Source organism: Wolffia australiana, chromosome 13, assembly GCF_029677425.1.
Source record: "Wolffia australiana isolate 7733 chromosome 13, ASM2967742v1".
NCBI classification, from domain to species: domain Eukaryota; kingdom Viridiplantae; phylum Streptophyta; class Magnoliopsida; order Alismatales; family Araceae; genus Wolffia; species Wolffia australiana.
Window position 1 is genome coordinate 10,527,616 of NC_135847.1, and position 72,089 is coordinate 10,599,704.

The window sequence follows — 72,089 nt, forward strand, 5'->3', positions numbered from 1 at the left end:
GTGACAAAGAAGTTAACTTCTTATTTCTCCTTTTTCACTCTTTCCTGTTCATCTTTTATCTTTTTATTAGGCTTGGAGCAGATAGCCAATATCCAGACAGTTCCAATGCATCCAACCACGCTCACAAATTCATTCTAGAACTCATTCTAGAGTGAAGTTAGTGCAGGCCATTTTTCTCTCTCCTCCACCACGCCACTTTCCCCATTTGGCATCCGGACTTAGCCAAATTTTGACCAAGTCCAGTGCGCCAGCTTGATTCATTTCCTATTTTAGTTTGGCTTTAAATATTCCTAAAAAATCCAAAAAAATCATTTTCTCCTTACTAATAATATTATAAATCTTTTAATTATATTTTAAATATCTTTTTTATATTTTTATTAGTTATTTATCTTCGTAGGTAGAAACCACTTCTATAATTCACAAAAAATCATAAAAAAGCATAAATTCATTAGGAAAAACTCTTGATCCCTGTGGATGGACCCTTACTCTCCCTACGCTAGTAAGGCTATTATAAATGTGATAAGCTCAAAACAATGTGTGTTTATATGTCGTTATTTAGGGATTTTTTGAGCTTAGTCACTAAAATTGTTATATCCCTTAATACTTGAGTAAGGGGTCGATCCTAGGGAGGCGACGGTGCATTCAATTGTCCTCAAATCAGGGATTAGCACTAAAGTTTTAATAGCCAAGCTCCATTTACTTTTGACAGATTTACTGATCAGTCAACATCTCTTGGCAAGATTTACTACTCATCCACTGCAAAGTGGCTAAAGTAGAATTGTTTTTAGAATATTTTCTCTTTAGTCAATTAGAAATGATTAAGAGAAGGAAATTGATCCCAATAGTTGTTACCAAATGTTTTTGCTAATGATTAATTCAAACTTATCCTGGACTAGGATGCCTAAGATAGTATTTCTCACGAAGTATATTTTTATTTGATCAATTTCTCACGGATTTAGGAAGTTTAAGCAGAGATTTATTATTTTTATTCATTTTATACCAATTAATTTCAAATTTTAGCTATGTCCTCAAACCACAAATCATGAATGTGATTCACGATTTGCTGAATTTCAGAGGCGAGAGATTGAAATTTTCTTGATTAGATGGAACGAAAGCGATTAGGAATAGAATGTTGGTAATAGATCTAAGTGGAATAATCTGAAAACAAACTAAAAATTCACAAGCTAAATGAGTAGCGTTGGAAATGAAAAAGAACGACGGCAAGCGTGAGCTAAATGAAAATTTTCAGAAATTTAACAATGAAATACGGTGAAAAACTTAAAGAAAGATAGACCTAGATGTACCAGAAGCAATCAGAGAGTTAGTTTGAGCTAATCCCGAGCAACGAACGCCGAGTTCTTCTCCGATTTGGTTTGAATTTGACGAAGAATTGCGGCGCCGGATCTGCAAAATTACTGCTCCAATCCGTCTCCAAATCACCCCTGGCGATTCTTGAGTCTTGAGGGAGGCCAGGCGATCCTTCCTTCAGCTTGAAAATCAAGAACCCCTTGAAAATTTTGGTTTTTTTTCTTTTATCGCCGTGGAATCGGAAGAACAGCTCTTTCGATTCCGTTACTAACTTCTTCTTATTCGCTTTTCACGCAGGTCGTGCACACTCTGCCGATTGGTCCATGTTGCGTGATATCCATTCTACGCACGGTGCGCGTGCGTGTGAAACGCACGCAACATATGAAACACACGCGACACGCACGGTGCGCTTGCGTGCGTGTCATGCACGGAAGGCAACGATTTGCCTTATGATTGGCTGGTTCTGTCTCCCTGTGCTCTGCTCAACTCACACATGTCGTTAGCGCTTAAAATGGCCCAAATAAGGGCCATTTTTAATTTCTTTTTATGAATAGAAATAGGCAGTCAATCATTTAATTTCATTTAGATTTTACTCTAAAAACACTTAAAATGTAAAAATTGACCTAAGTATTTATTAGAAGTATTATCTAACTTGCAATTCAAGGAATATTATTTTAACCTGAAATGATGATAACATGCATTAAAATTCCAGGTTTTATCCATGAAAAGCCCTAAAAATATGATGAAATTAGCTCTTTATTAGCTTCTACTTGAATGTTATCAAAATGTTTTGTTGTTTTAATTCGGATAAACTACAGACACTAATTAGTGAAGTTAGCTCATCACTAATCACCCCAAAATTTTGAATTATCAGTTACATATCCACGGGTATGGCTGGGTGGTGGACAGCAAGATTTCAGCTCAAAATGCCTATGGCATTCAATATAAAAAACTGAAGTTAGATCATTATGAGTTGTGAGTTTGCTTTCTTCATGATGATGCATGTGTCATTTCATTTGTGGAATCGCCAGATTGGCTGAATAGTTGGCATGTTTTTTAACATTTAAAAATGGAATCACGGCCAATGATTGGCATGTTCTATGCAATATTCCCCTATCCACTGGTCACTAGATACCATGTGCCCATGTTTAAGTTACGTTATTACAATTTTATTCCCAAATTTTGTGATGTCGACACTTGTCCTGCTTTCTTGTTGCATTTATGAGAATTGAAATTACCATATTTTGTCACGCTGACACATATCTGATGTGCTGATTGCTTTTGTTGTAGATAAAACTGATTTTTTTACCTTATGACTCAAGCACCAAAGCATTTATAAATTATAACATCGTAAAATCTGAATGCATACTATTTTTTTAGTAATGAATGGGTACACAAATGCAGCCTAGATTGACCCCAACCAATGATCAGTTGCAATTCAGCATCCGATTGCGAGACATTGCAAACTCAGAATAATCCAAAAAATCATGAAAGCATTAAAAATAATCCAAAAAATCATGAAAGCATATATTCTAATTTGGGGAAGTAATTTCCATATGAGTCAATTTTTAGAAAAGTCTACAAAAATAATATTTGACTTTAAGTTTTTTAATTATTAATATTTTTTTAAATTCCATAAAATACCAAAAATTTATAAAATGAAAATACCTTTCATAAAATAAATGTTAACATTTTTAAGCTTGATAACATGCATATATGATCATTCTAGCACAAATAAAAGTATAATAATCATGATATTATTATAATAAGAAGTGTAATCCAATAAGTAGACAACCTGAAATTGTATGAAATCATCATCTATTATGATGGATCTTAATGTTAGTATCACATTTTTAATTATACTTATTTTTTTATTATTATTTATACAACTCTCATTTTCTTTTTGTTAGACAACACCCATAGCAATAACATTGTGATCTTTACGTCATGTCTATGAATCAAGTAATAGTGAAAATCCTAAGATAGATAATTTCACCAAATTTACATATGTTATAATTTATAAATATTAAAATACTATGAAAATATATTATAATCCTAAGATATATATCTTCTTCTCTATGCAAATTAATCTTGCTTATTATATTTATTTTCATCTCTAGGCCCTTTTCAGTAAAGCAGCCCATTAGGACACTTTTGACCCCCCCCCCTCTTCTTTCACTATAAAGGGAAGGGGGAAGGCTTCACTATGAACGGACTGTTTGAAATGAAAAGAAAGGAATGAAATTGTTTTTTGTTAGGTTTCCCTGTGTTTGAAGTCCTTCCTCCCTCCTTGTTCTCCTTGTTGAGGAAGGAGTCTCAAACTCGGCGATCTGTAGCTACGATCTAACCAAGATTAGATAGTAAAAACAATGTATATGATATGCTCGTTAGAGGCTTAAATATAAATCTAGATGACTAAATAGAATTAAATATAGGTTCAAACGTAGAATAGGATCAAATCTAGACGACTAGGATTAAATACTAGATAGGATTAGAACGGCTAGGATTGCAATGGGTCTACGGCACCGATCAACGGTCGTGATCGTTGCACCCATTTAGTTATAACAGACAGGATCTAATCTGTTTAAATGTTACAATAATCTGCACACAGCACCGATCAACGGCTGTGATCGGTGCACCCGATTTGTTTTGACGGCTCAGATTAGATCAGTATTTTCAATGAAATATATCTGTCGTAATCTGTTACAACGGATATATTTCAATAACGGAAGCTTACTATTTTTATCAGATTATACATACTATAAAAACCAACCTAATGCAACTTTCAAGACTTGAGGGAAATACAACGATCTCCTACTACTTCTTGTGCCATCTATCTTCTTCTCTCTCTCTCTCTCTCTCTCTTCTTCTCCCCATTCTTCTTCCACTTCTCTCTATCTCAATTCGTTCAAGATTCTCAACATGGTATCAGAGCCTGGCGATTCAAGCATGGGCAAAATGGGCAGAGCCTCCACGATCGCCATCCCTCAGTTTGCAAATCACTTGGGCACGACCGTTCTTGGACCTGTGCCAATCGTCATCCCTCCAGGACTTACAGTCTAAATCAAGCTCAACTCCAACAACTATCAGATGTGGAGAACCATTCTCCACCCACTTCTCAATGGGTATGGATTAAATAAATTCATTGATGGTACTATACCACCTCCTGTCTCTATTTCATATCAGGCTGGAAATTTGATGAACAATTCTGAATTCGAAAACTGGTGGAGAACTGATCAGCAAATTCTCAGTTTCATCTAATCAGCTATCTCGGAACAGACACTACCATGCGTGGCCAAAGTCCAATATGCAAGAGAGGCCTGGGAAGTACTAGAAAATACTTTTGCAATAAGAAGTCAATCTCGAATCATGAAGCTCAGTCGACAATTTGCAAATTTTGCCAAAGGTACAATGTCAGTTGATGATTACATTAAGCAATTTAAATCAGTAATTGAGGCACTAGAAATGTCTGGTCATCCTGTCAATGAACCCTCAAAGATATACACCTTTTGGAGTGGATAACCTCTAGAATACTCATCTTTCATCATCAGCATTAATGTGAACATTGATCATATTGGATTTGATCAGATTGTCACCAATCTGAAAGCTCACGATGGTTACCAGAGGCATTACCATAAGGGAAAATCCAATGGATTTTCACTCATGGCTAGTACAGCTCAAAAGCAAAACTACAAGAGTAATGATCAAGATTGAAGGAATGACAACTTCCAAAGAAGCCCTGGTGATCAAGGTTGAAACTATCAAAGAAATTCTGCAGAACAAGGGTGTAACTCCAGAAATGACAACTGGAGAGGAAGGAGTCAAGGTCGAGGAAGAGGTCAAAAGTGGCAACCAAGATGCCAAATCTGTTCCCAGTATGGTCATCGAGCCAGAGAATGCCAGGAATTTATAAGATTGTCTTTTGGGAACTCAGCAAATCATCAGAATAGACAAGGAGAATATCCACAAGCTTACACTACAGAGCAACAAGGATGGTACCCTGACAGCGGAGCCACCATCATGTCTCAGCCGATCAGAATTCTATGCAACAAATTCAACCTTACCAAGGAAATGATCATCTCCAAATCAGTAATGGTACAGGTTTGAATATTCTTGCAATGGGTAACTCTAAAATAACTACTAGCGATAAAACTTTGCTTTTAAAAAAGCATTCTTCATGTGCCCTCAATCACTAAAAACTTACTGTCAATTCAAAAATTAACTTGTGATAACGATGTTTTTGTTGAATTTTGCAATTCCTTTTGTCTTGTGAAGGACAAAGTCACCAACAAGATCCTTCTTAGAGGAACAACTAGGAATGGACTATACTTCCTAGATAGCCAGCCTCCTAAAGCCGCTTGCATTGGGGAACGAACCTGTGAGGCTACTTGGCATCAGAGACTGGGACACCCCCAATTTAAGTCTTTAAAATCTTTAATTCACACCTATGGTCTCCCTGTTTTGCATACCATAAAACTCTTTGTTTGTGATTCATGCAATATTTCAAAAGCTCACAATCTTCCCTTTCCAATTTCTAATCATCACTCAACTAATTGTCTCGAATTAATTCATTATGATTTCTAGGGGCATGCTCCCTTAGTTTCCCATTCTGGATTTTCTTACTATGTTGTCTTTGTGGATGATCATAGAAAATATGTTTGTCTTTATCCTTTAAAAGCAAAAGGTGATCTTCTAGATACGTTGATTACCTTTCAAAGACAAGTAGAAAGACAGTTCAATTCAAAAATTAAGTACGTTCAGTCAGATTGGGAAGGAGAGTATCAAGCTCTCTATCACTATCTCCAAACTCATGGAATTGTTCACAAAGTGTCTTGTCCCCACACTCTTGAACAAAATGGAACAGCAGAACGTTAACACAGGCTTTTAGTAGAAACAGCAATTGCTCTTCTTCATCAACCCAAATTACCAAAACAGCTAAGGGATGAAGCTGTTGTAACAGCTGCTTTTCTAATAAATCGCCTGATTACTCATATTCTTACAAACAAATCACCTTATGAAGTTCTTTTCAAAAGTCCGCCTGATTATACTGTGCTAAAAATATTTGGTTGCTTATGTTACCCATATCTTAGACCCTATGCCAAACATAAGCTTGAATCCAGATCAGAAAAGTGTGTATTTCTAGGCTACAATGATCTACATCCTGGATACCACTGCTTATCTCTCCACGCAGGGAAGTTTTTCATTTCACGTCATGTCATCTTTTTTGAAGAATGCTTTCCTTTCTCTCAAGTTAATCAGAGTACTCAAAACACAAGCTTATTAGGACCCTTCCATAATAACACCATTGGACATACTTTGAATGGAACTGAGTCTATTTTAGAATCCAAAACATTACCTCCTCGGTCCACAATAATGATGACTCAGTCATCATCAACACTGATATGTATCGTCATACATCATCATCTGATTCCAAAGGGGAATTGACTGACCCTGAAACTGGCAACCCAAAGGCAACTCAAATATTTGATCCTAATAATCCTTCAGAAGCTGAACTTCCTATCCCATCAACTGTAAATTACTCTCATGAACTAGGAGATCTTCTCAAAACAAGAACTGTTGAAAATATATATCTTCAGAGTGATTGATTTACTGACTTTGATTCCAAAAGTAATCGATTAGCATTTTCTGTGGTTAAACATCCTTTGCCTAGGTGCTTTCTAACCTACTTGCCACAAATTGAGGAACCTAACTCGTATAGCATTGCATCCAAAATCCCCAAATGGATGCATGCTATGAAATCAGAAATTAATGCATTATTACAAAATAACACCTAGAAAGTAGTTCCTAGGAATCCTAACTTACATGTTATAGGATGTAAGTGGGTCTACCGAGTTAAGTACAAACCAACAGGTGAAATTGAAAAATACAAAGCCAGGTTGGCTGCTAAAGGATATACACAACAGGAAGGGTTTGATATTTAGAGAGACATTCAGTCCTGTAATCAAACATACCACTATTCGACTACGGCTATCTATCGCAATTAGTAATAATTGGGAAATTCATCAACTCGATGTCTCCAATGCATTCTTGCATGGAGACTTAACTAAGACAATTTACATGTAACAACCCACTGGATTTTAAAATCCAGATTTTCCCAATCATGTGTGTCTATTAAAGAAGTCTATAAACGGTTTAAAACAATCTCCTAGAGCCTGGTTCACCAAACTAACGAATTTTCTTTCTGAATTAGAGTTAACTGGTTCTAAACTTGACACATCCCTGTTCTTTAAAGTTTCAAACTCGGAACCAGTATTTGTTTTGATATATGTCGATGATATTTTAGTTCTCTCACCCTGTCAATCTACCATCAACAATTTAGTTATTCATCTGCGAAGTCCTTTTGCCATTAAAAATCTTGGACCAGCACACTATTTTTTAGGCATTGAATTAATTCTCACTGCAAATGGTTTTCTTTTATCCCAAGCTAAATATCTTTTTTCAAAATGTATAAAGCGCAAATATGGAAAACTGTAAACCAATTACTACCCCCTCTAGTGTGTCTAAACTATCAGTCTCTTCTGAATTGTTTGAAGACCCAAATCTTTATAGAAAAATCGTCGGTTCATTGCAATATATTACCTTAACAAGGCCTGACATTGCGTTTGCAGTTAACAAAGGTTGTCAAAAAATGCATAATCCTGCTCTTTTTTACTGGAAATCTTCAAAGCATCTCTTGAAATATCTTAAAAGGAACAATTCTAGATGGGCTTTTTATCAATAAAATTTCTAATTTTTCCATAAGTGTATTCAGTGATGCAGACTGGGCAGGTGATCAAGAGGATCGCAGGTCCACAAGTGGTTTTCTAATCTTCTTAGGAAAGAATTTAATCTCTTGGAACTCAGAAAAGCAGCCTTCTGTTGCCAGATCGAGTTCACAAGCTGAATACAAAGCTATAGCTAATGCCACTACTGAGGTTATATGGCTTCAATAACTTCTTAGAGAGCTGGAAATTTTTACAATCACACCTCCCACGTTGTGGTGTGACAATATTGGGGCGACCTATTTGGATGCAAATCTCGTATTTCATGCTCGGACAAAGCACATCGAGATAGACTTCCACTTTGTCCAAGAACAGGTTGCGGCAAAGTCAATAATTGTTCGATTTGTCAACAGCGAAGGACAGCTAGCTGACGTTCTTACAAGGCCCCTTCAAGCGGCAAGGTTCAACAAGCTTAAAGACAAGCTCAACGTCCTGTCCACTCCGTTGTGCTTGCGGGGGGTGTTGAGGAAGGAGTCTCAAACTCGGCGATCTCCAGCTAGGACCTAACCAAGATTAGATAGTAAAAACAATGTATTTTATATACTCGTTAGAGGCTTAAATATAAATCTAGATGACTAAATAGGATTAAATATAGGTTCAAACGTAGAATAGGATTAAATCTAGACGACTAGGATTAAATACTAGATAGGATTAGAACGGCTAGGATTGCAATGGGTCTACGGCACCGATCAACGGTCGTGATAGTTAAACATTATTCTTGATTGGCAATTTGAATTTAAAATATGTTCTTGCTGGGTGAGAGCAGGGGACGGTGAAGGAGGCATTGAAATGACTGGGAGCATGCAGCTTATCAGCTTATTAGAGAGCTAATGACGGGGAGCATGCAGCTCGACCATGCCTGGAGGTTGACCCAGCACGGACGGGAGGTGGCCCGGAGGTGGCCCGGAGGTGGACTGCTTGGCTCGACCCTGCCCGCCCCCTTTGATGTGCCTCGGGCGTTCAATGAGGCCATATCAATTAGTCTGCAAGTTTTCCACGGAGACAAAAAACAACAGCCCAAGCGATTCTTCATTTAAGAGAGAGACTGCAATTTCCCAATGTCTTGTTAATCAAAAGAGCAGCTCAAGGAAATCTTCCTTTAAGAGAGAAAGAGATCGTAAAATTTTCAACTGTCACTAAACAAGATGTGAAAAATGAGAGAAAGCTGCAAGAATGGAGTTTGAAAGTTTTACATAGAGACAACCAAACAGCCCAAGGTAGTCTTCATTAAAGGGAGAGAGATTGCACAATTTTCCAAATGTTACTGAACATAATGCTAAAAATTAATAGCAGCCCTGGGTAATCTTTATTTACGAGAGGGATAGAGAGAAGAACTTTCAAAAGTCATTGAACAAGATCTTAAAATTGACAGAGAAAGTTACATATGGGCTTCAAGATAAAGATAGAAGATCATCGGTATTTTGAGAAGCAGTAATGTATGTCCATCTAGAGAGAGAGAGAGAGAAAGAAACCCACATGTAGCTAAAGAATGCGATAAAACCATGAAATCTAGAGGGAGACACAGAAAGTTACATGAATCGAAGAGAGAGCAATAAAATATGGGCTTCAAGATAAAGATAGAAGATCATCGGTATTTTGAGAAGCAGTAATGTATGTCCATCTGGAGAGAGAGAGAAAGAAACCCACATGTAGCCAAAGAATGCGGTAAACCATGAAATCTAGAGGGAGACACAGAAAGTTACATGAATCGAAGAGAGAGCAATAAAATATGGGCTTCAAGATAAAGATAGAAGATCATTGGTATTTTGAGAAGCAGTAATGTATGTCCATCTGGAGAGAGAGAGAAAGAAACCCACATGTAGCTAAAGAATGCGGTAAACCATGAAATCTAGAGGGAGACACAGAAAGTTACATGAATCGAAGAGAGAACAATAAAATATGGGCTTCAAGATAAAGATAGAAGATCATCGGTATTTTGAGAAGCAGTAATGTATGTCCATCTAGAGAGAGAGAGAAAGCAACCCACACGTAGCTAAAAAAGCAGTAAACCATGAAATCTAGAGAGAGATAGAGAAAGTTACATGAATGGAACAGAGAAACCCTACCTCATGGAACTCCCGTAGCCCGGAAGAAGCTCGCAACGATTCCCGTAGCCAAGAAGAAGCCCCTTCTCCCTCGCGCCCTTTCTTCCTCCTTCTCCACCGTCTCCTTCTCCTTCATCGCCTTTCTCAGCTCTCTCTCGGGTGACTCACATTGGGCGGGCTAAAATCTTTCTTTCTTCAAATCGCGCTGTGACGTGGAATCCACGTGGCTGCCACGTGGATTCCACCTAGGTGGACTCCGTCGGAACTCCACCTGGCAGCCACGTAGACTCCACGTCACAGGCTGCGGACCAAATGGGACTTCGGGCTGTGTTGCGGCAAAAAAAAAGTAAGGGCTGTAACTCGAATTTTCGAAAAAGTTCGGGCCACACCGTGATATAACCCCTTCTTTAATCTATATCAATATTACAATGACGTCCAGTTTTTTTGGAAAGGAGGATAGAGTCAATCCAGATTTTTTAAGTGAATGGACCTATGGAATGTTGTAAAGGAACTGTCATAATATATGGGCTTTGCAAGAAAATCACGCATTTAATGTCTTGTTAAATATTTAATGATACACTACATTAATAATTGATGCTTATTATTAAAGTCCATTAATTGATAAAAGGCTGAAGTGAATTAAGATGATATCATAATCTGGAGATCACTAGTTTTTAAACATGTTTTCTAAACATTCCTATTCAAAGGACTGAATAAGGACATCAAAATATCTAGATAGAGTATATTAAATTCACCAGTTGAAGTATGATGATATTATAATCTAGAGATCAATGTCTAGTCCCAATCATTTGATATGGCCAATCCCATAGTCATTGGTGGAGACATCACGGATAGATAAGGGTTATTCCTTTGGGGAAGAGTTAACTAAATGGATTTAGATGAATTCCTGAATGGTATTATACCTATCATCAATCAGGTTGGTTCATGTCATGGTTGTGTAAATGGTGCTAAGACCTAATACACCAAAGATGCCTTGTGGAAGGACAAACAGTGTTTTTTTTACCATGATTGACAAGTCTCTAATAAGAGGTTTCCAAACTGTCATATCTCGGACACAAACAAGTGCACGAAGGTGATTGTGTGGTAAAAATGAGACTGTCTCCCTTGGTATTAGATGAGATTGACTCAAGGAATATGATTCACTTAAATCCTTGGGCAAGGAAGTGGAAAATTTTGAGAAGGCATTATGTGATAATTTTTCCACACATCAGTACTAATTAGAATTATTGATTAGGGTTTGATGATAAATCATACCCTAAATCATGCGTGAGTCTCGTGTGGACAAGGGCTTATACACACCGGATAACTGATGATGGTAAAGGCTTGATGAGAAAGTTGACACACTCACGTGTCTCTTCTAAGGCACAAACTGTAGTTTGACACCACACAGGGTGCCAGCTTAACCAATAGATTGGATATAAACTAACCTTGATTATTTAATCTAAATATGTTAATTAATAAGTTCAGGCTAATAAAGGCTATTGTCCCATCGAAGTTATTAACTAGAATGATACATGGCCATAGAGGGTCACATGCATAAGGTTCAAGCAATTTTATTAATTTTTCCTCAGCCTGGTGATTTTTTATAAAAAATTCTAAGGGGGAAAAGTAATTTGATACCCATCTGAGTTAGTTTGAGTGCCATCTATTTTTCTCTTCCTTTTCCATGAGTTTAGAAATCAAATTTCCAGCAGTAGAGCTTGTCCAAAAAGAGGAGATCCAATACTCTGAAGATTGCATGGATATGTCTATATGTTGGACATTAGTACACCTTGAAGATGCTCACTCAAGGAACCAAGAAATCATGGATTCGATCTGTGCAAAGGTGATATATATGGTTATTGTATGATTTGTTCTTCAGATCAAGTTTCAATTTGATATCCCACTGTGCCATCGGTTTCGGGTTGTGTCAATCGAATTCCTGATAATCCCAAAAAGAATCACGTCAACATCAAGCCCTCAATGAACACATGACATCCAGGTGGTATGATTGTGATCAAATAGTCAAAACATTTAGTATTTTTCTGACTACCTTATTGCTTGTACACCTAGTGGGGTGATAGCCTCTATTCATGAATAGCTTTCGAGTCATCTATTTCATCCTACTGCATGTCCTTATTTTTTGGAAGTATGAGATCCAAACTGTTAGTTCTTCAAGAAAAATTCACTTTAATTGCTTATATGAGTAGGAAACAAATCAAGTTATAATCAATTGATTTCAGTTCCCATAGTTTTTCTAGAACTAGGTTAACATTCAGTTACAAATCAACTCAATATCAATATTGAATATGAATAAATTAAAATCACTTATATTTTTAGTTTAGTGTACTATTTTAAACTTTCTTGTTTTTCTTATATCTCAGGCTTGTTGTCAATTAAATGACATTCAATATCCATATTTTCTCTTATTTATTTTGTTTGATCTTTTTTCCACTGCACACAATTCTTTCCTCTTAAAACTTTTACATAAAATTCTACAGGTAAAGGCATACCATCTCAATGGATGAGCTTGAAATCATTAATTTAGACAATAATATTTTTTTCTTAGTTTTCTAGTTTATAAAACATATCAATATGAATTTCAATGATATAAATTATATTTAAACCATAATGCCCATTTTATTCTATTAATAGAGGGCCTCTTCTACCTTCCCCATCTCTCCCTCAGCCCTGTACATTGGTTGATTCTGCATGTCAAGGCAGAATGAGGAGGTTTCGTCTAGCACAACATATCACATGAAAAATGAGAAAATTCATCATTAAGAGGATAATGTGGATTCTACTAGAGACAGAGGATGAGTGTTGATAAGTCCAAATTTAGGGTGTTAATGTCCTTGTTTAAGTTGACACTTCACCAAAAATATTTATAAAACTTTTCAACTTAAATACTCTATAATGAATATAGGGCAATTAAGGGGTAGATCCACAAAGAGACAGAAACCAAATTTCAGAATTTTTGTTAAGCTTGAAATGAAGGAAATGAGTTTAAAATGAGAGATATAATACGAATTTACATAGCAGTAATACAAACAAAGACACTAAAAATATTTATCTTAATTTTCCAATTTTTAATATACACCAGAAATCAAAATAAAAATATTTTAGAATTTGGAATTTAAGTTACACCAAAAAAACACTAGGAATATTAAAAAGTAGAGTTAAAGATTTTTTACAATTTTTGAAATCTTAAAATCACTATAAATTGGATATATTAATTTAAGAGATTTTTCCTGATTTGTTTGGAATTTTTAAATGCTGAAAAAAATTTCGTAACTTTTTCCTTATTTTTTCTAATTTTTTTGGAATTTAAAAATGCAACAAAGTGACAAAATTACATGTTCTTGTGATATCCTTTGGTAGCAGCAGCAGAGTGGTAATGGACCGGGATTTTTTTGATTTTTAAAATTCAGAATATATATAAATATATAGACATATATATATTGAAGTCCGGTTCAGACCAGTTTGAACTGGTCGACCTCCTCTAGACTTAGCCAAAACAGGCTAAGTCCTTAGAGAGGTGCGCCAATGTGCCTGGCAGGTGCAGCTGCTTCTCTTGTGTGCAACCAGCGGGCAAATGTACTTGCTGGCGCATGCTTCCTGCCATGCAGCGCACGCCACCACACAACGGCGGCAGAAATGGGAGAAATTACAAATTCAAAGCGTAAAAAATAAAATTTTGATTGCAAATTTTTCTAGGGACGAAGTGGAGAGATGATGCAGAATCTAGATAGATAAAGGATAGACTTTAGAGAGAGACAATAAAGTGGTCTAGAGAGAGAGTAGGCCGAAATAAGGAAATAGAGAAAAAGGGAAGAAATGTTGTAGGAGTTTGAGATGGAATTTGGAGTTGCAAGTGGAGGAGAGTTTTTAGGACATTTTGAGGGAATAAACTAAGGATATGGATGAAGGCCTAGAGAGATAAAGAGTTTATTCTACAGTTAAAAGTTAGGGATAATGTGTGTGTAGAGTTAGAAAGTGATGGAATAAAAGGAGAAATGGATATAGAATGATGGGAAAATGGAAGTCTAAGTTACTATTGCGTTAATGCAAGTCTATTGAGCCCCCAATGCTTCCTCTAAAGTCATGATCCTTATATTTTGCAGGATCAGGCATTTTTCGACAAACTTACATGAAGCAGGTTGAACAACCTGGATTCTGAAAATGCCTTGTCCTGCTGGCCAGCCACTTGCTAGAGCACGTCCAGATTGAGGACAAATGAGGGAGGAAAAGAGTATTTATGCATAGGAAGAATTACTAAAATATCTCTTTGCACATTTTCTATTATGTTTTCTTGCCATTTTGCCTCATTTTCCCCATGGGTTGGGAGCTTCCCCTTGGTCTTCAGCTTCTTCTTTGTAAGGCTATTGAGAGCCCAATGGGCATGTCAGGTCATGGCCCATCTCCCTTTGATTTCTCTTTTAAAGTCCCACAACAGCATTTGCTCCTTTCAAACCCCTTTTGAGAATCACTATCCTCCCAAAAATTATCCGACTCATTAGGAGTTGTATCTTCTCATTCCTGTAATTTTCTGCACATATGGAACTATGAAATACTCATCAGTACTTGAATTCAAAGAAGTCAAGGATGTTAGTTTAAAAAATAACCATAATGTGCAAAATTAGAATTTATAGCTAATGCATAAATATTTATTTAATTCAAATGATAACATAATAAATTCTAAATTAATAATACCAAAATCATCAAATATGTGTGTAACTAACCATGCATTTATCATGTTATCATGTGTGTCATGCAGTATTGCACTCGAGGAACCAACAGGTCCCAAAAGGTTGTTATGACATATTATGATTGTCTTTAAATTCAAAATGGCATACATTGATCATGGGGATTTCCCATATAACATTGTGAAATATCACATTTTGTTTCCTGTAATCTCAACATTTCTCCCCTTATTCTAGTAATGAGCTAGATTTAGTATATACAAGTAAATATGCCCATTAATTATTGTGTAGTTTTATCAATGGAATATTCCCATTAATTATTTATTAGAGTTCAAGGAGAGCTTGGTTACTTCGACAATGGATTGGATCATCACAGCCAATATGATGTCATTTTGGGGGTCTAAAATTTAGTCTAGGAAGTGGTTCATCATAAGATGCATATCTTAATATTACACAAATTAATTAGGTATTTTTAATACATGTGATCTACATGGTTAAAATCCGTTTATATATTTTTCTCATATATCCATGAATTTTGTTTAAATCCTAAATGACAGGATCGTAATGGCATTATTAGTATTTATGAGTTATGAAGATTGACCTCTGGTAGTTTGTTATACCTCAGAGAATTAATTTGATTAATTTTTTTTATTTTTCATCGGTCTAGTTCTTCTATCATTTAAATAGATATAATGTTTTTGGCTGATGTTGCTTAGTTCATTATGAAACGAGGCAACATGAAATAGGGTAAAAAATACAGATACGTGAACCCAATGTTTTGTCATCCATGCCCGTTAAATCCCGCAAAACAAAGGCTATTCAAGGGTTATTTGGGGGCATACATAAATGATAGTATGATGTCATTCCAGGGCCAATGTACAAACTTGTGAGCTGAAACTTACATCCATAGTGAAGATAGCAAAAATGTACAGATGTCGAAAAGAGGTGAATTTGGGGATAAATAGATATACTCTTGGTATATATCTGCAATGAATGAGTATTCCTATTCCTCATTTTATTTCATTAACAAGTGATCAATTGGTTTTTTATCTTAGTGAGACCTCTGAAAAGACATTAATTTTTATTGAGTTATTGCATTAGATATTAAGTGTGCTTTAGTTATACATTGACACAATCCAGACCAGCTTTATTCAAGAGGAAATATTGGCAATAAGTAAAGTCTGGATGTGGCACGAAATTAATTATGATTCTCAATTTTGTAAATCCTATCATTAAGCAAACTGACATATTAGAGTGCCCTTTCATCCATCCAATTCATTTTACTTACTCCAGGTCCAAAATTTTGATGTAAGTTATGCGTTTATAACTGTCTATATTGTATTCAAAAACATTTGACTGAATGTTTAGATATTACATACTTCTAAGATTTGATAGCCAGTAGTAAAGGAGATGCAATGAAAAATATCTGAAAGGAGAACATATTTCAACTGACACTTAAAATATCTAGCTCTCAAATAACTTTCGTTGAGTATTCAAAGGTATCACATTAGGTTTGGAAATGATTCTAGAGTATGGAAACTTCTATGTTTGACCATAAAATAAGAAGGATTATACAAATGCTTCAAAATAATACTATTTTCTAATTTTCGTTCTATCGTTTAATCTGTTTTTAGGTTCAAATCTACATAAATTTCTTTCCCGTGTGTTTTATCAAAGTAGAGAATAATAATAAATAGGTATTTTCTATAATCTTGATACAGATGGTCATTACATCGTATGAGTTATGATATTATTCTAGTTTCATCTGGTGCATTGATTGGAGTAATGTTTCGGACCTGCTGATTTGTATAGGAGATAAGGCGAGAAGGGAGGGAGAAGACACTGAGATGATCGCCGATGTGCCGGGATGGACTACGACAGGATAAAGGCAGGCGGAATGGACATCGCCTACGAGAGGGGTCCGACAGAATGCACGTCGCCGGAGGGAGCCAAACACATTCTTGTGATACTTCTTGGCTGCCTCCTCAAGGGAGGGCTACTCTATTTAAATGAATCGCAGAAGGTCCAAATGACCTAAATGGTCCTGTTGGGCTAAATGATGAAAAAGGCCTAGATAGGTCGGGGTCGTTTCAAGTAAAATATGGATGCATGTGTTACATGTCCCCATGATTTGATAGATATTAAAAAAGCATGTTAAGGGATTTCTTATGCAGTGCAGAACATAGCCACTTTGATAATGATTAAAAATGATGCCTTAGGACAATGGGCACCTCACTGATTAAAGGTGTAGCCTCAGCGTTCCTATGGGGAATTCTCAGTTTAATGTTTACACAAGATAGAATGTAAGAAATATTTCAAACCCACTGTTACACAAGATAGGCCACCAACATTACTACTAGAAAAGGAAATATTACAATGCAAACGCTACCCTTGACCTTTGTGATCTGAAACATTCAATTTGGATAAATTTAGGAAAATGTATTTTGAGTCATGCCAAGTGCTGCCCATGTGTATAAAGGAAGACAATTAAAAGAATGTTTGATGTGCTTATAATTCTGAAAAACTTTCTGCACAGGATGCTGAGAAAATGCAATGTGTCTGTAGACCTCTATTTATTGTGAATTACTCCGCATTTATACTTATTATAATAAGTGCAAGTTTTAATTCATTCATGCGAACCGAAAGCTACATATCTTAATGGACCCGTTCGTCGTTGATGCAGTGTCTTTTTTCTTTTTTCTTCATATTATCATTTGTTAAAATAAGGTTTTCATGCAGCCGTAAGACAAGAATTATGAAAGGAGAGGAGAGAGCGACCAGATTCCAGGAACAACAAATTACAGACTTACAATGCAAGAAAAATAATAATTCAGCGGCATTACTTGCTTCATTAAACAACTTCCAACTCGTATCACCAAACACCTTCAATATTATTAAATATCCCAGCAATAATGCACCTTATAATAAATACGAATGAGACATGACGTAAGGAAGCCTGGTGAAAGTCGACTGCTGGCAAAGAAATTTAGATTCGAGGCAATCCTAATTTGTTTCTGGCGCATTCCATGTGAGGATACGCCTGACAACATATTTAACAGAGAGGCAGTCTCTGAAGTCAAAATCACATAAAGAGAGGAAGAGATGGAGATAGATAGATAGAGGCAGAGAGAAAGAAAGGGATAGAGCGAGAGAGAGAGAGAGAGGGAAATAGAGAGGGAGAGAGAGAGAGGGATAGAGCGAGAGAGAGAGAGAAAGAGAGGGAAATAGAGAGGGAGAGAGAGAAAGAGAGGGATAGAGTGAGAAAGAGAGGGATAGAGAGAGAGGGAGAGGGAGAGAAAGGAAATTTTTCACCGTCAAACACTCGGGAAGCAGCAGGCAGCGTCAAAAGGAAAGGGCAGAGTAGATGACCGCAGAGAAAGCAGCCGACGCGACGGCGTACGAGTATCTCGCCTTAAGTGCAAAGCCACCGTTTCGAGGGGGAGGAGCTGCGCCACGACAGAAATCAATAGTGCGTTTGAGAGAAAAAAAAAGATATGAAATCTATTACCAGTGCCGTTGAAAGCCGCCAAGTCCGGAGAGCCCGGTGGCAGGCCGAGAACCACTGTAGATAATCATTCATCAGAGAGGAGTTGGTGAAGAAATCAAATTGTTATTCGATCAGCACAAAACTTGAGATTACTATGACCCGCAGTGAAATTGTGTAAATGCTCATAATACCTCGCTTCTGTTACTAGACACAATTGGAGGAATTTTGTTGGTCATTGTTAAGCAGGGCTAAGGGGGAAAATTATCCAGCTTTCGAGAATTGAAGATTGAGGTAATGAAGTTGATGTTCAATTATGTTTTTGACGATCAATTGGCAGAATCCTCGATAAGAGAAAGCGATGATGTGTATAAACAACTCACATATTCTTGGAACTACTGAAAACCCCAATAGAGATAAGAAGAGCAACCATTTATTGGAAACGTTCCTATTAAGAATTCCCCGGAACTTTCAATAGAAAATGGGTTTCACAGGAAAACATCAATCAAAATAGGCTGTGATGCACCCCGTATCTCTCTCTCTCTCTCTGTCTGATAGAGAGGAATGATAATGTTATGCTCGAGGGTAACTCTCTTTAGAAGAAACAGTTTCAAAAGAAAAGGCAGTAGCCTACAAAAGTCTATATCCAGGCGTCGCCAACACTGCTTCACACAAAATATATCTATCTTTCAACAAGAATTGTTGAAAGGAAACGTACAAATTTCAACAAAGAACCTTTAGAGATCATAGTATTCACAGAATAATTTCAGAAGAAAAACCGGAGAGTTTAGGGGGTCGTGGCATACCTGGGCAAAATGTAATGTTACCCGCAGTAATACCGCAGATAGTAGACAAGTTAACCACGCGGTCATACTTAAGAGTATAACCCTGCATTTGCTCGCCATAGTAGACAGCCCGAACGAGATCACACAAGCAGTAGTTGCTCTCATTCCGAGCTGCTGGGCAGCAAGCGTTCGCTGGCATATCCGCCTCACCAACAGCGTATTTGAGGCAGAACATCAGATTAACCGGCACGGCCTTGCATCTATCAGTAAGATCCGCCGTTGCCCCACTGAGAAGAACGAACACAGAAATGAAGACAAGCGCGTTAGTTGTGGTGCCCATCGTCCAGAAATTTTTGACAATCTAATTGGGTTTGGACGGAGTTTATAAAGGATTGGTCTGGGGAGAAGATAACCCACATGACGAGAGAATTAATTGCCGCATGGAGACTGTTGGAAGGGGCGGCTACTGACCTTTGGCTCAGGGCAGACTGACGGACACCGCCGGAAGTGAAAGGGAAAACGGCCGCGTGTTCTATGGACTTTTAGAGCTACTACGATAACCGCCATGCATCATAAAAGTCTTTGGTATTATCTCGTGAATAGTCAATAACAAGCTGGTTTGATTAAAATTCCAATATTTACTACCTTTAATTCGCACCCAATTTTTAATTTTTGTCTTCCTCATTGACGGGTGCCAATGCTTTTTATTCTCACAGAGTAATTGACAGTACTTCTTTTTACTCTGTGAGAAGTCAATAAAAAGCTAGTTTGAATACAAAGCCGATATCTACTCTGTTTAATTCCGGCCCAGTTTTAGTTTTTGCTTTCCCTTCGAAATTACCGATACTTCTTATTTTTATTTTGGAAGGTTTTACATTTAGGGTTTGCCACTGTCGGATAGCCATGACGTTGACGACTGGTTAATCTTTCACAGCACCGATCTTTGGAGTCCTTTGAAGAGTCAATCAAGAGCTGCTAGAACCAATTTCTGATTTTTATTATTTTGAATTCGCCTCTTGTTTTAATTTTTGCTTCCCCTAAGACAAGAGATACTATTTTTAAATGCACTTAAGATGACGGTCTTTTAAGCGGCTGTCGGCATTGTCAATGACCTGGAACGACATTGACAGAAGGGGTTGATTTTGTTGACGCTTGATTGTAACTGATCCCGTCAACCGTACCCTCAACCTTCCAACATCTAAACTCGTCAAACGTTATAAATCGTCAACGTTAACGTGAACGAAAACCTATAACGTTTGAGTAAATCTGTAATGACGTGACGTTGACGTGTGCTGAACTAAATTGTAATGGCGAGACGAGCAATTAATAAGAGATGGGCCCAGTATTCGTATGCATTAAATAGAGAGGCTACAGTAGGCGCGCTATTTCATAGGCCAATTCTTTGTAGTTCTCGTTCAACAGGACTCTCAGTGGGTGAAGTATCTTCTTTGTGAATTGAGACTGGGCGATGAACGTGGCGGGGCCTTCAGACAGCGGCGAGCCACCAAAGCTAAGTAATGTCCAAACAAGAAGAGAGACAACACAGCTGTGAGAAAAGACCCATGAGAAGTCTTCCTCGCAATTTTTATCTCCTGGCAAGTATACTACATTTTTTGCCTACTACTGTTATTCACCAGTGCCTGGTGCTAAAGAACAATTGGCATTAGTTTATTCGGATGCTCTCGATTATACCCTTTGTCTGTAAACTTTTTTTCCTTTTTTTACTTAGATTCTTCTCGCCATTCCTCGCATTATTTGGATGATTGCGCATTATTTGAATATTTTTTATAATCTTTTTCTTAAATAAAAAAAATTGGATGACTACGCGTTATGGAACCGACGAGATCGAGAGGATAAATCAAAGATTTGGAGGATGGGTAGGAAGGATAAGTTAGAAATTGAGAGAGACGAACTGAATCAAAAAGCCGGGGACGAGGGATTAAACGAAAGAAGGCGAGATCTAGAGGGGGAGGGGAAAATAGTAGCAAGAAAGTGAAGAGTTTGGTCGAATTAGTAACTACCGTGATAAGAGTACAGGAAGGCGGAACATACACTTATATTAAGTGACTCTGTGCAGGGAGTAAGTAATTTAATGGCACGCATCCGTAAATCTCTAATGTTCATGCACAATCTGTAGTATTCTCTTGGATGTCAATTCATTGAATTTAATAAAATTTGGTGGACTTCTTCTGACAAGTCCCACACGAGGGTCATGAAGTCAAGTAGGCATTTCAAAATCAGCAGCCTCGCTTGACATGCACAAAATATTAATTTTCTAGTCTCAATACAAATTTTATGAAAATATGTGATGGGTGAAAGCAAATGCACGACACTTGTATTTTGACAGACATGGGTGCTAGTGCACGGGACTAATTGTTTTTCAAGTATCCCATGGGCCACATGCATAGTATTCCCTTAAATTGACTTGTTGAGTGCTAAATTATCATCCTGGTAAACTCACGGGCCAAATTTTGATGACAGTTGACCATAATAATGAATGGCATTAATAAGTGATAAGTTTCGACAGTTTTAATTCAAATCAATCTCTTTCTAGATGTCCATACATTTATCTATCTACTTATATTCATGTCTGTGGTCTCTCTCTCTCTCTCTCTCTCTCTCTCTCTCTCTCTCTCTCTATATATATATATATATATACATATAAAAAGTGGTGTGTGTGTGCGTGTGTGTGTGCGTGTGTGTGTGTGCGTGTGTGTGTGTGTGCGTGCGTGTGCGTGTGCGCGTGCGTGTGCGTGTGCGTGTGCGTGTGCGTGTGCGCGTGCGCGAGCGTGTGCATGTGCGTGTGTGTGCGCGTGTGCGTGTGTGTGCACGTGTGTGCACGTGTGTGTGTGTGTGTGTGTGTGTGTGTGTGTGTGTGTGTGTGTGTGTGTGTGTGTGTGTCTGTGTGTCTGTGTGTGTGTGTGTGTGTATGTATATGTATATATCTTTATAGATGTATATATATCTATATGTAAACATATATATATTAAATATATCTTTATCTTAGTTGAGATTGGATAGTTATTGGATGTTACTGACTTTTCTGTTGTATTTGCTTTTGATGCATAAGTAAATGATTTTTAATGAGGATATATTTTAAGGAATTAGTTTGTGTTTATAGATCAGGGATTGGTCATAAAAATTAGGTTCAAGGGCCATGTTGAAGGACCAAAATGAGTTTGCATACATAATAAATCAACATCAACATATCTCTTAAACAAATCATAAAAATGATGATCGAGGTTCTAACACTGGAGGAGCCAACATCCACCTTCTAATCTAGAAGGTGCAAATAGAACACCAAATCTTCATGAAACCCTATTTGGTCATTCCTTTGTATGAAACTCCTAGAATAATTAGGATAACCCTAATTTGTTATCCTACATTGGACAGTTTCATTTAGAAATTATAGGAAAACTGACTTGCCAAGGACTTCATCACATTGTGTTCGTTGAGTTGTCTTCTATTATACATTGGGGTTAAAACCACGTCTTGATCACTAAATCATCTTGATGGACATTTTCTTACGTCTGAAGAAAGTTTCTTTGTATCCAATGATCAACACTCATAGGTCATAGTTAAAACATTACCTTCAATCCACAACGTGTTTGGTATTTAAGGTGTAAAAACCGCTTACACAATCATGACTTTAATTTACTAGGTTGATGAGTATGTATGTTACCATTTAGGGGTTCACACAGAATAATTCAGTAAATTATTCCCTTAAAGTGTACCCATTATCATTCCTCGGTGTCTCCACCCTAATGGTTATGTCAGTAGGAAAGGTAGTGATATCATATCTTGATTTTTTCAGGATACATATTATAAGATAAATAATCATCGTGTTTGATGTGATCATAATTTAGTTATCATTTCACATATATCAACATAAGTGTTGCATGTGTATAAAAATTGTATTAATGAATTAATGATTTTTATTAATGAATGCTAAATGAGATGTGGAATGTATGTTTAGCTTCCAAGTCGTACATAATATTATCATTGTTGTGTTTGGGTAGCTAGTCACAACTCACACATAGTAGGCCAGAAGTTCAGGTCGTTAGCTAGTTGATCATGGAAGCAGGCATACTGGGCCACATAACATGTCAAAAGATCATCAGAAAAGTTCTACAAAATGCAGAATTAGATGGCTTAACTTGGATTTACAAGATACACGCTACACGATGGTAGAAATATTTGCATGTGTGATGCTTATAATGAAGTGCGATAATACATTATCAAACTTAGGGAATTATGATTTCATCATAATGTAGAAATCACTATTTGTTAAGCATGGGTTTTAAATATTCACATTCAAAGGATAGTCTGAAAATTACAGTAAATTTATGCCATTGTTTGGGTTTTCGAGACATATGCAACACAATAAGAGTTCTATACTAAGTAAAGGGTTCACTAAAGGGTCCAATCCATGGGAGGCATTGGCAAATAAATTCTCAAATGATTTAAAATTTCCGAATGAGATGATAAAACTCTGAAAATTTACTAACGAAATGATTATATCGTGAAGTGAAGTTAAAAGATAGAAAAAAAATAGTTGGGCATTTTAATTTTAAGGAATTTGAAATTTTCAAATCTAATTCAATTTTTTTTGCTGTCACTCACTGATTTAAATCTTTTAGTGAATTTTTGAATGTTTTAAAAGATTAATTTAAGCTAATTGATCAATGGAAAATGAATATTAATACTAAATTTCAAGAAAATTTATAAATCGGAATGAAATGGTAGAAAGATCAGAAATCAAACTAAAATTGAATGAAAATTGAGTATGATCTTGAGTGAAATTCTAGATCTAATCCTATGAAAGCACTCCTAACCTTCAACAGAGTGGAGATTACAATCCCTCTTTGAAAATCTTCCAATTGAAATTGGAAGAGTGATGTGGCGAGATGACAAAATTTGTGGTTGTAAGCACCCATAATCAAGATGGGAATGGTGATTTCATGATCTTGATGCCGCTGTGTCCTCCAGGCTATAGAAGTGCCAGAAAAAAATCAAGAACACCTTCCTCGATCCCCCAATCTCCCCTTTAACTGTTGGAAATACCCTAATGATTCCTGGCAATTTTATCGTATGTTGTGTGTGAAGCACTCCGCATAGGTGAACGTGTATGGTGCTTTGCTTTGCCAACAGAGTGCTTCGCATACTCTGATTGACTGGCAAAAGTGCTTCATTGATTCACATGATTCCCATAAGTGCTTCAATATATGCATGCAATACAATGCACTTTGCACACAATCGTGTATCCATCGTTGTGCATTTATCTGGAATGTGATTGGTCAAAAGATGATCCCGTTGGTGGCATGCATACGCTCACTTACTTATTAGTGCATTTCAGACAATTAAGGGCTAAATAAAACAAAAAATAAAAGAAATGAAAAAACCCTAGATAAATGGGAAAATCTGAAAACAAACTTTATTTCCTAGTTACTAGTATTTATTAAAATTAATGAATGTGTTTATTTTATTTGATTTATTCTTGTGTTACATATAATTATTTTACTAATTCCCTTAAAATTCACTAAAAAACTCATTCAACCCATTATTCAATGGAAATCATCAGTTTGCCATAAAATCATGATAACATGAAAGAAATATGTCTAATTTCAACGTTACAAAAAACCAAATACAATGAGAATGAGTTTTTTAAAGTATCATTCTTGCACGTTATCAGGTATCAAAATATCTGGATAGAAATTATACTGTGTAGCTTCACTCACATGATGAGTATGGATGGTCCTGTAGCCATAAGCGTGCAGACGCTAAGAAAAGATAGTGGGTGGTCTTTAGCATGAAGCGTTCACTGAATTGATCCATAAAAATCAATGAATGGTATTATACCAAAATTTCAATCAAGTTAATTTATATCGCGTTGTGTAAGTGGTCCTTAGAATTAAGACACTGAAGATGTCTTATGTGTATTTTGCCTAGGGCCTATGAGTCTCTAATCATGGAATTCTAAAGTCTTAGTTTGGGTGCTTCAAGAAGTTCACAAAAATGATTGACTGGTCAAGATGGGGTCATCTACCCTTAGTATAAGATGAGGAAACTGAAGGAATAGATTTAATGAAGCTTTTGGAAAGTAATTGGAATATCAAAGCCTCGTCTCACCCTGCGGAGGCTGAAAAGCTGGAGTGCGCGAGGCGCTCAGTATGAAGCTGCTTTGACTTCATAATGTTCTTCTCCCGCTCACTCGCCCCTTTTCATCGTAACCTCAGAACCTTACTTCGTCACTGAGCTGCCTGCCCTCCGCTTTAGACAGCTTTTCCGGCCGAAATAGTTAGAGTAGCCGCCCGAACGAGCAGGTAGAGTAGCCAGCTTAGCAACTGCTGTGAGTTCTACGATTATTTTCTAAAGCACCAATACAAACTTGGAAGACTCATTAACGTTTGATAGTTGACCATAAAATAAGTCATCCTAGGAGTGAAATGGATGAGGGACTATACGCACATTTAACAGATGACGACATGTTCTATGAGTGAGCCAAAACATAGTCTTTTTTTTTTCAAGAGAATGAGTTGTATCTTCGCATCCCACAGGTTGGAGACTCGACCTATCAATTGGATTAAATTGATTTGTCATTAATTAATCAAAATGATGATGTAGTTAATTAATTTGGTAGGCTAAAAATATTATTGGGACACTACAGTTATTAGCTAGACTGAAGCATGGGGCTAGAGGGTCACATAATATAATTAAAGTTTGGGGGTTTCATGAAAATACACATAATATAAATTGGGGAAAGCCTTGAACAAAATTCATCTAGGCCATAATTGCTAAAAGATCTTCCCCTTCTTCTCCTTCTCCCCATAGGTCTTCTCTATTTTTGATATGGTTGGGATGGCACAATGATAGAGGCTGAGTGTAAATGTAGCTCGTCAAGTAGGAGGAGATTCGATGTGTCGCGAACTGCATGGGTACATCTAGAGGATGCATACTTGAGCAACTCAATATGTCTCGCCCTAGGATGTATGAAATCCTTGTTTTGATACATGACTGAGTGATTTGAATATTTTTTTTTGATGATGTTTTTTTTAGTCTTCTGATGCAAGGAATCATTTTGTTTCATTCTAATCGAGGCAATATTATCTAACACTCAAAATACATAATTTCTGATTCTGTATGAAAGGGCAAATTATTTCATAAAAATCACAAATTTAAGATTCTATTTTTCCTTGCCTGGTTATAGATAAATTTCACAAAACTGTGACCTCCTACAACAACCACCTCGTGTTAAAAAAAGTGTTGAATATTTATGGAAAATTCAAATCCAAAAAAATCCAATAAGCAAAATCATTCTGAAGTTTATATAAATGGCAAGAGGTTGAGATCTATAATGATCTTTTGGTTTTTATCTATAACCCAACTAGTTATGGTTCACATCGAATGTCATATTCAGGCACATATTGAAAAATACACACTATTAGATTAAATGATCATTTTTTTATTTTTCATATTTTTATAGGTTGAAGAGTTCCATGATCTACGGTTGTATCAGAACTTTCACAACAGTTTTGTTTTCAATTTTCAGTGCTATCTTCTTCTCATGCCATCAAATATTTTTTGCACCTAAAATAGGTGCATATAAAGTCAGCTTTAAAATAAAAAATCACCATGTAACAACCTTTTACAAATTAAAAAAATAAAGTACTTTTAAGGGTTCATTCTACTTGAAATTCAATGAATGGATTAATACTCAAAGCTACAGTAATATGCTCAGCATAAATCTACCATTAATCCAATAGTATTTTTATCGCTGCATAAAATGTGCACCTTTCTGATTTAAGATGCACTCCCTATGTTTATTATAAGGACCCCTCTTTTATAAAAGGATACATCACAATCACTAGCAATGGAAAATCAACATTGTCACAAGTGCACAAAATAAACATGCAGGTAAAGTAAACATACATATGGAATGGGGACGTGATTGAAGAATAAATTAACATGTATTTATTTTATATTAATTTTCATTATTGATGCATTAACATAGTAGCTCTTAATTTTTATTAGAATACCACAGATTAAAAAGCCTAATATCATTATAAGATTTTATAAAACTTTTTTTGGTATTTTTTTTTATAAATAATTGGTTTATTTAAGACTCATTTCATTTATTTCAGGAATAATATATTTATGTGAATTATAAAATGGGAAGTAGAATGAGCCAAAGAATGGGATGATCATATCTAACAAAGTGGTCGACTAGGTCACAAGTAGACCAAACTAGACTAAAAGTGATAAAGGAAAACTACATTTTTAATTTTGCTGTCATTGTAGTATTAATTTTTCTAGATCAAATAAAATTGTTAATTATTGAAAACTCGCTCAAATTTATACTAGGCGCGATGTTTTCTCCACACTAACTGACCTTCAAAGGTGGATTTAATGGTTGAGTTATAGTTTTAGAGAATTAGGATAGTGATAAGAGATAAGTAATGAAAGGGAGAGTTGAGATAGTGATAAGATAAGCTCACTATATCACCTTTTATAAATAATTTTTTTATTGATTTCAAAGATAGCAAGCAAGTAAGATTACAGATTAGATTTATATTTTTGGAATAAAGGATGATACTAAGATAGGTAGTAGAAGAGGGGTATAAGATCAGTAAGACAGAGAGAATAATAATATACTACTCTTAATAGAAGATAGGAAGGTTGTTTATTTAATCAATAGCAAGTTGTGTATGATATAGGAGTTAGATATAATAACGGTGGGTATAAAGATTAAGGAATATAGTGAATAAGATTTTACTTTAATAAGATGTAAAAATTTAATTAATAGGAGTATTTATTTTAATAAGAGGCAAGGAGAAGAAGAATGAGAACAGACTTATTATATATAGGGAGAAGAAGAGATTGTATATTAAGATATAGATGAATAAAAGAGAGAAATAGTAGAATATTTATATATCAAGATGCTTAGAATTTAAGGATAAGAGATGTAAGTAGGAAAATAGGGATTATCTAACTTGTAAGAGAATTAAGTGGTTAGATAGAGAGAATGAAGGAACTAGTTTAATTAACTTGATAGTTAGAGAGATGGAAATTAAGAAGAGGTAGGAGAATTAAAAAGATTATTAAGATGAGTTTTAGTGGGTATTTTAGGATTTTATATTTATAAAGGCAATATGATTTATATAGGTAAATATATTTCAATATTATTTTCAAATATTTTTTAGAAGAGAAAATCAGAATAAAATGGAATAATTTGCAGAAAAACTTCAAATGCACACTAGGTGTTCGAGAGAACGCCCAAATGAAACAGATCTATGAAATCTCTGTAAAATCTACTTAATTCGTGTTTTAACCAAAGCTAATGGAAAGAAACTTGTTCTTTCCAGAGTTATCATCCATATCAAGTCATGGAAGATATTAGATACGCCTTGATGCAGGCGAGCAGGAGTTGGGGTGCTGATCGCCGCCCCCTAGCTTCAATGACCTTGACTGCTCATGATTTGTTTTTTTATCTCCTTGACCCCTCCTGACACAAGGCTGAAAGAAATGTTTTATGCATTATCCCATATCAATAATATTGAGAAGTGAAACATGCATATAAATTTTGACTAAGGATACCCTTCGAATTAATCACACTTCTACTCTTGCACGCCCATCCATGTCCATCTATGGGCCATATGGGCTCCTTCTACACTTGCTTGTGCGGTTCTCTAAGGGGTCATGATGTGGCTCCTTGAGTGCAGCATCCCTCATCTCCAGTAGGTGGCATCGAGCACTTTTGCACTTGCTTGCCTGCAACCAGCTACAGTACTGCCACTACTGGTGCTTGGTTTGGCTTCGCATCAAAAATATAAAATAACTACTTCGTTCATTAAATTTATTTCCAGAAAAATATGGAATAACTACTAGAAAGAATTTTAACCCAATAATAATTTTAAAAGTCATTTTTCATGAAAAAAAGTGGACTTGTAATTTAAACCCACTAATAATTAGATGAAAATTTATTTTTGTAACCAATTACCATATTAATGCATGACATGAAAATTCATATAAAGATGAGGATAGTATAGATAAAATGATCCCAAAAATGGCCTTAGAATATGCATAATTTCATGACGCATTTAATGTTCATCATCAAGCCAGGCACGTGGCCATGCATAGAGTGGATTGTTGGGTTCTAGTCCCTTAGTTCAATCATAGAAAACCAGTTTTTTCTATGAAGCGGAAGTGATTATCAATTCAAATTTGATCTATGAAATCAATACATCACATGTACCTTTTAGGGAACATGTTCCAACCTTGACTTGCTCACTCTAAGATAGGTCTGAAGCCGTTCACCTGCTCGATCTCTAGAAGTATCCACGTGATCACATTGCTCTTGGATCTCCACTTCTTCTCCGACTCTTCTTGAAAATCTTGAAGATCTTCTCACCATGAAGACTATCTCCTTGATTGAATGGAAAAAATATTAGAGTGAAGAAAGGGGGGGCAGCTCTGGCTGGCCTAGGTGCCTAAAATGGGTGCCCCTTCCCCTTTTTATATTTTACTTAAGTTTTTTTCTAAAAAACCACATAAAGTAAAATATATTCACCAATGCTCTTATAATCTTATGGGTGTGACCCTCTAGGCCCATATATCATCATAGTTAATAACTTTAATGGCCCAATAACAATGATTAGCCAACCATATTAATTAAGTATATTATGATTAATTAATTAATGATTGATTTAAACCCAATCAATATGTTAAGTTTTGGTAAACCAGACTTTTGGTTAAATAAGTCGTTTAAAGCTCTGATTTATGCAACAATATTTATAAAATTTTCCTTAATTAGAATAGGGTAAGTATGGGTCGAATCCTTAAGGGGCAGGTAGGTAATGAGAGAGTAAATTTTAATTTAAATATATTTTGAAATAATTTTCTTCGGTGATTTTATATATATTTGTATTTTTAACTATTTTGTAAAGAGGAAATCAACTAAATGATAGAAAACTAGACAAACTATTTTAAATAAATAAAATAAGTATTTATATTTTTTTATTATAACTTATAATAATTTATTATGATTTTTACGATATTTTCTAGGGCAAGAAAAATTTTAAAGATAAATAGAACATTAGACCGCATTTCCCGCATTGAAATTGCGACAGAAATGAGCATTGGACAAAAATCGCTGTAGCCTTTGCTTAGGAGGAATTTTTGAGTGTCGTTTGATGCTTTGGAAAGCTTGAAGTCTAGATATCCTCTTTTGAATTTGGTGAGAAAATTCAAATCAAGTCTTCAGGAGATCACAAAAACCTTGTTGTCATGTCCCCTGAGGGCCAAGTGGTGCTCTTTCTTCAAGAATCTTGATCACCCTTGAAATCTCTCTCCCACACTCTTGTAGAACAAGAAGATGGAATAGAAAGAACGTGAAGTTGGATCAGTTTTCTTTGGGGGGTGGGGGCTTCATCACAAGCTTATCTCCGCGACGTTTCCTGTCGGTCTCGACTGACAGCAGCAGGTCTCCCCAAAAAATACACCTCCAACCTATGGCCCCCTTTAGATGAAAATAGCTCCTCAACCAAAAAATAGATTAAAACAAGACATGTCATTTATCACAATTAATCACATCATCCTCCGAGCGATAAAAAAAAAGGGAGGGTATCGCTTTGCGCTCTGAGCGATTAACAAATGGGAAGGGATTCACTGTCGGAGAGAAAGCATTCACAGTATATTTCCAAAGGTTTGTAGTAAGGGAAACGAATTCATAGGGCAGAGAAAGGAGTTGATTAACTTGAAGTTGCAGACAAAGTGCATGACATTAATTAAAAATAGAAATAAATTCACAAGGGCATATTCTAATATGAGGAGGTTCTATTCTACTAGTAATGAGAATATCATCAATGATTTTTGGGATCAATGGATCAAAGAAATCTGATGCACTAGGCCTCCAAAAACAAATTGGGAGCAGAAATCCAAGATGAGATACAAAGAGAGGGGAGAAGAGACTAAATAGAAGTGACCTAACTCCCTCAGCCGTTGGATTTAATTCCAAGGGATTTGAGGGCTAAGATTTCTTGATTTCCAACCTGTACCCACGTGTCCTCCTTCTCAGATTTCAAAATAAACCATTAAAATTCAAATTGTGGGTTAGTTCCACAATTCTTGCTTTTAGTTGACCCAGTCTTTAAGGAGGTTTGAATGGACTTCTAGAATGGGATTCTTGTGTATTGGGCCTCCTCTCATTATCCATTTAACTTCTAATTTCCTCCCGTCTGTATCTCAAATTCACCACTATAATTACCTAAGTCCTGTTTATCAAATAAAATTCCAAGAAGATGTGAGAAATCCACTTGACTCAAAATAGTCAAGTGGGGTTAGTCTCAAAAATCAATAAAATATATAAAAATATAACTTAGAAAAATAAAACATAAATCTATCATTTTATCCTTAAATGGTGGACAATGCTAGTGCAAATTTAAACATATTTGGTAAAAATTAAGTATAAAAGCATAATTTTACTGATCTAATTTGACGTTATCAAGTTTTCATCCTATATGGTACCAAGCAATACCACATGGTCTAGAAGATATCGAGTAGTATTCGAACTCTCTCATGGAACCTTTATTGTTATTGGTTATCGTATTATGTGTAATCCTTCATCCACGTGAGACTCTCGAATGACTTAGGGTATGGTTGACCGTCTGGCCCTAATCCATCATTCAATTAGTACCGATGCCTAACGGGGATCATTAGAGAATGCTTTATTTAAAATTCTCAATATCTTAACCAGGACATTGCTGCATCATCTTCCTTGAGTCAATGTCCACTCATACTGGTGTGGATGATCCCATCTTGACCGCTCAATCCTCTTTGTGAGCTTCTCGCTACACGTGAGATATGACTTGTTTGAATCATGTGGTTAGAGACTTGTAATTCATAGTCAATAAATAGTTTTCCATCGACGAGATGTCCTTGGAGTCTCAGGTCAATGGGTCACTTTTTCAACCGCGACATGAATTAACCTGATTGATATTTAGGTACAATACCATTCAGGGATTCATACAGATCAATTCAGTGAGCTCTTTCTCCAAAGAGCACTCATTATCTATCCTTAGTGTCGCCCGCACTAATAGCCACAAGATCAACTATACTTATCATATAAGTATGATCAGTTATTGCAATTCTATCTGTATAAGCAGGATCAGTTATTGAAATTCTATCCATATAATTTGATGTCCATCTTGACTATCCATTGAATAGGAATATCTAGAATACATGTTGAAAGACTATCGATCGCTGTATTATGATCTCATCATAATTCACTATGTCATTGCACATAGTCATAGACTTCATTATAAACATCACATTGGAATAATAATGAACGTAATATTTTATTCAATGAAATTAAATAAATCATGGTGGTGTGATTTGGCTTGACAGCCTCATAATATGCATCATGGATTGGACTTCTTGTAAAACCCTCTATTGGGTGATAAATGGGAGTATAAAAAAACTGAGCAATTAGATCATAAGTCCCTCCAAAGGCTCTTTCATTAATAATATAATAATGCTTTAAAATGAATTTTAAACTCTTAATTTGCTAGAATTGTATCAAAATGGTTGAAAAGAAAAGGCATAGCGAGCACACGAGATATAGCAAGAGATAAATATAGATATATGAAGACATGAAGAAAAGAGGAAAGGGAGACATTAAGATCATCATTTTTGGGAGATAAGAGTCATCTAAAAAGGTAAGGGCATCTGAAAGATGAGGTATATGGATAGGCAAGACGTGACTCAAAAGTCAAAATTACATGCTCCCTTGAGTGCTCAATATTTGGTAAGGTAATTGGATTTGAGTTGCTTTTAGGGTGGGTTTTCTTACTTAGCTAGTCTCCATCACAAACATCAATGGGAATAATATTAATAGTCCTTCTATTTTAACCGACATTTTCCAAATCCAGATGATTATAAATTGTTGATAGCTAATGTGTGTGAGTTCCATAGGCCCTCATGTTTAGACAAATTCTTTCATCTCAAGAGGCCCATTAAAATCCTGAAAGATGTTATGAATGTCATGATCATTTCAGGTATGAGGATTCAATAGTCTTCATCCAAAAGTGATGTAAATATGAATAGGGGATAGTTTGTTGGCCCCGCCATGCATCAAAGTTATGATATATTAAATCCCACCTGCTGGAATAACTTAGGGGAAATTATAGATAATACACTACTATTCCAATGCACTCGAGGATAGAATATAACCCAAAGAATTTGGGGCCCAACTTCTCACTTGGCTGCTAGACCAAGGATTTGATCAAAAAAAGGGTTGCAATTAACATAAACCACATCATTTTCTTGGAATTTCCCATTAATAAGCACACGTAACATTTAATTTTAATAGTAATTTCATGTATTTATGTGCCTATTTCATTTGAAACGACCATGAAGGCATGTTACAAAAAGCTTAAAATAAATTCATACATGTCTTGAATGAAGTTCTAAATTTTCTTAACTTTATGTATTTTAACAAAATTTTCAGACATTGATTTCATTTTCATATTTATTGGAATTGTACTGGGGTTTTATAATATTTTTCAATAATATGATGATTATTCTGGATTTTTTTGTATTTTGATGGAATTTATGGCAATAAAATATACATGAAATAACTTTAGGAAACATAATATGTATATTCATGGAAATATTTCAAAATTTTAAGCGTTTAGAAATAAAAATTATTTGAAGCGCTATCAATTTCTTCAGAATGCAGCTTATGACTGAAGTCAGTGAATTATTGACAGTGGTAAATGACTTGCATCATGATTTTAAATAACTTAAATAAATATCCCACAACCAATAGGAAAAAACCTTATTTTGTGTAATACATGGTGTGATGCACATAACATGTGGCTAACAAAGAAATATTATCTATTTTTTTTCATAAACACACATGGGATTGGGTGATTACATGAAAGCTAATCAGTGCATATAATGCACCAAAGATCTTTTTTCTTCTTTTTAGATTTTCAGGTACAAGTGTTGATGGGGAATTCAAAGTACAGAAATTAGAAGGAAATGAGTTGTGCCTTTTTGGATATTTTATGGACCCACGTGCGTGTTGGATTTAACTTGCCAAAAATGAGTTAATCATGAGCAACAATTAATAAAAATCAAGGTGCACATGTCAGCACTTTATCGAAAATGAAAATTAAAACACAAAATTTTTCGGAAATCTGATGATAATGAACCACTCTAGCAATATGTGATGATGAAAGAGAAATGAAGGGCCTAGAGCAATCCAGCTTCAAATGACAAAATCTAACAATCTAGATGAATTTCTGGGATGAAATTGTTAAGGTTGTTCTGACTTACCTCCTCTATCGATTGATGGTTTAGGATCTATAGTCAGACCTTCTCATGTTTCTAAAAAAACGCTCTTGGATTTTTTTTCCTAATTATGATTATCAAATTATTTGCTCTCCCAAAATCTTATTTGTATGTTTTCTTAAGTTTTGAGAGAATAAGATTGAAGGAACGGAGATATGACCAAGACTCATTTGGAGAAAGGACCACGAGGCCTGTTGGGCACAATGTTAAATGATATTGATCTTTTCAGGTCTCATGTCTTCATCTGTTTTCCTTGGTTATCATTGTCACTGGCCTAGGTTTTCACCACATGCATGCGGCAACTGAGTGCACTGCTCGGTGTCACATATCTGCCTCCATCTCTAATACCATCATTGATTCCTAATCCATACCACTTGATAACATGAAAATAAGAGCTAATAAAGTGCTAATTTCATCATATTTTTAGGATTTTAATGCTTAAAACATTAATTTTTAATGCATGTTATCATGAATTTAGGTCAAAAGAAGTATTTTCTTAAATTTCAAGTCAAAGGACACTTTGGAAAAAAAATTAGGTCAATATATACATTTTGAACGGTTTTAAATGATGATTATAAGAATTTAAATGCTTTTAATTGATCTATTTCTATAAATAAATGGAAAGTAAAAATAAAACTTATTTTAGAAGTTAATAAACATTTTTTTTTGCATTAATAAACAGTTTTTAGGATTTATCCCAGTCGTTTTTGAATAAAAATTGTTTTTTTATATTGAAACTGGTCCTTATTGGCCAGTTTAAGTGCTAATCAGATGCCAAATGTGCAGGAAACGCACCCAGAAGGGCGCTGGCCAATCAGAACATGCGCTCGGGCTTTGGTGCATGACACACAAGCACTCACGATCGTGTGTGTCGCGCATCAGGTGCGGCATGAAGCGCACCGCATGCGTCACGACGCGGACCAATGAATGTGCAGATCGATGCTTTCGGTGCGTGACACGCACATGCCCAGCTCCGTGTGTGTCGCGCAACCCACGCACCCGCGCAGCGACCAACCGCGTGCAGCTTAACTCGCTGCGTGCAACACAGCGAGTTAAGCGCATGCATAGCACTGGGCGGGTCTTCCACCGTGCAAAAAGCACGTACGTGGTGCGGTGCGCACGGAGGAAGACCTGTACATGGCACCACATTAGCAAATAGGGATGCATTGTATGCTCTGCATAAAACGCACATAAGAAAAAAAATATAACGGAATCGGAAGAGCTGTTCTTCCGATTCCACGGCGATAAAAGGGGGAAAAGGAAACTTTTATTGTTGTTCTTGATCTGGAAGCGAGAGGAAGAGTGCCCAAGCTCCCTCTCTGACTCAAGAGAAACCTAGAGTGAATTTGGAGCTCAATTGGGACAGAATTTCTGACGATCCGGTGCCACAATTTGCCCCAAAGTCAAGCATAAATTCGAGGGAAATTGAGCTGTTGGTTGCGCGGAAATCTTCTTAATCGACTCGAAGTTGTTCCTGGTAGTTCTCGGGTCATTTTGAAGCAATTTAATTCTTAAATTAGCACTTAATTTCAGCAATTTTATAGCTCGTTTATGCTTGCCATTTTTTTGTAAATTCCTGATTTTAATTCTCTTTGTTCAAAATTTTAGCTTGTTTTAGGATCGATTAAGTTTCAATTGAGTTATTTATATGGTTCTTAAGTGAATTCTAACTTTGATTCAACCGAATTCTATCCCAATTACCTCAATTAGCAAATTGTGTTCACGATTTGCCAATCTATGGTAGCTTGAATTCCAAACACAAAAAAGGTATCTGAGTTTAGTCTGTTGGGTTACCTCATAGGAAATTTGTAGCATGGCATTCTACAAATGAGCTAAGCTAGATTTCAACCCAGTTCGAGCTTTAGCCCACTCCAAATCAAAAAATCACCGCCGTGAGCTGTGAGGTAGGGGCATTTATACAAATACAAATACAAAATAACTGGGATTAAATGGAAAAATGCCTAAATCAAAGTTAAGGAATCCTAATTCGTAAGAATAGTAGCTTGATTTTGCAAACCAATTTCAATCAAGCAACTGGATTCTTCTAAAATTGCTTTAACCATCCACAATTCACTAGTTAACACTCAAATTTAATTCATCTGAATTAAGTTTTGGGTAATTTAGAACATTGACTAGATTTTTGGTAAAAAATTGGAAAATTCTGAAACTCTAATATCCAATCAAAATATAGTCAATCTAATTGGGAGATTACTTAGCAATTTGATCCAAGAATTTCTAACTAATCATAAAATCTGTTAAATCTGAGTAAAAAAATTATCTGTTAAACCTAGAGTGCTAATCTCTAATCCGATAAAGATTGAATTTCCCTATCACCTCCCTAGGGTTCGACCCCTTACTTAAACACTAAGGGATAAATAAATTTTATTGATTAAGTTCAGAAACCCTTAAATAATGACATATAAACACGTATGTTTGAACTTATCATTTAGCGCCGTTGCCAGGGAGCCAACAAGGCTGACTTTCATTTTTTTTCGGCTTAGGGATTCGTTTGAGCACATATTTGAATGATGAATACTATGCAAGTGTTTTCTATTGGAATTTGATTTTTCTTTAAAAAAAAGGGGTTTGCTTGAAAAAATATTCGACTGTTGTGGAATTAGTGAATTCCATAACAGAAATATGGAAAATATGGGAAATTATTCTCCATATAATCAGGGAAATTATTCTTCCCATTCTTGTGATCACATCGGTACATCAACACCAATTTTCCCTGATTATTACAATAACTATAACTCACATGCTCCGGTTAATCCTCAGTTTTCAAATTTGTATTGTAATCCTTCATATGATCATTTCAATGTTTCCCTGAGTGAATTTTAAAGGAGTAGACAGGGAATTGGCAATAGTCGATACAATTCCAGAAATTCTATTTCATATGATCAATTTTCTAGTGATTCTTCTAATTTTCATCCTATTCCTCCTAATTTTCATGATAATAATCTTATTTTGGGGAATATGAATGGATTTCAAAATAATGAATGTGAGAATTCTAGAATTTCGGACGTACATCCTTCCTATGATTTTCAATCTTCAAATTATTGTTCTCCTTCTACTTCTGATCTTGGCAATAAAACTTTGTTTGAATTGATGATTGATAAAACCATGAAAAATATGCAAGAAAATGATTATGCGAATTCTAGAATTTCTGACATACATTCCTCCTGTGATTCCCAATCTTCAAATCATTATTCTTCTTCTACTTCTGATCTTGGCAATAAAACTTTGTTTGAATTGATGATTGAGAAAACCATGAAAAATATGCAACAAAATGAATATGCCAATTCTAGAATATCTGACATACATCCCTCCTGTGATTCCCAATATTCAAATCATTATTCTCCATCTACTTCCGATCCCGGTGATAAAACATTGTTTGATTTGATGATAGAGAAAAACATGCAAAGTGCTTCGAATATCACTCATTTTTCTGACAATTGTAATCCATATGCCTTTGTCAATTCTGAATCTTCAAATGCTTTTTCATCTATTTCTCATGATCAAAATAACCAAAGTTTGTTGGAGTTGATTGATGAAAACAAACTAGGGGAGGAGTATATAAGATTTCAAGAAAAGGAAAAAGCTTGGGAAGAAGAAAAGAAGCTCCTTATGATGCATATGGACATGCTGAAATCAATGCAAATCAGTAGGAGCTATGAGTCTTCAGAAGCTTCAGCCCAACTCCAATCTGCACGACCATATGATGAAAGGGAAGATCAACCTTCACTCAAATCTTCTACAAGTTTTCAAATTTCTAATTCATCATCTTCATACTAATTCCATGAAAATGATTATATTCATGAACTTGAACCCAGTGAGGTACCATTTAATTTCATTGATGAAATTCATGAATATAAAATCAGCGATAATGATATCATGCATGATAGGGATGCAAATGAGGTAGATGAAAAATCATTTTCTGATTTGGTCAATGATTTCAAAAATTTGATTAATGGAGATGAGAATAAGAAAAAGAATGACTTAGTGATTTAAATATTTTAGATTTTGATGATTATTGTCCACCAATCCCATTTCCACAAGCACTTTATTCCAGAGCTCGAAGGAGACAAGATGATTTTATTATGGAAGATCTAATTGAGGATAAAAAGGAGTTATGGGAGAATAAAAATATGAGTATATGTGATTATCATGAAGAGCAAGAAATATATTTCATTCATGATATTAAAGTAGTTGAAAAAAACTTGTTTGATGCTTTACCTTTAATATCCACGAATGAGCATTTAAATCTTACATATTTGCCTCTTCATGTCATATCTTTCAAAAAGAAAATAATTAGATAAATGAATCTAATGCAAAATTTAAGTAAATTTTTTATACTGATTGGCATAATCATCTTTTCAATAATGAGAAAATGAGTTTTCAAGCTGAATATTTTCAAATAGTCATGCTTAATCAATCTGTAATTTCATATTTTCTGTTAAAAAATATTTTCTTTTCAGATTGGTATGATCATTTTATGGAAAATAAAAGTCTTTCCCATATGGTTCTTGACTATAATATCCCATCTAAACAACTTGGTACATCATGCTAGGAAAACATCTTTGTATATCGTTTTAGGGGATCATATAGGTATTTCATGGACTATTTTATTTGGGTTTTTATTGCATTGGTATCCATATGCTGAAAATTCCACTCTCTATCAAACATATATGGAGCCACCGAGGCATGAACACCACCATGAGATACAAATACATCCATATGGGAATAGAATTACTCATGTTAGCATAGTAGTATCACTACTTTCAGCATGAGATCTAGTTTTTAGTTTGCATGTTTTTTTAGTTTGCTATTGATAAATTTCTTTCTTAAAATAAAAACAATAAAAAAACAAGCCAAGTTATGCACATCCTTGTCTTTTTTTTTTTGCTTGCTTTGCTGTAATTCTGTGCGGAAGAGGTGGCAGCATCTAAATAGCAAGGTACAACAACGTCGCTACACCCAAGGTTTGTTCTTCTAATTTGTATTTTTGAATTGCTTGTTTTGTTGTTACTTTTTAGTTTGGAATTGCATGTAGCTACATTCTTTAGTCACACCCATGAACAAACATAAGTGGGGGGTAGAGGTCATAGGAGTATACTTTCTTTGTCACTTAAGAATTTTGCATAAATAAGGAAATTTTACCTTGCTACACCATAGGAATAACTGAGATCGACAAAATGAGATAATCATGTTCGACAATATGAATCTCAACAAATAAAGATGGAACATCATGTTCGTGACAACTAGAATGTTTAAGGGAATGTCGGGGAAACCAAATAGCACCACTACATATTTATAATGGCCTTGATGCATGTTGAAGGTCGTCGTCTTAGTCTTCCTCACACATACTGATTTGGTGATGGGATGATTCCAAATCCAGCTTGGAGAAATATTCATGCCTTGAAACTCTTGCAAAAACATTCCACAAACATGCAGAAGAAATTGGGATGGCAATATTTATAAACCTAAAAAATTCACATAAAACCTCCAAATATTGCCCTTCTTAAACATCATTGTTAGACTGAAATACATGATATCTAATGTTTGGATCATCTAGTTGCTATATGATGAGCTTATCCAGATTGTTTTTCTACAGGTGGATACTACAGTGATGTGAATCATAACTGAGATCAGGACGATCCAATATTCGTGATGGATGAAGCATTGTGCATCTTTGTCATGCACCCCTGATGGTGAACATGGTCTTACTGCCAATAGCGCTGAAAACAGGTGCATGTTGGACAATGGTGAACACTTTCACCTTTGATCATTGTGTTTTGGCCCCTCTATGAGATGACTAATCCTTGAATAGGCCTCTAGGGTGTATCAGATGCCTTCTACCAGAACTCTCACAAGGAAGAAAACTCAATGCATATGAGTCCACCTAGGGGCTCAAACTGAAATCAGGTTGATTTTGTAGCCTTTGATGGGCGTAGATCCATCACTACGCTGTACTTCTATATTAATGTTGTCACCTCAAGTAAGTCACTACTCTGATATATTATGAAGCTATCCTATAGTCAAATGTTGTAAGGTGTGATAGAACTGGTGACAAAGCCAAGTTCATCTCATAAATGGTAATATGTGAATTTATAATTTTCTCCTGTCATTTATTGCCTCATCTTCAGGCCATGTAATTGTCTCGTTAAGTCACAGATTTATGGGTATGCCAACAAGGCACCCTTAATATAGCATTTAAAGATAGAAAATCCAATGTTACTTTCTCCTTGTCCTTATTTTCATATTTTGTGCTCACCTACGGCTACTCATTGGATAAGCTGAAAGTTAATGGTATTTTTAAGGTGAATTAATCATTGTGTTATAGTTTAGACTTATGAAATATTATTACTAAATCTACCTTTTTTCAAACTATAGAAAGTATATGACGAGAAACGGGTCTATTCATAGGGACAAAATTATCTATAAATAGATCAATCTATATGTTGATTAAAACTACTAAAAAAGTAGAGGAAAATTTTATGGAATTTCTACTTGTATGTAATTAGAAATTACATAAAAATGTTCCACAACTTTTTTAGTAGAGGGCATCCATTAACTTTGATCTTGATGTCATACTTCACTCCAGCCAAAAGATCTGCTGGTTGATTCTCTGATAGGTATCTAGGAAGCTGAGATGCACACAGAGATGTGCAGTGACAAGCTAGGTATCACCAAGCGCCCATCATGGAGGCAACTGCATGAGATAGAATATCTTGGTGATGAAGATATTGGGTAAATTTCTACCTCACACCTAATTTCAGCCAAATGAGCTTTGAGTGTAGGTGATAGTTCTCCCTTTGGATATCCCTATACTAAAAAAGGTGATGAATGCTACACCAGTTCATCCAGATGATTAAATTCTAGAACATTATATTATATCACCATTTTAGACACCCATCGCAATAGCCATTCAATGTCATCTGTACACCACTTTGGAATTCAACATTGGCAGAAGGTTCTAACTGAAGTAGGTGATCATTCATTTGTACACGACTTCAGAATGACCCATAATCTAATGGTCAAAGCATCAATTTAGAACATGAATGCATTGTCAAAGTCCAAGAAGGTAAGGACCAGAGTTATCAATAATGCCTTCTTGAGCATTTCAAAGGCCACATGTGCTTCCTTGATCCATACAAACTTTCTCTTTCTAATCCACTATAATAGGCCAAGCTAGTTAATGGAAATATCTGTGGTTGGAATCTAGTCCCACATTCCATTTCTAATTTTTTTTATTAATATAATATATTCATTATAATGCATACAAGATGCTAATTATTAAGTTCATGAATATACGATCCATCTTAGTAAATTATGATGATATCATTATATGGAGTTCAATAGTCTTTAAGCCTGTGTTCTAAACATTTTCTATTTGTAGGATACTTGAGAAGGATACAAAGTATCCATGTAAAGTAGCACTATCTAGTTATGCTCACATGATGAGTATGGCCAATATCATATCTATAAGTGTAGAGATAGTAAGAACAACTAGTAGGTGCTCTTAAGTAGAAAGAGTTCTCTTAACTAATCCGTATGAATCCCTAAATGGTAATATACCAAAATATCAATCATGTTGATTCACATCACATTTGTGTTACTGGTCCTTTGGCCTGAGATAATAAAGACATATTGTGGACGGATGGTTGCACTTTGACTATGATTTATAATTTTCTAATCATTATACTACAAATAGTCTTAGTTTGAGTGAAGATAGAGGTTTATGAAGGAGATTAAGTAGTCAAGATGGGATCATCTACTCTTGGTATAAGAGGAGATAGTTCAAAGAAGATTATGTGACGAAGTCATTGGCCAAGGCACTAGAATGTCATAGATTAGTATTTTGAGGATTTCTGAATGCATCACTACTAAGTTAGATGAATTATTAATATTGAACGATTGACCGTGCCTGATACTTCCCTAGGAGCATCAAGTGGATAAGGGATTATACGTACATAGTAATTGATGACAGACCTATATCATGAGTGAGTCAATACACTCATTTTTCATCTTCTAGATCACAAGGTATAGCTTGGCACCCTATATGCTACAAACTTGACCTATTGATTGGGTTAAATTTATTTGTCAATAAATAATCTTTATGATGATAAACTTAATTGACTTGAAGGCCTATAAAGGTTATTGCGTCATTGGAGTAATTAACTAGATTGATACATGGGTCTAGAAGGTCACACAGACATGGATTTTGGTCATTGAAATATATACTTTCAGTTTTAGGAGTTTAATAAAATTATCCCACTAGTACAAATAAGGGAAGACCCTGATTGAAATGCACCCATACCCCAACTGTTCAGGGCATTAGCCTTTTTCTATGAATGTAATATATTAAATGATGTGGAAAAAATTGGAAAATAATTTCTATGCCTTGTAATCTTGATCTTGAATGAAAATAGATGGTCTTATCCAGAAAAATTCTCCTAGGGCAGGTATCTATTTGCCACTCCTTGGCACATTGGCAAAAATCTAGAAGGAAATCAAGAAAGCAATGATAAAATTACAAATTCAATCCAACATGCAAAGATAAGTTTGACTAAATTAACTTCCTACTGCTTCATGGACAACTAGATAATGTATATTATGTGATCGTCAAGCCAATCATACCATGATATTTTATTTTAGTTCATTTTAAAAAGTGTTTCTTCATTATTATTCTCATGTAATGTTTATAGTGAAGTCAATGAATACTTGAAATGACCATGTGAATTAGGATGATATTATAATATAATGATATCTATAAAAACTTATTCTAAATATTCCTATTTGATTGATAGTCGAGATGTGCATTGAATTATGTAGATAGAATAACACTTTCTGATGATATATACATGGTACATACTACTGACTGTGTGTCTTTTAGTGTGGATACATTACGTACAGATTATGGGTGTTGTTTGCAGAAAGAGTTCATTGAATTCATCTATATGCATCTCGAAATAATAGTATACATGAGACATGTCATAGCTGTATAAGTGATCCATTGACTTAAGAAGCACATATGTTTTGACTATGTTTTGACTTTTGATAGATTAAGAAGCACAGATGTAATTGAGTTATCAAGATGGGATTTTCCACCCTCATAATAGAGGAGATTGACTCAAGGAAGATGTTGATAAATCCCTGGCTAGAGTAGTGAGGATATTTGAGAAGCAATTTTCCAATGATCCCTGTTCTACATAAGAACTAACTGAATGATGTATTAGGGTTTGACGATTAACCATATCCTAAAGTATTCAGGGGTCTCAAACATACAAAGGATCATTCATGTATGGTAACCAATGACAATTAAAGTTCTATCAGAGATTTCAATACCTCGATTCACCTCCTTCCTAACAATTCATATTATTTATCATCATTTTTATGTAGTTTTAATTACCTTGAAAGTGCGAAGCAGCTAATCAGAAAAGGGATAAGATGGGTGGGCGACTGAAAATTTTAGCCTTGGTAAATTTTTTTAGGGCCTTCTCCATTTGCAATGAATGGAAATTTTTAGAAAGATCCTAAAGCTTAAGTTAGTCTATAGATGTCCAAAACCATATTTATGCAGAGTCCTCAAGGTCCGCATATTAGTCTATTTCATGACTTTTGGAAGCCGAATTAGTTTTGTTGGCCTTTCATATGAATTACATATATTATCTTATTGAATAATAACTACATATTAATTTAGCCTAATTGATATGTTAGGTCTTTGCCCTGTGGGTTGGTTAGCTACAACTTGGTCTCTGGAAGATACAAAGAAGTGTATTGACTCACTCATGGAACCTTTATATCATCAACTACTATGTACATATATTTTCTCATCTATTTGATGATCCTAGTACAACTAAGGGTACATGTGAATATCAAACCCTAATCAATCATCAAAATTAGTACTGGTGCATACAAAACCGAACCAAGAACTATTGTATGATATTCAACTCCCTTGTTAATGAATTCGTCACATCCTCTTCATTGAGATATATCCTCTTATACCATGGGAAGACACTCCATCTTTACCATTGAATCATCTTTATGAATTTATTGCTGCACCTGAGCTAAGACTGTTCATAATCCCATGATTTTGAAGGCTTAAGAATTAATCAAAATCTAACTACACATCCACAAGATGTCTTCGACGTCTCAGATTAAAGGGCTACTTATAATGATGTGAATAAACCTGATAGACATTTTGGTAGAATACCACTCATGGATTCATACAGCTTAACTTATTTAACTCTTTCTGAAAATAGCACGCTATCTATACTTATTGTCTCTAGACTAATGGTTATGGGATTGGTCATACACACTATATGGGTGGGAGTGGCTAGTGATATTCTATCAAGATACTTTGATTTGCGTCTAGAGAATTTTTTGAACGCATATGGACTTGAAATCTTGGTATTATGATCTCATCATAATTCCCTAGATCAGCTCATGTAATCATGAACTCAATCATAAGCATCAAGGTGCATTAGAATGAATATACTATATGAATGAATACTTAATGAGAAATGAAATGTGCAGTTAGATTTCCAAAAATATATATTTCCATCTGTTTGGAGGGCCCCACACTAAAAGATATTCTTGGTAATATCTTTGATTCCCTAACCCATGGTCTCCCATGAACTCCTTTCCCATAATTATTGTGCGCTTGAGGGTGTAGCAGTGTCTACCTTGAGGGGTATATCAATGTACGGTTGCTATATTTAGTATGTAGTAGTGATGGTGGTGGGAAAGGTGGTAGTGGAAGCATCTTTTTACCTAGAGGGAGGGGCACATGGCATGAGGGGATGCTACTAACTCTGCCATCCAAGTGTGGGTGGTCTTATTTACCATTCCCTCAACATGTGTGGTGATGGTTGGGAGGAAAAAGGAAGTTGATTACATCTTTAGTTAGAATACATATTTTTAAAGATTAATTTTATTCCACGAATATTGGTCTTACTAGGTCTCTCTACTGAGTGGATTGGGCACTTGATAATATGTAAAGTGGACCGAGCTTTGGTTGAATTAGACAACTGGAATGAGATATAGAACACAAGTAGACTAGAAAGATGGCCTAAGTCATGGAGATTGGCAGGTATAGGATAAATGGTCAGCTTTACTCAAGCCTCATCAAGTCAACGTGGGAATCACTTATATTATGGATATATCGCTGAAGATTATCTTTCCACAATGCCCAATGATTTTAATAGGGCTCATGATGGCGCACTCCATCAAGGATCATCGAGGACGTCGTTCATGCTATCGGCCACTGTCATCGAAAGCCGGGTGAAGAGATGCTCGATTATCCTATTTTGATTTTCGTCATTTTCCTAGTTGTGTCTTGTGTTTACCATATTCGTCGTCATGTTTTTCGTCGCACCGCAACGCATCTCGTGCCTGCATTTTCATCGTCACGGGAAGGGGCCTCTAGCCTTCTCCCCTTTTCCTTTATTATTTAACTCTTCCTCTTCATTTTGTAATGAGGGGGCCTATTATATAAGGGGCCCCTTAATGGACCCCTTTCTCCCCTTGGTTGACCCAATTTGGGGGGCCCATTTCCCTTCCCTTTTATAAGGGAACATAGGGTGCCCTAAAGAATTAGACCAGGGAGAACAAGAAAGAATCACCGTTTGTTTATTTTCTGGTGTCCCCCCTTCGTAAGAGAAGAGATAGCACAAAGGAAGGGGAGAAGAGGAAGGACGAGGGGAACCAGGAGCACGGAATTCATCCTGTTCGCAGGATTCTTCTCCTCCAAATTCCCATTCGCCAGGGTGAAACACTCCATCGATTGGTGTAGATTCGAGTCACCGAAAGACAGGGGAGGTCGACGATGGAATCTGAGTTAATTATCCGATGGGCCGTTTGATTTCCCTCCCCAACCCCTTTGTAGCTGCGCGACCAGAAGCCCACCTCTTGTGACAGATTGACGGCTACAATTTCCTGCTCGGAAAATTCACGTTCGCCGTAGATCGGGCGCGTCACAATTGCCCCTGTGAGATCGCCAAATTGTCACCCGAATTCCGTCGGATTTTGATCTGCCGTTGCTAGTGCCCAAGAATTGCTGCTGCCGTTCTATCTACTACCACTTAGGACTGTGTGCTCGGTGCTAATTTTGCTGCCCAAGGAACCACTCACTAAGACAGCCTTGTTGATGCATGACCACGTCCGAGACGAGGTCCGGCCGTCACCGAGGGATTCGTGCTCGTTGTCAAAGTGTCAGTGCGCGACGGCTAGGGGAACTGTCGTCGGGCACGAGGAATCCTACGGGGACGAGCTATGATGAAATGATTCGGGTAGGGGTTTTCGTACGTGCAACTGCCGACAAGCCGAAGGGGAGCCGACGTCCGGGTGACGACGGGGTCACCTGGAGATGGGTAGGTAATCCTCCTGACCCTCGTCCGGACGGACGAGGTTGCTACGACGCCGAACGGGGTATATCCCATCGGAGGGTGCTCGCACGGGTCGGGCGTACCCGACTCGTACCAAACCGGGTATGACACTCAAATAGGCGTAATTCTCTCTCAACCTGTCACTCTCACCTACGTCTAACCCGAGTGCGGTGGAGGCAAATGAAGACGTACTGCAAGAAATAAGAGACGAGGCGAGGGAGGACGGCGTACCTAGTAGTCGTCCGGTGATGTCCCGCATAATCGCGGTCGGTTCAGTGGAGGTTGTCGATGACGGGAAGGCTGTAGCGGGCGTAAACGAGACGGGGCTGGCGTCGCAACCGGCGGCGCGTTCTGAGGAGGCGCAGCGAGAGTGTTGACGGTCGCGGCGCAGCGTGGCACGCGGTGCGACGCAAGGGCACGGCACAAGGCCACAGGCACAGTGCGGGCGCTGGGCGTGGTGCGGCAAGAGGCGCGCGGCGTGGCGCTGGTGCGCAGCGCAGCGTGGACGTGAGGCGCAGTGGGTGCGCATGTCGCGATGAGGGCATGCGCACAACGGAGCGCGCAACGCCGAGGAGGAGACACGGACGGCACCCTCTGACCACGGGAGGGGTCGGGCACTGCAACGACTGGCAGCAGCGTCGAGCCTCAACCCGACGGTCGTTGAAGTTTTGCACGCGACGGTGCAGCTCAAGCGAAGATGGGGGGCGATGAGATGCTACTGTGGTTAGTCAGGGCTGACCACGGGGTGGCGACGGTGCAGGTGCAACTGCGGTGACCAGCAAGTCACAGGATGCCTAGTCTGGTAGCGGGGCGGGCGGACGCTCGACCCCACAGTCAGGGATGAAGTGGGAGGCACCTGTGCAACTGGACTGGTCGGGGCCGGCGGCAACGACCGCACGCGGCATGGACAGGGTGGTGCCAACCGATCGCGACGCAGGTCGCGGCGGAGCAGCGCGAGGCAGCTGGTCGGGCCGTGCGGGGGACAAGAAGAGGAGGGTGGCGCGGTCCGTTAGCGAGCTTGCAAGGCGGTTCACGTGATGGAGACGGTTAGCGAGGCACCCACAGGGCAGGCGAGGCTGGCGGATCAGCGGCAGAACTGCACCACGTCCGAGCAGTGGGTTCGACGATCGTGGTGGCGTCTTGGCGCGGCTGGCGGCCGGATGGCAGTGGCTGGTCGCCTCCCGGCTATCTCCCTCCTATCTCCTGCCCTCCTTCTTCTTCAATCTTCTCAGTTCTTCTTCCTCCTCAGTCACCACACTTCTCCGAATTCGCAGCCCAAACTCATCGGGAAGAAACCATCATTTTCAAAAGAACAACAACTTTTCAAATTTCATCATCGTGAATGTTTAGGGCACCCAACCTTCCTTTATATAGAGGGGGGTGTGGGGGCCCTTTGACCAAAATGACCCTACAATGAACTCAAACAATCCTATCACCTTAGAACATGAAACGAAGTGGGAAACCAAGGAAAACAACAACAAACAGGTGATCAAGACGTGACCAAGATGCGTAAGAAAACAACGAGTGACGAAGACTGAAATCAAGACAATGGGTAAAACAAAGACATAAAGATAACGATATGGTGTCCATTACCCAGGATACTTGAATCCGGGCATGGCTTGCCAAACGGGCTGAACGCGAATAGCCGGTGCTATCGAGGGCGGCGGTGACGTCTCCGAAGATGTATCCGGGGTTGGGGCGGGTGCCGTCGGGGTCGACGGTGACGTCTCTGAAGACGTATCTGGGTTGCTGCCAGGGCTGCGCCATCAATTGTTGAGCTGCCACCCCAACCGTTGCTTCTTAACCCGCCGGTCACGACTCGTCCCAAGCAGACGTTGACCAATACCCGGTTAATGAAGCTTGCAAAATTGGTGCCGCCCATCTGACGTGGTGGGTGAAGGTGACGCTCAGGCTCTTGAACTTGCCCCTTCAGGGTGGATTGTTGGAGGCCTTCCCCTCCTGTCACTCAGAGAAGATCATAGTAGAGCCCTGGGTGGGAAGCTGGCTGCAAGCTACTCCGTGTGCACTCGAATTGGCGCCCACCCCTTCCTTGAGATGGCAACGGGTTCCATATTGTTGAGAACCATCGCCCATGACACTGTTCACCATTGCAAGCTCGGTCGATCGACCACACCCCCGCCAGTCGCTGCGGTAACGGCCTATCATCTGCAACAAAGGTGGACCACCGTACCGCCTTGCTCGCCATCATTGTCGGTCGACGTTGATGCCACGCCACCACTAGCAACGCGCCAACGAATGTCCGGATGTCACCTTCCCCCTCTCCTCCGCCTTTTACCAATAGCTCCGGCAGCCCCCTTACTCATCGATCCGCCTTGATCTCTCCGGCGAATCTCCGCTCCACCCGCTCCAAATCGCCACCGATGTCAAAACAATTTTGCACCACGAGCCACGCCGACGAGGTACACCTGATGGAAATATATGTGGCCGGCAAGCCAATCACACATTCCAGATCTCATTCCATATTCATTAATAGAACATATTCATTATAGTGCACGTGTGATGCATATAATGAAGTCCATGAATACATGATCGGACTTAGTGAATTATGATGAGATCATAATACGGAGATCAGTCGTCTTTAAGCATGTGTTCTAAACATTCCTATTCAAAGGATACACGAGAAGGACATTGAAGTATCCGGATAGAATAGCACTATCTAGCCTCACTCATATGATGAGTATGGCCGATCCCGTAGCCATTAGTGTGGCGACACTAAGGATAGATAGTGGGTGCTCTTTAGTGAAAGAATTCATTGAATTGATCCGTACGAATCCCTGAATGGTATTATACCAAACTATCAATCAAGTAGATTCACGTCACGGTTGTGTAAGTGGTCCTTAGACCTGAGACACCAAAGATGTCTTGTGGACGGACGGTTGTACTTTGGCTATGGCCAACGAGTCTCTAATCATGGGATTCTAAACGGTCTTAGTTCGGGTGCATCAAGAAGTACACGAAGGCGATTGAGTGGTCAAGATGGGATCGTCCACCCTCGGTATAAGAGGTGACAGCTCAAGGAAGACGATGCAACGAAGTCCTTGGGCAAGGCAGTGAAATATCGAAGAAGAGTTCTCCGATGGTTTCCGAATGCATCAGTACTAACTCGGATGACCGATTAGGGTTTGACAGTTGACCATACCCTAAGTCGTCCAAGGAGCATCAAGTGGATGAGGGATTATACATACACGGTAACCGATGATGAACAGGTTCCATGAGTGAGTCGATACACACTCCTTTGTATCTTCTAGGACACAAGGTGTAGCTTGGCACCCCACGTGTCGGAGTCTCGACCTATCGATTGGGTTAAATCGATCCGATGTTAATTAATCTATATGATGATATAGTTAATTAAGTTGGAAGGCCAATAAAGGTTATTGGGCCGTTGGAGTCATTAACTAGACTGATACATGGGCCTAGAGGGTCACACGCAAATGGTCTTTTGGACGTTGGATGATATACTTAAGTTTTGGGGGTTTTTATGAAAAATACCCACTTAGTATAAATAGGAGAAGGCCCTGAACGAAATTCACCCAGGCCAGAATTGTTCAGGGGCCTTTCCCCTTCTTCTCCACTCTCCCCACACCCCCTCTCCATCCCTGATGTGATCGGGACGACGTAACGACGCCGACGGAGAAAGAACGGGGCTCGTCAACGAGAAGGAGGAGATCCGACGCGCCGAGGACCGCGTGGATACGTCTAGAGGCTGCACACTTGAGCAGCTCGACTCGTCTCACTCCGGGATCGAAGAAATCGCGAATGAGGATTCGTGCAAAGGTACACCGTTTCAATGTTTTTGTTGATGCCGTTCGATTCGCAAAGAGACTTTCGCTGCGCATCGTTTTAGATTTATTCATCCAAGTCAAGGCCCCTAGAACCCAACAACACCATCCTCTCCCGATGCTCGTTTATTTACTCTTTGTAGTATATTTTCGTCTTGACTCCACCGCGCTCGGGCTAGGTAGGTGAGAGAGGACTAATTGAGAGAACTACCAACAAACTGAGTGTCTGACCAGTACGGATGAGACCGTCCAATACATGCGAGCCCTACGGATAGATTTTGTTTGGCCGTAGACGCCTTCGTCGCTCCGACAAGATTTGGGAGGCCACCGTCGCCATCACCCACCGACCCGTCCAAGCTCGGAGCTCGATGCCTTCCTCAAGTCGGAGCCTGCACGTACGACACGTAGGATATTCATCACATTGTAGTTACATCGACCCATTAGGGTTTTGATCCATCGGACGATGACACTATCGATGTTTGATACCATCATCCTTTATCGGCACCGAGCCATCATACTCGGTGTCGACCCGACGACGTCACTGTCGACGTCCGACATCAGCTCAAAAAACTACTTAAATTTATGACATTTGATTTCAATCAGACATCCAGATAAAACGAAACAACAATCCCATATTTCACTCACCTGATTAAGACAATTTATAATGTCACCTTTTAAAGTATTTAGGCAATTAAATTAGCTCTTAATACCTTTTTAAGTTTTTTTCCCTTCATGAAATGTTTCAACAGATTAAAGTAAAAAAAATTTCATGAAAATGATTGTAATTCGATAAACTCTACTTATAGATGAGGCCATGTCATTTATGCATACATTGAAGTATCATTTATTATGGAAAAGGTCAAATGTTTACTATTGGTGAGCATCTTCATTGCCATTTAATGAGTTTTAATGCTGAATGGTTTGAGGCTATTTAGCAGTTTCAGGAGGTTCTAAAAAGCTTTAAAAAGGACTTCAATGATAATATGACCATGGCATTGAGAGGGGTAATGTGGTAGTGATCACTGGTGAAAATGGAAGCTACAGGCGATGAGCCATACCTAAATCATGACTAAGTAATTTTTATCATTTTCTGAAAGTAATTATTTTCTGACCAGTAATTTTTTATGAAGCATGATTGGATACTTTTATGCTTTTTAACATTGATCTTGGATGCAATGAAATTAAATTAATCCTCAAAATCCCCCAAGTACATGTCTTGGCATTTTACAAATATCTTTATAAAGAAGATTGGATAGATGATTAAAATGTTGTTTTAATTATAAGCTCATTTAGAGTGGGCTTCAGGCTCATTTAGATTGGATGGAAGCCAAATATCAACTTAGTCTATAATCCTATTTATTAGCACCATATCATGCTTTGATATCCAACTTCTGTATTTGTGGTGCTTAGCATCATCTGTTAATTACAAATCATTAAACTTTAAATTCAAGTGGCCTGTATAAAGTTTTAAATACTATTTCAAGTTGAATTTACACAGCCCCTTCAACACCTTGGTCCATGGCCCTTATTGCACTCTCTTGATCATGGTTGTTGGCTCGATTCATTTTGTATGTGTTGTGAGGGTCTTCTTGCTTTATGCTTAAGAGCCTATGCATGTTGGGTGCCATTTCACTAATGATTTAGTGCTTGTGTGCAAAAGATTTAGTGCTTGTAGTATCTGGCTAGGGTTTCACTAATGATTGTGACTACAAATTCTTGAGAACCTACTTAATCGCATGTGTCTGGTGGCTTCATCTACTTTAGCAATTGCATCTGCTTGAGCAGCTGCAGGTACTGGCCTTGAAATCACAAGTTTTTTATCATCCTTAATAAATTTATACTTTATTTTATAACTCAACATTTAATACCTCGTGGACACCATTAATCCCTAAGATAATTTACTTAACAGGTCAAACATTAAACATGAATCAAAGAGAATTGGAAAATTCTAAAAATTCTGACACTTTGTGCAAAGGAAGGGAATAAAGACAAGTTAAGTAACATGTAAGTCTAGAGCATTCATAAAAACCTTTAAAATGAGCTTGAATGCATGCCTAAATGTTGATGTGTCAATAACTATAATGTGTGCCATGAGTGCTCCTCAATGTCTGCACCTTGGCCTCAGATGTGTCCTGCTCTATTATCTTGGCCCTATCCAATGAGCCTTGACATGTGGACCTCAGGAAATGAATTCTATAGAGCCAAGGATGAGAGCTTGTTTCTGCAGCCGACACCCTTTATTTTTACTCTTCATTCTCTATTCTAAAGTTTACGTTTCGTACAATTCAATAAGACCAATAAAGGTATCATGTAGGAATATGCTTGATCTGAAATTTCAACCATATAATATAAATATCGATGACAAGGTTATCAACTTTCAAAAATGAAGAATACTTCCTCAATTAATAAACATGTTAATAAGTATTTCATTCATTGATCATGATTTAGTTTCATGTCTTTGAATATCACAAATAATATTTTTAGATAAGTATAAGTACATGCATCAATTTCCGTTGGTCATTATACTAGCTATAGATACCCCCATCTTTTCTCTCCCTTCATATTCTAGACGTGCTCTGGTAAAAGTTGGCCACAAAGAAAATTCTCTCTACGATCCAGTTTTTTATGGATGTTTAATGTAAGTTTTTTTAGTGGTTTTTTTAAAATTTTCCCCTCTCTGTCCTTTCAAAACATCCGGTCTGGAAAAAATAGTATATCTGAATGGGGAGAAACTTGGATAGCCAAATACTTTCAAATTTGTACCTATATAACTTCCAACTCTTTTATCACATTCATTTCACCTAACTCTACTTTCCGCTCTAACCATCTATCCCTGTCGAATAATATTATGCAATTTTTCGTTATGTTTTACATTTGGCCATGATGGACAACCTGAGATAAGATTCACACAATGGGACACATACTTATCAAATCAGACCATTAAAAATAAAACCAAAACACATGATGGATAAATTAAATTTTATGTATCCAGACCTGTTTTGGTCTGGTTCCTCGAAAGAGTCCTCCCAAGTCAAAGTGAGTTGTGGCCTATAAACATATCCAAATGATCATTGGATAAATAGATCACCTTGTCTTCTAATTGATCAACAGCGATAGAGATCTGGGAGAATCTCCTCATTATTCTAGTCACACTAGGAGGGGAGTGCATTCAAGGAGAAGGGAGAGGAACAGGGACAACATTGATTGGACATTCGGTCTCAATTGAGACTTTTGGACCTTTTATACTTTAAGAAATTTCATAAAAAAACATTAATTTAACTAATATTCTGACATTTAATGGACCTTTTGATTGTGATCCTCTAGGCCCATGTGCCAGTCTAATTAATGGCGCTATTGTTCCAATGTGTATTTATCTGAAAAACTAATTAATTAATTAAATTAATGCATAAACTATGTTATTAATTAGCCAATGGTTTAACCCAATGAATATGTCGAGCTGCCAACACCTGAGGTGAGAAGCTATGTTGGTTTAAGTATCTAAGTGATGACCTCACAATGGTTGGTGCATTGGGTACTTTAAATAACTATGTGAAGTACATTCTACCAATCTAGGGAATGAGGTGGGGTATAAGGCAGATTCAGCTAATTTTATTTATACAGCTCAGGTTAGTCCTTAATGTTGTCGGGCAGTATGCAGCCGTAGGTAATGGTAAGCCCTAACCACGTTGTTGTAAATGCCCCTTTACCGCGAAAACATTTTGAAATAAGGGATAACAAGGATACAAGGAAAGTAAAATGTCAGTGAAGTTGTGTCATTCTCAAGCCCCAAGTCTTCCATGGGATGATGATACTTGAACTCCTTTGACTCAGCCCCCAAAGCCTTCTCCTATTTAACTCCAAAACTTTCACCTAGTTGACCTCCAAAGTATATAAGGAAAGAAATAAAGTTTCTATATTTAGTAAATCGAAATGCTCACAAATATGCAGAAAACTTAAACCAAGCTTATTTTCCAAGATATTCAATTGTAATTATAACTGAAGGTATTTCAATTGAAAACAGTTTGTATGTTCAATCAATAATAACTAAATGGTTCAATATACCTTGCTTTCTATCCCCTGATTCTCTTCTTCACTTCTTGTTATCTCTATCTCATATTTTATGTTGATGTAGATTTAATCTTCCTCAAACTCAAATTCACAACCATTTGAAGGTGTGTATAAATGATTCTTGGGTTGACATCTAGACAGAGGGCTTCTAGATGCTTCCCTTTCTTGCCTGTAACATTCAAAATATTACATGAAAATGTATGAATAAGAAATTCATGTAACCAATATAAACTAAAGAATAATCAGAAATTGATTTCACCGTGGTTCTTTGAGTGAATCTCTTCTAAATTATCTAGAAATTTGGTATTTTTCCATATAATTTTACAATTATCTTCTTTATTTCCCTGTAAATTCTTAAATAATGAGTTAAATGTCACAATCCAGATGCTATATATTTTTACGAATGCTAGCAGTAACCTCTATGTTGAATAGAAGTTCGAAACTGATAATTAGAAATCTCCAAATGATGATCTTCAGACCAAAGTCACCAAAGGTCTGAATCCAAGGGCAAAATAGTTGTCTCCTTGAAAATTATTCAAAAATGTATTAAAGGGATGGATTCTAGATGATATGGATTTTTATGAATGTTGAAAATACATTTTATGTTAAATAAAAATTCAAAAATGTTTAGTAGAAATATCCAAATGATGATCTTCAAACCAAGGCCGCTGACCTAATACTTTCCTCCATGTAACTTCTTCAAACATGTGCCAAAAAATAAAATTTTATTCTGGCTCCTAGGGATCTGATGCTACTGCCATCATAAATTCTCCGATCCAAATGTCAGAGAAGTTTGCATATTTCTACCTTTTATTGTATTTATCTCCAATATAGTGAAAGATGAGTGTTTTAAAAATTATTGGCTGATCTGCCTATACATATTTTATAATGTGAAAGGGGAATTATATACCTTTTAAAAACCCATCAGTCACATGCATTATAATGAGACAAATAAATAACAAACAATAACTGAGTTTACAGAATTACAACTTACCCCTAAAAGTTAAACCCATAAATTTCATTCCCTTCATGAATTTGACATCAAAAATTCCTTTAAAATTACTCAAAATATTAAACTAAAATTTATGGATATATAATTATGTTTGTATAAAATGTTCCATTAATTCATATATAAATATTTAAGGAATGTAAAGAAGTCCATGTTGGCCATGACATTTGATTGGCCAATGTTGTCTAATTCACATAAATATTTGACCAGAAACATAGGACCTGATTGCCAAAATGTTATACAAATTGTGAGGTCTAACGTGATGATTTGGCCCATTGACCAGATGGCCAAATCTCAGATATCTTCATATACATGAAGGTAATTATCCAATGAACGTGTGAGTTGCATAGTTTGAATCACACAAAGCCAGTAACCTTTATATCCATAATTGCTAATATGAGACACTTCCACTAAATTAACGTAAACCCATTGACAGAGGGTTGACTTTACATAATCCACTTTGAAAATTCATCCAAACACATTCTTAGGAATTTTAATAAAAAGCAATAAATCTTCAAGCTACATCTCCTATCATGATGGTACATAGGAGTTCATCAAGTCTTTCAAGATACATATATTTGTTCAAGTGTTATGTACTTATACTTGATTATCTATGTGACACTCCTCGAATGACTTGGGGCATAACAAGAGTGTGTAGTCCCCCATCAGTCATCCTATCTAGGAATGATAGATTGAGAAATCATTCAAAAACTCCTATATTCATTTCATCATCTTCCTTATATGATGATGTCCTTAGTCAATAAATTGATATGTTTGATGTGTTCTCTTATAACATAACCCTCCGTCTGAAAGATATGCTTGGTGTCTCATGTCTAAGGACTGCATACGTAACCATAACATGAATTGATGTGCTCAAATTTAGGTATAAAATCATGTGGGTATTCATTTGGGTAGCTTTTTTGACCTATTTTTGTGAAGAGAAACTTCCTTTTCTCATTATCATGTCGACACAAGCTTTTATGCTATTAACCATCACGATCATATAGCATTTTATCCAGTTATTCCGATGTCCTTATCTCAATATATTATATGCATATGAATATTTAGGATATATGTTTCAATATAATGTTATCATTATATTATGATGTCGTCATAGTGTAATATTCATTTCTCATATAGACCGATTTCTTTATAAACATCATATGTGAATAATATGGAATATGATTTTATTGGATGAATTCAAATGACGGATTGATGTGATTTTATTGGATGATTAAATTATATTGGCTTGAAGCCCATATAATTTAATCATCTAGGTTATTCCCTGTCTTATGATGTAACATCCCCCAAAATACAGAAAACCCCCCAAAATTTCCTGCTTTATTACCAGGATATTATAATTTCTCCATATCTCCTTCCTTCAACCGAATCTCCCGTCAGTCCTTCATGCCCTAATAAAATAATCAGATCAATTACTACTTGACGATGGATTGACACTTTCTTAAACCCAATTTTATTATAAAGTAATGGATTTAAAACTATATCAATTCTTTTAAGTTCATATCAGAACACAACAAAATAAACCATAAATTGGGACCCGTCGATGTCTAGCATCATAAAATCTTACATTATATTTAAATTTCGTCTCAAGATTATAATCATAAAATATATAAATTTATTGAGATAATAATAATTTTCATTATTTCACAAGAATCAGGACACGAAGATGCAAGTAAATAAAATTATATGCATCTAGCCAACACAAATTTCCCGAGTGATTATAGAGATTCACAGAAAATAATTAAACTCATTGGTTTCCCAATAAATTTAACTAAATTATGATTATAATTTCCTAAGAGATATTTTTATATTATATTTTAAAATTAAATGTAAAGGAAGATGAAATAAATTCATAATTGATATCCAAATTATAGAAAAATTAAATTACTATATGAGGGACTTTTTCCACCTTTGGCTTCTTCCTTTGGAGAGTTCTTTCAAGCCATGCTCGACCTTTGGACATATACACATGATCAAGAGACTGTTGGATCTCATCTTCTTATTCTCCAACTCTTTTTGAAGAATTAGTTGATCTTATCACCATTAAGACCTTCAGTAGAATGAGAAGAAAAAGAGAGCACACAGACTTGGCTAGCATGGGCATCTGAAATGGGCCCCCTTTTTATACTTATTGAGAAAATTTCATTTAAATCTTGATTAATAAAGAATAGCTATAATTGTCCTTTAATCTTAGTGTGTGACCTTCAAGGCCCATTTCTCAATATAGTTAACACCTTTGATGGCCTAATATCATTTATTGACTAACTGTATTAATTAATTATATCTACATATAGATTAACTAATGAATCATCAATTTAACCTTGTCAACAAGGTAACTTTCCAACCTGTGGGGTGCCAAACTATACCTTATGCTCTATAAGATATAGATTGTTGATTGAACTCTCTCATGGAACCTTTACCATTATCAGATACCGTATATGTTTAACCCTTTGTCCGTGTGAGACTCCTCAATTAGGGTATGGCTAGTCGTCAAAATCCCAACCGTCATTCAATTAGAACTAACACACAATGGGGAACATTGGAGAACAACTTATCCAATATCCCTACTCCCCTAGCCAAGAATTTGATGCATCATTTTCCTTGAGTCAATCTCCTCTTATATTGAGGGCAAATGACCTGGTCTTGACCACTCAATCACCTTTCTTCACTTCTTGCTATTTCTGAGCTAAGACATATTTGAATCCCATGATTAGACATTTGTAGATATCCTTTATGTCTCATGGTAACAGAATTTTTATAAAATTGTGACATGAGCCGATCTAATTGGGTTTTGATACTATACCATTTAGGGATTCATACGAATCACTTTAGTGAGATATTTCTTCACAGAGCACCCACTGTCAGTTATTACTATCTTCACAATAATGTTCATATGGTCTGATAGTGTAAGTAGTGTCTGATAGTGTTATCCTATCTGGATAGCTTGACGATTGCCTCGAGTATCTAAAAAATACTACATTTAGAATACACGCTCAAAGAGTAGTGATCACTATGATATGATATCATCATGATTTACTAAGTTGTTGCACACATTCATAAACTTCATTATGAACATCACAGAGAAAAGAGGGGTGTTAGATTCTCAATATATTTTCATAAGAGTGTATACAATCACATGCGCAACCACATGGGACAATATCATAAGATGGAGAGGGACATTATAGAAAATCATCAAAAACTAGCTTCACGATATCTTATTTGTCATCGTCTCTCTTTAATATTCTACTCTACATCTTCATACCTCATTTGGTTGGGAGGTATACATATATAAGCAAAGACAAGTCGTGAAAATGATGCATATTATGAAAGATACAAGTTTCAGGTGGCTTTAGTATGGTACTTCTGCGCAAATAGCTTGAAAAATTGCATACCTCTACTCTACATAGAATTCACTTTAATGAATGATCTCTACAAATATGCAGAATTAACTATCAATCATGCATGGGTGCAAGCGTTCCAATACAACTTTCACTCTCTTCACTACATTCTCATAGTATTTCTATCCATTGATTTTTGAACCTGCCAACTCATTCCACTTGGTATCTTTACTATTTGGAAAATATCATCTATAGTGTCAAAAATTATGGTTTATATCATTTCTAAGAACTCATGATACATTAAAGAGCCAAAATTATAAATTCGTACTTTTAGGGGAATGGATTTTTCAGGGTGAGATTTTTTGGCATCTAAGTTTTCAGAAAAAAATTCATATCCAGATTTTTGTATATTTACATTTTAAAATTTTGATATAGTTAATTAATATTTATAGTAAGCTATTTTTTGTGATTTAATTAATTAATCCTTCATTTCTTAAGTGTGTGACCCTCTAGTCACATGTATCATTCTAGTTAACAATTTTAAAGGCCCTATACCACCTATTGACAGACCAAATTAATTAACTATGTTAACATACAATTTTATTGATCAAGGATTGAGTTAATCCAATGGGTAGATTTTCTCGCCCGTGGGGTGCTGAGCTACTCCTTATGCTCTAGAAGATACATATTAGTAATTAAAATCTCTCAAGGAACATGTATCATCATTGAGTACCATATGCAGGTGTTCTTTTGTCTGCATGAGAATATTGAATGGCTAAGAGTATTATAGTTACTTTTCAAACCCTATTCTCTCATTTAGTTTGTAATGATGCATAATGGGGATCATTGAATAATATATTTTCCAAAATCCTCATTATTCTGGCCAGGGGTTTTATGCATCTTCTTCCTTGAGTCAATCTCCTCTTTTAACGAGGACAAATGATCTCATCCTGATAATTCAATCCCCTTAATTCTGTTTTTCTTATATCTGAGGCGAGCCATGTTTGAATCCCATGACGAGGGCCTCATACTACTTCAAAATTTAATTGCCCATGCACAATATGTAGTTAGTGTCTCAGGTCAGCAAACGAATCATACGACTATGAAATGAATCAGCTTTGTGACTTATGGTGGGTGCGCTTTAGAGAAAGAGTTCATTGAATCAATTGGTATGAATCCATGAGTGGTATTATGGCTAGACCTCCACACTAAGGACCATATGATGAGCCATAATTATCATATAAGCAGGATAAGATAGTGATAGTTTTATGCTTGCCTCGAATATCCATCAAATAAAAATATTTAGAATACATGCTTAAAGACTAGTTATCACTATATTATGATCTAATCATAATTATTCATTTCTTTCCCGTATTGAAGGACTTCCTTATAAATATTACACGAGAATAACTGATGAAGAAACATGTTTATTTTAATGAACTCAAATAAAACATTCAAGTGTGATTGGGTTGATGGCCCCATATTTTGTTTCCATACTCATAAATATATGACATTGAATAATATTAATAATTTATAATTAGAAAAAATAACAAATTCAATGATACCTACTCCTAGCCATGATCCTATTTGATAAAATAGAATTTCAGATTAAAATGTTACTTTAGGGTTCTGATTTATGCAGTTTTTATATTTAATTAATTGCTTCATTGACCCACTCCCAAACTTCTATGATGGCAAGGAAAAACCAAATTATGGGATAACTATAAGACAAGGTCTAATTTAGTTGTTTTACAAATAATATATATTCAAATGGACCAATGGCAAAGATACCAATCTCCACTTTCTATTTCAGTTTTCTGGTCTGGGTTAAATCATTGTTTATCGATGAATGGCCAAAACACCTTATAGTCATTAATTAATTAAGTAATGATGATGTGAAAATACTCTCCTAGTTTGATTTTCAACTTATGTTTTGTATCATATATTGTAATGGAGACATGATCAAATTTATGTCTGATGAATGGAATTCAGTGACTTCCAAATGAAATTTATAGTTAGTTTAAATGTAATTTTTTTAATAAACTATACAGACATATTAAATCCCATAATTTAGGGGATTATTGTTGTTTATTTTTATTTTATTTTAATACCAGGATTTACCCCATCAACCACACTAAAGCATCTAAATTGACATAAAAATAAAATGACTTAAGATGACTCATTATGTCCTATGGAACCAGATTCCCACCTTTTCACAAATTGAGAAAAGAACTTTGACTGAATTCCATGTACTCTAGATCTGAGTAGGACGAAAAATTTGGTGTAAACAGCCACCATACGTTGAAAAGGCTTCCCATGATTTTGAAGGCAGTTTTGGGCAATGTATTCGACATGAACTTGATTGATCAGTAAATACAAAATGTAAAACAAGAAAACAAATATCGTGATAAGGAAATGGTTTTTTATAGGGACTAGAAACAAATATTGGTTGGATCAGCAAGAAGGGATAATTAGTCAAAACAAGGGGACTAGTGTGATAAGGAAATGATGAAAATAATTATAATAGCATAAGTGGGAATATTTTGATATTATATAATTAAACATATCTATATCCATACAGAAAGATAAAAATTTTATTCATAAAAATAGGTATTTTCACAAATTTCCACATATTTTTAGTGACATATTTTTATGTAGAAATATTAGTTTATCACTTGAAATCTATATAACATACAAAACCTCAAAGCTTATTTTTCATTTCATGAAATTAAATAAATAACATATTTGTGTTTACAAATAACTTGGTATTGAGGTCTCAAAACTAATAAAATTGGGGACTGGTAAAATTATTTCACAATCAAGTATTGACCTATTAGGAGTTTTTTTATGAGTTTTTCATAAAAAGAAGCCTCTATGTCATTAAATAGAATCTAGTATATGCTATAGCTTAATCTTATTAAAAAAAACTTCTTGGATATTAAAGAATTCATAAAAGAAATGATTTCACTATTTCTCAGCAAATCGTTTTAGTTTAATACTAAAATCTGCTAATGAATAATGAACATTAAAAATATTGTAAATAAGAATATCTCATCTCATGGCCATCTTACAGTTTTTATGGTCAAAACTTATGCATGTTGTAAATAACATGCCAGCGTTTTCCCCAACTATGGCACACACGAAATCTCCCTGTCGCTCTCCATACAACTAATCTCCCACTTTGGTATAACTTACATCTAGAAATAAATTGATTTTATTTATAGATGTTAATGGGCTCACAATGGGCCCACATACTGGCAAGTGGGCCCTACAGGTCCGAAGAGTCTAGAAGATATAAGCCGCCACCTTACCCCTCGCAACGCACGCATCTGGGAATTAACTTATTAAGATATATGCCTCAATCTTTCACTATTTAATGCCACAAAAATATGCATTAAAAATAGGAAAAGGGAAGTTGGGGCTAGTGGTGGTTCTGGCATGACGGCCAGTAAATAATTTAATATTTAACTAATCAAATTCCAAAAAAAGGATCTATAATTCTTGAACCCTATTTTCTAAACACTTCTGATATTATCCTTGCTTCGCGTGGTAAAAAAAACATTAATGAGATAAAAGCCAAATGACTTGGCATTTAATAGTTGGTCCATTTCCAGTCTCCGTACAACAATGACTTTACAACAGTCGCTTCTCTCAGTATTCTTCAGAGAGAGAAAATTTAAAAAATAATTTTAAAATATATTATTCCGTAAAAGGACCCGATATTAGAAATCGGGTAAACGGATCTTCTTCCGCTGCCCCGGCGGTACGGAATAATCATAAAGAGTAACTTTCACCATAAACAGGGCTGACGTCAGCGGAATAGACGGGAAACTGCTGTTCCGGCAGCCCATCAGACCCGGAGAACAAATAAGCGAGGGCTGACACGTGTAAAGGAGCCACCACAGCGCTCGCACGTGCCATCGGCCACCCTGCCTCCGATACACGTCATCTATATGGACTCCACCTCTGCCACCTCGCTCGCCAAGGGAGAGAGATTTAGAGAGAGAAAGAGATAGAGATAGAGAGAGAAACGGAGAGAAAGAGAGTGAGAGAGAGAGAGAGAGGGGAGAGAAGGAGAAAGAGAAAGAGTGAGCAAGAGAGAGAAAGGGGGAGAGAAAGAGAGAATGAGTAAGAGAAAAGGAGAGAGATAGAGAGAGAATGGGAGAGAGAGAGGGAATAAATCTGGAGATGAGGAAAGAGTAGGCAGAGAAACAACTTCTGGAGGAGTCGTCAGGCTGCCATTTCCTCTTCGACTGTTGCGAGGAGCTCGAGCTCGGCGGCCATGGGGGAGGTGAATGGCTTTCTCTCTCTAAACTTCTCTCACAAGCCCATGTCTCTCTCTAGCATTCTCTCTCATGTTTCTCTCTCTGTGGCTGCGCAGGAGGAGAAGAAGAAGGAAGGGGAGGCGAAGGAGGAGCCGAAGAAGGAGGAGGGAGGGGGAGAGGAGAAGAAGAAGGAAGGAGAGGGAAAGAAGGAGGGAGAAGGAGGAGAGAAGAAGGTGGAAGGGGGAGGAGAGAAGAAGGCAGAAGGGGGAGGAGAGGGAGAAGGAGAGAAGAAGGAGACTCCTCCTCCTCCGCCTGAAGAAATCGTCATGCGGGTTTTCATGCATTGTGAGGGCTGCGCTCGCAAAGTCAAGCGCTCCCTCAAAGGATTCCCAGGTCCAATATCATCATCATCGTCATCATCTCTCTCTCTAACTTTCTATCTATCTCTCTGTGTCCCCAGTTTTGTCCCTCTCTATCTCTCTCTACATCTTTGTCACTTTGTGTTAATCTCTCTATATCTCTCTCTCTGTTGCTCTATCTTTCTGTCTGTCTCCCATGTTCTATCTCGCTCGTTCTTGATCTCTCTCTAGCTCAATCTCTCTCTCTCTCTAACCCCATGTTCTAGCTCTTTCCTCATCTCTCTCTCTATCTCTAGTTTTCTCTATATCTCTCTCTTTCCCAAGTTCCGTTCTATCTCTTCCTCTATCTCTCTCTAGCCCTATCTTTCTCTCTCCCTAAATCTGTCTCTCTTTTCTTTCTATTCTCTAGCTCTCTTTCGCTCTTTCTCTCAATCTGTCTCTCTAACACTCGAGTTTTGTCCATCTCTCTCTCAAACTCTATATTCCTGTCTGCTGTTGTATCTCCTTTTCTCCCTGTCTCTCTATCTCTCTCTACATCTTTTGTTATTTCTCTCTCTAGTTCGGTTATTCTCTTTCTAGCTAAGGTTTGATGGGGGGATTTGTGGCAGGGGTGGAAATGGTGACGACGGACTGCCGAAGTCACAAGGTGGTGGTGAAGGGAAAAGCAGCGGCAGCGGACCCTCTCATGGTTGTGGAAAGAGTGGAGAAGAAGAGCGGTAGAAAGGTGGAGCTTCTCTCTCCTATCCCTCCCAAGCCTGAAGAAAAGAAGGAAGAGAAGGAAGAGGAGAAGCCCAAGGTCGAAGAAAAGAAAGAAGAGGTCCTTTATCTCTCTCTCGACCCATCTCTCTATGTTTTTCTCTCTCTCTTACCCATGTCATCCTGCAGCCGAAAGAGATCTCGGTTGTGGTGAAGGTTCATATGCACTGCGAGGCCTGCTTGGAGGAGATCAAGAGGCGGATACTTAGGATGAAAGGTTCGATCTCCTCAGTTAATGCGTATTTTAATTACAGTGAGTCTGAAACCGTCTTCTGGGTAAAAAAAAAATTTCGTATTTTTTAATGGATACTTTTGTTCCCTCACGATAAGGACAAGGAGATCATGATGATGATGGTAATAATGCTCAAATCTGCTTTTTGGGCTCTCGAAATATGAGGAAAACACTGGTTTTTTTCTCGTTGTTTTTCTTTGGATCCTTATGTTTCCTTTCGGTGAGGAGAGAGAGATCATGATGATAATGAAAATAGTGTTCAAAGATAGTTATCGATAAGTGCAAATCTGTTTTTTGGGCTCTCGAGACATGTGGAAAAAAATGGTTTTTTCGTTGTTTTCCTTTGGATCCTTCTCTTCCCCTCCGAAGAGGAGAGAGACACCGTGATAATGATGAAAATCCTGCTCAAAGATTGTTAACAATTAGCGCAACTCTGTTTCTGGGCTCTCGAGATAAGAGAAAAAACTGGCTTCTCGCATCTTTTCCCAGTGGATCATCTCTCCTCTCTTGAGAACAGAGAGAGAGAGATCATCGCAATGACGAAAAACTCACCAAAAGATAATTCTATGTTACGATAATCGAAATCTGTCTTCTGGGTATCATTCATGATGATTTCTTCTGTTCCCTTCTGAGGAGAGAGAGATGATGATGACGATGATGATATGGTGAGCAGGCGTGCAGACGGTGGATCCGGATTTGAAGAGTTCAGAGGTGACGGTGAAAGGCGTGTTCGAGCCAGCAAAGCTGGTGGAGTACATCTACAAACGAACGGGCAAGCACGCGGCCATCGTTAAAACCGACCCGGCGGAGAAGAAACCGGACGAGAAACCCGGCGGCGAGAAGAAGGCGGAAGGCGGAGGCGAAGGCGAGAAGGAGAAGAACGACGCCAAGAAAGAGGGCGGCGCCGGCGAAGAAGAGAAGAAGGAAGGCGGCGGAGACGCCGCGAAAGACGGCGGCGCCGCCACCGTCGACGAGGCCGCCGCCGCCGTCGTCGCCGCCGCGGCCAAGCTCGGCGAGCTGACGAAGAACCCGCTTCTGTATTACTATCCCAAGTACCAAGTCGAGTACGCCTACCCGCCGCAGATCTTCAGCGACGAGAACCCTAACGCTTGCTCCGTCATGTAAAAAAAAGAGAAGGGAAAAATTATGGAGAGAGAACGCGAGAGCAGCGGAAGAAGAAGACGAAGGGCGATGGGGTTATTTCCTGAGAAGGGAGAATCTGGGTAATGTATAAAATAACTCCTGGAATAATGATCACTAAATGTTGTCAGGCGTTTGAAACTTTGAATCTCTCTCATTTCTCTTCTCAGTTAGTCTCTTACTCCCATCCCGCTTCTCTTCCCTCATCTACTCTCTAACCTCTGTTAACTCATCTCTCATATCTCTTCTCACTTCTCTCTTCTCAGCTCTTTCTTCTCTCTTATACTCTCTTTCTCTCAGCTCGTCTCTCATATCTCTTCTCTGTTATTTCTTCTCTCATCTCTCTTCTCTCTATTCTCTCTTCTCTCTTCCCTCATCTCTCTTCTCTATTATTCTCTCTTCTCTCTTCCCTCTTCCCTCTTCCCTCATCTCTTTTCTCTCTTATTCTCTCTTCTCTCTTCCCTCATCTCTCTTCTCTCTTCCCTTATCTCTCTTCTATCTTCTCTCATATCTCTCCTCTCTTCTGTTCTTTCTTCCCTCATCTCTCTTCTCTCTTCCCTTATCTCTCTTCTCTCATATTTCTTCTCTCTTCTCTGTTCTTTCTTCCCTCATCTCTCTTCTCTCTTCTCTGTTCTTTCTTCTCTCGTATCTCTTCTCTCTTCTCTTCTTTCTTCCCTCATCTCTCTTCTCTCATCTCTCATATCTCTTCTCTCTTCTCTGTTCTTTCTTCCCTCATATTTCTTCTCTCTTCTCTCATATCTCTTCTCCCTTCACTGTTCTTTCTTCCCTCATCTCTCGTCCCTCCCTCTTCCCTCTTCCCTCATCTCTCGTCCCTCCCTCTTCCCTCTTCCCTCTTCCCTCATCTCTCTTTTCTCTTCCCTTATCTCTCTTCTCTCTTCTCTTGTCTCTCTTCTATCTTCTCTCTTCTCTCTTCTCTCTCCTCTCTCTAGTAACGTGACCTGACAGAACGTCTGCTGACACTCATTAAAGAGTTTCGGAGTTTTCTAAGAGCACAGCAACCGGGAAGGCTGGTAATTATGATGACATGTAAAGATATCGTATCCTTTTGATGTCTCTCTCTATCTCTAGCTTCTCCTTGTTCCGTATCTCTCTCTCTACAAAGTTATCAACGTCGGCTTAGGATTCCATCAATTTCCGGGCCCCCACTAATGGCGTCACGTCTCACTGGATCTGTCGATAACATTCCACTCTTATCTCTCTCTCTCTGCAGTTCATATCCCAACTCTCCATCTCTCTCTCTGCATACCCAAAGCTCTTTCCCCACTTTTCTCTCTCTTTTGTCTACTTTTCGCTCAACAATCCTTCTTCCCACAGCTCATCTCTCTGCGTCTATTTCTCTACCTTTCCATCTCTCTAGTCCGTTTCTGACCATCTTTCTACTTCAATCTCTCTCTACCCACGGCCGCAGGTCTTTCTCACGCTCTCTCTCTCTACCCATCTATGAACTATCTATCCCTCTCTCTAGGTCTCTCAAAATACTTTCCATGTATGATATCTCATGCATAACGATGCAAAAATCTATGACGCCATCATGCCTTTGCGGCCTTCACTTTCTGACTCTATTCCCCATGAGAATCAAGCTTTCTCGCACTTGCCAGCTTTAGATTTCCTAGAGAGAGAAAACGCCAAGTGCCGCAGTAAGCGGCTAGAGAGAGAAAAAAAGCTCTTTTATTTTTTTATTTCATCCCAAGAAACCACAGTTGCTTTATGTCTGGTTTAATTTATGCGAATTAAGAATTAAAGCCTGACCAATAGCCATCACATCAATCTTAAGGCTGTCGTGGAAGCAGGATAGCCGTAGATTCTCCGATAAGTGAGATCCACCGTCGGATTGAGCTGGCCAGACAGTCAGCGTCAGATGATGATATGATACGTGGAGACACGTGGCATCTGGAAGGCCTCAAAATTTCCTTGCCTGTCACTATTTTTTAATTAATAATCTGTTTTTAGAAATTTTCCTTCTGCTCATTTGGGCAGCATTTTAATGGCTGATTCATGATGGGAGAGAAATAATTTCATATTTATTTTAATCATTTATGACGCCAATGATGTGATTTTGATGGTATTTATTACCACTTAAATGCAACGCTTAATAAGAGGAAAGGCTTTCAATTTGAAGAGGGACCGGTTCTCCTGCGATCAGTCCGCCGTGTAAAGAGTAATAAATTGGTAGAGAAATGTTAGGTTATAAAAGCAAAGTTTCCACTTATTTAATGAAAACGAAACAAGGGTAGGTGCCCTTTCATGCTGAAAATAAAGGAATTGGAGAAACAGTTTATTCAGATTGAATGGGAAAACTTCCTTATTAGAGCAAAGTCTCTAACTTTTATATGAAAATACACGATTGGTTAAAATTGAAGGGCTAAAAATTACTGAGAAGTGTTATTGATCGAATGCGAATATTTCTTATGTAAAGAAATTCTCCCACTTATTTGAAATAAATGATACAACAAAAGATGGGCGTTCATGCTGGAAATAAACGTATGGGGAAAACAGAAGAGTTTAAAGTAATTGAAAAGTGTTAAATCATGAAGGATGGGGCCATCGAATGCGAATATTTCTTATTAAAAGAAAAGTTTGAAACTTATTGGATGAAAATGATGCAATAGTACGTGGTCTTTCATGCTGAAAATTGAAGTATGGGGAAAACAGAAGCGTTTAAAAAGAATAAAAAATTGTTCATTCTAGTTGTACAAGCCTGTCGAATGCGAATTTTATTATAGAAAACAAATTTTCTAACACTTGTGTATGAAAATGGTGGACGCGTACGAGGCCGTTCATGCTGAAAATAGACATGTGGGGAAAATAGAATGGTAAAAAATAATGGAGAAGTGTTAATTCGTGTAGGATGGGACCATCGAATGCAAATATATCTTATAAAAAGCAAAGTTTCTAACTTAATTGACGAAAATGATACAAGCGTACGAGGCTCTTCATGCCGGAAACAGACGTACGGCGAACGCAGAAAGGTTAAAAATAGTTTGAAAATTTTCAGTTTCCTATAAGAACAAACTTTTTAAGTTAATGAAAATGACAGAAGCGTACGAGGCCGTTCATTCGGAAAATAGACGTGTGGGGGAGAACAGAAAGGTTAAAATTGATTAATTATTAATTCTGGTTAGATGGGGCCATCGAATTTTGAATGGGTCCTCTGTAGTCCGTGAATGGGATTTAGAGAGAGAAAATCTTTACGCCTGGAGTCGGCTTTCCTGGAGCTCTTCTTTTCTCGGACACCGAGAGAAGACGTGGCTGAAGACAGCTGGTGGTGGGGAGTGGTGGGTGGCCCTTCTTTCTGACGGATCCGATAAGAAACCGCCGTAGCGTGTTAACTCAGCGGACAGCTAATGTGCGTCATTCTCTCTCTACTTCTCCCTCTCTCTCTGTCTCTCACCCTTTCTTTCTCTCTGTCTCTCTCCTTTTCTCTCTCCCTGTCTCTCTCTCTCTCTCTCTCTCTCTTTCTCTCTCTCTCTCTGTTACTCTCCCTGTGTGTGTCTCTCTCTGTTACTCTCCCTGTGTGTCTCTCTCTCTGTTACTCTCCCTGTGTGTGTCTCTCTCTCTGTTACTCTTCCTGTGTGTGTGTCTCTCTCTCTCTGTTACTCTCCCTGTGTGTGTCTCTCTCTGTTACTCTTCCTGTGTGTGTGTCTCTCTCTCTCTGTTACTCTCCCTGTCTCCCTCTCTCTCTGTTACTCTCCCTGTGTGTGTGTCTCTCTCTCTGTTACTCTCCCTGTCTCCCTCTCTCTCTGTTACTCTCCCTGTCTCTCTCTCTCTCTGTTACTCTCCCCTTCTCTCTCCCTGTCTCTCTCTTTCTCTCTCTTTTGGTCTCTCTCTCCATGTTTCTCTCCCTTTATCTCTCCCTCCATGTCTCTCTCTGTGTCTCTCTCCCTTTATCTCTCCCTCCATGTCTCTCTCTGTGTATCTCTCCCTTTCTCTCTCTCTCCATGTCTCTCTCCCTTTATCTCTCCCTCCATGTCTCTCTCTGTGTCTCTCTCCCTTTATCTCTCCCTCCATGTCTCTCTCTGTGTCTCTCTCCCTTTCTCTCTCTCTCCATGTCTCTCTCCCTTTATCTCTCCCTCCATGTCTCTCTCTCTGTCTCTCTCCCTTTCTCTCTCTCTTCATGTCCCTCTCTCTGTCTTTGCCTCTGTCTCTTTCCCTCTATCTGTCTTTCTCTCTATCTCTTACTCTCCTCCCCCCGTCTCTCTCTCTCTCTCTATCTCTTACTCTCTCCGTCCCCGTCCCTCTCTCTGTCTATCTCTCTCTCTTTCTCTGCCTCTTACTCTCTCTCCCTCTCTGCTCCTCTATCTGTCTCTATCTCTCTCTCTTCCTCTTCCTCTCTATATCTTACTCTCTCTCCCTCCCTGTCCTTCTCTTTGTCTCTCTCTCTATCTCTTACTCTCTCTCTCTCTCTCTTTCTATCTATCTCTATCTCTCTCTCCCTCCCTGCTCCTCGCTCTGTCTCTATCTCTCTCTCTTTCTCTCTATCTCTTATTCTCTCTCACTCCCTGCTCCTCTCTCTGTCTCTGTCTCTCTCTTTCTCTCTATCTCTTACTCTCTCTCACTCCCTGTCCTTCTCTCTCTCTCTCTATCGCTATCTCTTTCTCTCTCTCTCTCTCTCTCCCAATCGCGGCCTCTCTCTTCTCAGAACATCTTACCTCAATACTGGACCTAACTTCCTTTCCATTCGTTGTATTATCTGACAGATTCGGATATCCACCTGTCTGGCAATCTCAGTCCCCATCTCTCTCCCATCTACATTGCATTACATTGTCGATTTCTACTCCATTATGGACTTCGGTTTCTGTATTCGTATTTCCATCTTTTGTCTCTCTACGGTTTTCTCGGGCTCTTATTCTTTTTAACCTTTATAATGTCTCCGTCCACTTCTAGAAGAACTCGACCGAATAAATAGTCATTCCAACATGTCAATCAACTAAGTTTTCTAAGTCTGCCGAAACAATAACCGATCATTCTTTCTCCCATCCCATTTGTCTAACCTTTTTTGAGTTGGTTTACAAGCTCGAATTTCTCTATTTCTCTCTCGCTATGTAAGCGTAACCTATCTCTAAATACATCGAAAATTTCAGCCGTATGGATGAAACGTAGAAAATTTATTATACATATCTTTGAATTATATGTATCTTTGAACTACCTTGGGCGATTTATATATATGAGAAGTAGATGGAGATAGCAGAGAAAGAATTGAGAGTTGAGAGAGAGAGAGACACGGGACAGACTGAATGTGACGCGACGTCGTGAAGATTGTAGGTGATGGGGACAGTGCACGGTGAACTGATGCGTGCAGGCAGAGGAAGCACGCTCCTCAATGGGATACAGTGACCAACAAGGGCCTCCACCTTATCCGTCGTCTTGCCCTTCTCTACCTCCTCCCACTGTATTTTCGGCCAGAACGCGCGAGCTAAGCGGTGAATGTTCTCCCACTGGTGAATCAAACGTCCTCTCTCTCTCTCTCTCTCTCTCTCTCTCTCTCTCTCTCTCTCTCTCTCTCTCTCTCTCTCTCTCTCTCTCTCTCTCTCTATTTATCTTTTCTCTCTATCTATCTATCTATCTATCTATTTATCTTTTCTCTCTCTCTATCTATCTATCTATCTATCTATCTATCTATCTGTCTGTCTATCTATCTATCTATCTATCTATCTATCTATCTATCTGTCTGTCTATCTATCTATCTATCTATCTCTCTATCTATCTATCTATCCCTCTAATCTATATCTTCTCTATCTTTGTCTTATCTACCTATCTATCTCTATCTATGTTTTATCTATCTATCTCTCTATCTTTGTCTTATCTACCTATCTATCTCTATCTATATTTTATCTATCTATCTCTCTATCTTTGTCTTATCTACCTATCTATCTCTATCTATATCTTATCTATCTATCTTTATCTTACATATCTATCTATCTCTCTTTCGAGCAGTGTATCTCAGTCTCTTTCGTTTCTAGGATACCGCAGGAGAAGGGCCCACAGAGAATGGTTTGTAAACTGCTCCCATGGCGGCACCGACTTCGTTGACGGTGGATGCATCGCATCATCTTGCCAGTGTTAGACTGTAGAGAAAGCCAACAGATCCAAAGTTAATCTCTCATGTCGGCCTAGTCCGTAACTTTTACGTCTAGCTCAACCATGCGCCAAATTTTCGAGTTTCCATCAGTCCCGATGCCTACTTTTTAACATGCCTTGAGTCTAAAGTTGATGTCGGTGTTCTCTACATTCTT

General features: G+C 37.4%; 2 protein-coding genes and 1 long non-coding RNA gene across 3 annotated transcripts in view; 2 read left to right on the top strand and 1 right to left on the bottom strand.

Moving 5' to 3' along the window:
• Positions 1–1,893, top strand: part of LOC144711080 (uncharacterized) — a 2,616-nt gene extending 723 nt beyond the window's left edge. Inside the window, exon 2 of the long non-coding RNA XR_013583449.1 lies at positions 1,606–1,893. This is a non-coding gene — a long non-coding RNA (uncharacterized LOC144711080). The remainder of the gene's footprint in view (positions 1–1,605) is intronic.
• A 15,698-nt stretch (positions 1,894–17,591) lies between these two features.
• Positions 17,592–47,376, bottom strand: LOC144710904 (uncharacterized). Its single transcript, XM_078584748.1, has 6 exons — positions 47,040–47,376; positions 46,267–46,448; positions 19,525–19,646; positions 19,129–19,394; positions 18,347–18,400; positions 17,592–18,284 (listed from the first exon to the last, which is right to left on the bottom strand). Exons 1-6 carry the CDS (start codon positions 47,374–47,376, stop codon positions 18,181–18,183), a joined length of 1,065 nt encoding a protein of 354 aa, XP_078440874.1. The 3' UTR covers positions 17,592–18,180.
• Positions 47,377–63,162: 15,786 nt separating this feature from the next.
• Positions 63,163–65,976, top strand: LOC144710969 (heavy metal-associated isoprenylated plant protein 8-like). The gene is made up of 5 exons (XM_078584844.1): positions 63,163–63,374; positions 63,465–63,741; positions 64,316–64,524; positions 64,593–64,680; positions 65,369–65,976. Exons 1-5 carry the CDS (start codon positions 63,366–63,368, stop codon positions 65,818–65,820), a joined length of 1,035 nt encoding a protein of 344 aa, XP_078440970.1. The 5' UTR covers positions 63,163–63,365; the 3' UTR covers positions 65,821–65,976.
• The last annotated feature ends 6,113 nt before the right edge of the window (positions 65,977–72,089 follow it).

Bases quoted from the DNA above. Each gene is read 5' to 3' on its own strand.
- LOC144710904 (XM_078584748.1), bottom strand. From the start codon at position 47,376: ATGCGCACCCACTGCGCCTCACGTCCACGCTGCGCTGCGCACCAGCGC. The intron at 19,395-19,524 runs GTGGGTTATCTT...CGTTCTTCTCAG, and splicing joins GCAATTAATTCTCTCGTCAT to TGGGGCAACGGCGGATCTTA. The intron at 18,285-18,346 runs GTAATAGATTTC...GTCGTGGCGCAG, and splicing joins GGCGGCTTTCAACGGCACTG to CTCCTCCCCCTCGAAACGGT.
- LOC144710969 (XM_078584844.1), top strand. The intron at 63,742-64,315 runs GTCCAATATCAT...GATTTGTGGCAG, and splicing joins CTCCCTCAAAGGATTCCCAG to GGGTGGAAATGGTGACGACG. The intron at 64,525-64,592 runs GTCCTTTATCTC...GTCATCCTGCAG, and splicing joins TCGAAGAAAAGAAAGAAGAG to CCGAAAGAGATCTCGGTTGT.